The sequence below is a fragment of the Nilaparvata lugens genome, chromosome 2, assembly GCF_014356525.2.
Source record: "Nilaparvata lugens isolate BPH chromosome 2, ASM1435652v1, whole genome shotgun sequence".
Lineage (NCBI taxonomy): Eukaryota > Metazoa > Arthropoda > Insecta > Hemiptera > Delphacidae > Nilaparvata > Nilaparvata lugens.
The window spans coordinates 20,953,020-21,025,108 of record NC_052505.1 but is presented as its reverse complement, the minus strand read 5'-3'; the positions used below and the strand labels follow the sequence as shown (position 1 = coordinate 21,025,108).

General features: G+C 35.5%; 1 protein-coding gene across 1 annotated transcript; it reads left to right on the top strand.

Moving 5' to 3' along the window:
- Positions 1-18,500: 18,500 nt before the first annotated feature.
- LOC111058458 lies at positions 18,501-55,752 on the top strand. The gene is made up of 10 exons (XM_039420009.1): positions 18,501-19,223; positions 21,770-22,162; positions 27,166-27,359; positions 38,648-38,875; positions 40,903-41,154; positions 42,421-42,593; positions 47,891-48,836; positions 50,841-51,062; positions 52,089-52,337; positions 55,244-55,752. The coding sequence occupies exons 1-10, from the start codon at positions 18,925-18,927 to the stop codon at positions 55,411-55,413; spliced, it is 3,126 nt and encodes a 1,041-aa protein (XP_039275943.1). The 5' UTR covers positions 18,501-18,924; the 3' UTR covers positions 55,414-55,752.
- Positions 55,753-72,089: the final 16,337 nt, after the last annotated feature.

The following is a 72,089-nucleotide window of genomic DNA, read 5'->3' as shown; positions in this document are numbered from 1 at the left end:
AAACATATTATTTTCTTGGTGAATAGTATAAATTATAATTCATCATTTTAAACAAATAAGAGTAACTCTTCCATACTGTGTAGCGATTTCAAATTTTCAGGAGTTGAAGCTTTAAATTGAAATAAACAATGGAAGGGTAACTCTTCCATAATCTGTAAACAAATCGAAGCTTTGAAATCGAAATATACAACTAAAGGGTGAATCTATGAAAATCTGTAACAAATTCAAGCATTGAGGATTTGAAGCTTTGAAATCGTATTAGACAATGAAAGAATAGCTTAACTCTGTAACAGTACAGCAACTCCTCCATTGTATATTTAGATTCCAAAGCTCCAAATCTCGAATATGCAGAAATTTTAATATGCATCATAAGGTGCGTACAGAAAAGGTTTATAGAATAGAATGACTGCCTTCATTTTTCCATAGAAAAATCTCTACTGAATTGTTCCGGAGGGCAACCAACATAGTAATAATAGCCAGTATCGTTAAGCACTGGCACTCTACGAAGAAGAAAAAGAGAACCTGATTATTTCTCATGTTCAATTGTGAATTAGTTTTTAATAGAATAGGAATAAATTGAGATCGATGCAATAAAAAGTTAGAATGAAACCACAACCGGATGGAAATGGGAATCCGCAACTTGCGCCCAGCGGTCAGAATGTGTTTGGCCACTCACAGATTGAACGTAACAAAGTGAACTTCCGTGACGTCATCACGAATGATGCCATTTCGCTCTCACTAGCTGCCGATATTACGTTCCCCGACTGAAGGAGTGAAATTCAAATTCACTACAGTATCTAAAGGAAGCTTCAAGCGAAACACTACTAATTGATATTGAAAGTTTGGGCTAGAACCATGATTGTGTGAACAATCATTCATTAAGATACAGTCATCTTGAATGAATAATCTCTGTCAAATTGGTTCTAGCAAACACATCGTTCAATCATTTATTCTAATGTTTTGACTTTTCATTTCTGAATTTAATAAAGATATCTTTTGACAAAGACAATGTGGATGATAGATAAAGATATATTTGAATACTTATAACTTCAAATACTAATAACTTTGTACCTCTGTCACTCAGCCAAGCAAACTTATCAACACTGTTCTTTTTCTCACTCATGGTGACAGCCTGAAAGAGTCAATATGTGCTGATTATCGAAAAGTTGATGGGATGGTGTGGTTTTGACAAGCCGGGCGATTCCCGGTCGTCAACCTTTTCAACATACTGTCAGAGCTGGAAATTCTATGTATTCATGATTTCAAAATTCTTCACAAGTCGAAATAAATCAATGGAACACTTTTGAAGTCGAATAGGAAGGAATGGTCGTTATAAAGCAGATGGTTGTCGGAAAGTTTATATACCGTTATCACTTCCAGAGAGTGTGAGACAGACAAATAATGTGACTGGCAGTGATGACGTCACGACGTAAACAGTGTACGTGTATATCGGAGCCATGTATCACTCCTTTTCGACCGCTGGGCGCTAGTTGTGTATGTCCATGGAAATAGCCAGAATGATCGCCAACGTTTGTAACGGACAGGCACTCTACGAAGAAGAAAAAGAGAGCCTCATTATTTCTCATGTTCAATTGTAAATTAGTTGTTAATAGAATAAGAATAAATCGCGATCGATGCAATAAAAAGATAGAATGAAACCACAACCGGATGGAAATTGATGTACAGATAACTCAATGAAGCGTATCAGGAACGATGCAAGGATGGGGTGGTAAAGAGAAAGCCGGTGGGAGCGAGAGAGATTGGGTAGCAACGCTCGGTCCTGTCTATTTGTCTGTTCGGGATATGACAGTAGATGCGGGGCTGGTCAGATAACATTAACAGAGGACGGCACAGTCAGTGGCAGTAGGTCTCTGCTCTGCTCAGCCTTGAACAGTGGCTGTCTCTCGTTTTCCGATGCTCTGATAAAGTCCAGATTCGAAGCAGTTTTGTTCACCCTAAAGGATAATCCACTTTGCTCTATCACGAGTCCATCGCTTGTGCGTTTACAGTCAACGGACATGAGACTTTTCTCTTGCCACTTTTCTGAGATGAGTCTCGTGTGTGTACTCCTCATACTTGCTTGCAACTCGAATTATTGTTTTAAAAAATAATTGTTTATCTCAATTGATTGTTGCATTTCAATATAATATAATTCAGCGTATGGCAGATACCCAACACATATAAAGCTTTCGAGTCTCAAATGCCTACATATACACTGTAAATTTAAAATTTCTTTGGTCAACATTTGAAATTTATTCTTCAAAAAAATATATCACACTACAATATATAACTGAAAATAGTGGAGAACTTAAGTTTGGTTGACCGCCATTATTTGATTGTCCATTTCAATAATCGTTTATCTCGATTGATTGTTTCATCTCAATATCAATTGTTTATTCCAGTTGTTTGTTTCAATGATTGTTTATTTAAATTAACAGTTTCAATAGAGATTACAATAAAAATTAAGAAGCTTTCAGTTTCCAGCTCTCCTAGTACTCAAAGTGCTAGCTTTTTAGTTGCGATCTGAGAATTCCTCATAATATAAAGAACTATTGAATTCGAGTTTCTTTTCCAATCTTTATTTTGCGTTTAGGCTTGTTTTCTCTGTGAATAGATAATTATTTCCCCATTGATAGTTATCAATCCATCTGATACGAGATGGAAAATTACTCATTTACATAAACATCTTTAATGGAAATAGCTTCCAAATTTCGCCAGAAATATGACCAAAATCGGCGTTTTCTGCGTTTTCCTGAGTGGTCTCAGTGAGCTGGTGATTGAATCGAGCCTTAAAATCTGCATTTGACGGTAGGAAGCTAGCTCAAGGAAAGAATGAATGCGAGCGAAGCGAGTCTGCTGTTCTCATCTCTGGATCATTTAGCCAGCCGGGGGTCCAGAGCTCCCTACCCCCTGGCTAGACGGATAAGGCGAGCGAGGCGAGCTCAGTATAAACTATAAAGTGCGGGCTAGATTCAAATTCTTCCGATAAAATCTTCTTACTAGATATACTCGTTATAGCAAAATATAGCTGATTATGTTCTTCAGATTTCCTGTTTGTTGCAATGCATAACAAACAAGATGTTGAATCGTTGAGAATTGAACAAGAATTAATTCTTGAATAATAATTATTCTCAGATAGAATAATTTGGAACGAGTACATGCACATTTGGAACATATATAATCTATAATAAGCCAAGTCAATGAGAATCATCAAGTTTAGAAAATTGTTATTCAATAACAACAGATTTTTTGGTTTTCTCTCACGTAAAGAACATAAAGAGTCAAGAGATATAGAAAAAAGTAGACCTAGCAGGAAACTAAAATTTCGATGTCACAACTATTGTAATTGTAAGAATAGTCTAGCCTACTACCATAGACCATAGAACAATAATATATAAACTATAGAATAACTAATCAAGAATAGTTTTCCATGCCTATACCATAGAGAAAAAATAGCATAAGAAGATATCCCACGGTATAGGGTGTTTATGTTCCAAATTTAATTCTTAACTCAAGCTGATAGTCCTCCCGGTCCTTTTTGATGAAGCTATTTTGGCGCTGGTAGTCTCATACTGTGCCGTTCTTATATTCTCACCCAAACAACACAGTAATAATTAATTGACAGTAGTGGGAATTAATCGGCTTGAGTTGACAGAAAATAAACGGCCTATACAATGGGATATCTTCTTATACTATCTTTCCTCTTAGCGATTACCATAGAGAAACAATAGCGTAAGATACCATAGAGAAACAATTGCGTAAAAACACTTACGCTATTGTTTCTCTATCCTATTACTTACCCAGAACTTTTGAATTCAATCCGCAGTGGCTAAGTGTCCCAAATATGAACAATATAGAGGATAGCTGAGTGTCCCAAAGATGAACAAGATAGAGGAATACATTTATGATATCAGACGCGGTGCGTTGATATAACGATGCAAGTTAACATCAAATTCGTGTATAATGGAGCTCAGATTGAAACATAGTGAGCCAGCTATTTAGTGTTGCAAATGAAACAGCCATATTTTGACACTTGAGGGCCGACACTCGCGTACGGGGTGTCGTGTGTCATATTTGTTCCACCATCTGCTCGGCATTAGACACATCTACTTCCTATTTTGGTGTTGTAATGCTGGCTTACCAATGCCTCAATATGACAATAGAGTCGGTTGGCAATTCAGCATTCACGTCACAGATGCTTGACAATTTCAGTTCATGCTGTAAAGCCCTGCACACACACGCATCGATTTTAGTGAGGTCGACGTTGCAATGGAAGTGGAAGAAGATGAGCAGCGTTGTCGATTCTCCGCCTTGCCCCTGCCTTCTATAGAGTATATCTGATGTGATATTCACTGTTCATTCTTGTTGAAAATAATCAATTATTATATTTATTTCGTCAAGAATACATATTTTTCAATGATCATATAATAAACTTCCATAATCGAGATCAATGAATAGCTCTACCCGCTTTGTCGAATGATAGAGAAGGATAGCAACACCAATGTTAATCAAATACTGTAAAAATTATAACATGGACCTCACTATAGAGTGTTCTGAATGGGGAGCAAGTATTCTGGGAAGCAGAATAGCACACTCAGAAGTGTGATGCTACTACCTACAGAATTGACCAATAAACGTGACTTGGATTTCTATTGTGTATAGATTGTGTTGAATTAAATAAATTAGGATTGAATTTGAAAGAAATGCTATTGACTTATCCTAGTTTTTCTTCCATGGTCTTAATTATAATATCACTAGCTGGCACGGCGAACTTCGTACCGCCAAATAGTTGATGCATCTCATGACTAGCTTGATGCACACCTCAAAATCTATAACCCATACTAACAATCCTGAAATCCAGACCATCCTATTGTCTTTTATTGACCAAATAATCAGCATACTCTTCCATGTGCGTGTACGATAAAATCATAAATGAGAAATGAATTGATCACGCATATCATTAATCGTCGTGTAGTTTAAGCTATGCTATATTTTTGCATAAATCACATATCACATGTACTTCCCCGTTCACTCCTTTCACTTGAACTGCGTTCACAACAAAGTTATACCACAATGTAAATAACTTAATCCTCATAGATTCTATTAGATTGAACATAATTTTATAATATCATACTCATGATGAACATATGTGTTTGTTTAGTTCTGTTCAATCTATTGACGGCTGTTGGATGACGCAATGATTATAACAGCTGATTTTCATTTCTGTGTGTGGCCAGCTCACAAATATTCTCCCATAAGGATTACATGTAAACTTTGAAGGACCGTAGGAAAGAGTCCTCAAGTGGGATTATAAATTTGATAAGCCAAAACCTGGTCCTGAACATAACGAACACAACTAAAAAATCATCAAATTCGGTGCACACATGAAAAAGTTATTGAACGTCAAAATTTGAGGCTCGATTTTCATTTATATAAATGATCATAGTATTTTGTAAAATAAATGGATAAAATAAATTAAATTGAAGACTGCATGAGATTAATTCAAGTAAAAACATGTGGTGGATTTTCTTCAAATGTAGAGGAGATGTTGATAAGTATTATAAATAAAATAAATGAGTAAATAAATTGAATAAATTAAATTGGAGAGTGCATGGGACTAATTTACGGAAAAACATGTGCTGTCAACTTCCATTAAACGTAGAAAAGATGTTGACAAAGTATTGTCTTTACTATAGAGGATGAGGAACATTTTCGTTGTTTGTACACACACTGTGAGGACACAGTGTAGAACAGCCCAATTCAAGTTGTTTATCGCCAGTCTCTCAATTTAATTTCGTCCGATCTGTGAGATTCTCTCAATACACCCAGAGAGGCGGCCGGCGCTTTACTGTATCTGAACAGATCTGTCCTAAACCACGAGCCACGATCTGAGAAAAAGTGTCCACAGCCATTTCGGTGCCGAATAAAACAGGCACAGGCGCCATCACGACTAAGTTGAAAACCCTCTTCCCCCGATACCCCCTTATCACCCTCATCCTTCCCCCCCAACCACCTTGTCCAGGCAGTTATCATTGGTGTATGCTGGTGCTCCAGTCCGGAAAACCCTCTTTCTCCATCTCAAAATCTTCCTCTATATCACCCTCCTCTTCTATTAAACCTATTTCTCTATTTCACCCTCTTCGTCTTGCAAATCTATTCCTCTATTTCACCCTCTCTGTCCACTACAGTTATTTCTTTATTCCACCCTCTTCGTCTATTACAGCTCAGAAATCAAGACGGCGCCCTGCGGTCCCCGACTTGAAAAAACCCCGACTAAAAGTAAAATTCGACAACAGAAACAACGCTCTGTACATACAGTTGGAAAAACGAGCGAACCGTTCTCCCAGCGATTCGCTTTATTGTGGAAGCAGTTCGGGATCATTGTTGAAATCAGTGGAATAAAAATAATAATATGAAAAGAAGCGAATATCGTATTTTCGAGGACAGTATCAGAAGTTGTTATAATTAATGATTATTATGATTGAGAAACGAGTATAGAGGATGAAGAGGTATAGAGGATCTATTATCAAACAAAGATCCAAAGTTAAAAGTTAAAGTTTAAAGCAAAGTTAAAGTTAGACCACCCCGAAGACTTCTGCTAATGCAAATATTGACAACAGGGTGAACAGCTAGATGGAAATTCAATAAGAGCTACAATCCGATAACTTTAACCATAGCTATAACTAACTATAACTATTTTAGTAATAGCTCTCATCGAATTTAACATAATAATAAAATGCTGCCATTCGGTAGAAAATGTCATCTAGTAATGGAGGATGATAACATGTTTTTTTAAATTTTTAATATTTTTATTGTGATTGTGCTTGAAGTAAGATTTTTGCTTAGATTTGTATTTTGAAATTAATTAATCCGATAAATTCAGAATTATTGTAGTAAATACATTTTTTGGACTCAAAATAGTGTGTGAATCAAATTATCATTTACATAACCTGTAGACTGTGTATCCCAAATTAAGGTTTAGAGCAGTTTTGGGCGAATGCCTGTTATTTTTACCTGCATTGCATCTATTGTCTATGAATAAATGAAATGAAATGAAATGTTAGAATTAAGAATTCTATTCTTCTATTCCGCTATAAGAATTATATCCTTTATTCTATCAATAATATTCTGAATACAGATAAATAATAAAATACAATTGACATAATAGGATATATTTTGGTCAATTTAACAATTAATTTACAAATCATATAGCACAGCGACTGGGAGACAGCAACATGCATAAGGCAATCACTCACGCAGCAGGAGGCAGACGTATGCAGATAGTCGGATAAAATATCAAACGTCTGCTTGCAGACGTGAGCAGACATAATTATTATGCAGACAAAGATGTTTGTATGCTTTGCAACATTCGAACACCTGGGGAGGAATTTTTCCTCCGTCTGCCTGCATACATCCTATGTTGTTGTGTGCGTTTGATTTTAGCCAAAGATATATGATTTGTACAAATAAACCTTTGTATATTTTTGTAAAAACCTTTGTATATCTATATTTTTGTATATATGATTTGAAGTGAAGGGGTGTCTTGAAGTCCTGGCAATCCTTGAAGGGGTGGTCTTAAACTGCTGTAAATGAATGTATTTACAAGAGATTGTTCTATTTTTCGCTTCAGCCCAAAACTGCTCTCCTCCGAAATTCTATAAATACTAACATTCCCACAAGATAGGTTACATTTTACTTTCTACAATTGAAGTGTAATTTTCCTTTTTACAATTTACCTTTCCTAATTTTCAATTATAGACCTATGAATACTTCAAAACATTCAACACCTAGCCCAATAGGTTATGATTTCTAGTAGTAGACTGCAAACTGTTGTGTAGGCCTAAGGTCGCAGGTCGTAGGGTTGTAGGGTGGAAAGAGCAACTGAACAATGGCCGTAGTTATCATGCAGTTAGCGACCGGCCGTTACTCATCAAGTTAGCCATGGTACATTAGCGACGACGAACGTCTGCACGATCAAAGAGGCCTTGGCTCTTCTTCAGCTCACAGCTGGCCCACGTCCAAAGAAGGTGAAAGCCACTGCCGTGATAAGCCATCCAGCCAGTTGGGCTTTTTGAAAAGCGGCTCCCCACCTGATGTACCCCCCAACCTACCCGACTTTGTCATCCTGATCAGCAACAGGCCAGGGGTGGGGAAGGGAGCTGCTAATAAATGGCACCCCCCCAGGACTTCTTCCTGGAAGAACGTCAACCTTCACCTCCGATTTGAAACCTCGCCGCACAATAGACCTCCAAACTTTCTTCCATTATACTTCGTGCACCACAAAGAACTCGACAACAATAAACTTATTAATTGGCTTGACTCATTACGGCTTCGCCACCCTGTCTGGTCCACAATTTCACAACGGGCTAATTCGATGATAATGAATTCTCTGAGAAAGGGTACTTGAGGAAAACTAAAAAATGTCTGGTTAAAAACCTCTCTGATGGAATTAGGTCCTCACGTGAGGTTTCCTCAAAGGGGAGTGTACAAGTGTATTTTATGTGAAAATTGAAAAATCAAAGTAGGCCTACCCTTTTTTTAAAACTTCATTCCAAGGTTAATTCGATTTTTTTAATTTTCACATTAATACATGTAGCCCGCACCAAAATAATTATGTATCTTAGAATGGTTACGACAATATGATGTTCCTCAAGCTTAAAGCTGCGTTAACACCAAAGTTATTAACAAAATGTTAATAACTTAATTCATATAGATTTTATTAGATTGAACATAGCTTATCATACACATGATGAACATATGTGTTTGTCAAGTTCTGTTCAATCAAATAGAATCTATAAGGAAGTTATTAACATCTTGTTAATAACTTTGGTGTAAACGCAGCTTTACCGTCATTTGAGAGCCCAGTTTTCAAGTGAAAATATTCATATACATGATGAATATATGTGTTTGTCAAGCTCTGTTCAATCTAATAGAATCTATAAGGATTGAGTTATGAACATTTTGTTAATAACTTTGGTGCGAACGCAGCTTTACCGTCATTTGAGAGCCCAGTTTTCAAGTGAAAATATTCATACACATGATGAATATATGTGTTTGTCAAGCTCTGTTCAATCTAATAGAATCTATAAGGATTGAGTTATGAACATTTTGTTAATAACTTTGGTGTAAACGCAGCTTTACCGTCATTTGAGAGCCCATTTTTCAAGTGAAAATATTACTTGTTGATAAATTCGGATATGATACTTCACTAAAAAATTGTTTAATGAAATTTGACAATATCTTTGTTTTCTTATTATGGAGAGATTTCACAACATCACCATCAATTCTACTAATTTTATTTCCGGTATGATAGTTTTCGGGCGGAGGTCTGTTGAGCCTCTAATCAAGCGAATATAAACCTCCAAACGTTAGGCCTCTTCCAACTATACTCCGTAAAAAATAGCTTTTGACTTGGAGGAATATGCGGCGCAGAGAAATGGAGGGAGATCGGCCAATTACAGTGATCGATAGAGTCATAGGTAGAAGCGCAGTTGCTAATTTGTCGATTAGAGTCAGTTGACTGAATGCTTTCAGAGAGGAAACTCCGGAAGTTAGAAATCAGAGAATGCTGGCCGGTTCACAACGCCGCCGCTGTATCCCTGTATGCCTTCTCTACTGCGCATGACTCTCCCAAGTCGAAAGTAATTTTGCACAGAGTATAAATCCTCAAACTAAACCTCCACACAAAACCTTCAAACGTTTGTTACTCGATATTATAGATATGCTCTTCAAATGGAGTATGCTCTGATCGGTGTAGTATTGATTCATAATGGCAGTTAAAAATGGAGTCAGCGAGTCCCGAGTTAGCCAATTCTATCAACCCCTTCAAAGTACCTCCCATTTATTTGGAAATCGAGTTTCATTTCCATAAAATTATCCATGATAAACCAGATTCAAATTGAAAGTAGCCATCTTGTGGATTAACAAGCTCTGTATATTCTTTATATTCCACGATGATCCATGATTCAAGAATTTGAAGAACGGAACTCATGAACATTTATTGAATCAAAAATATGTATTTATCTATTTATCAAATAGTTAAGAGTGACACAATGTTGAGGAAATTATAACTAACTTCAGGTAGTATCAATAAATAACTACTGGAATTTGCTTGAAAAGTTCTATTTGCGATATCAATTCACATTTCTTAAATTGATCGATCTGATTATAATAACAGGAGAATACCATTGACAAAATTCGCATCTCTAGATTTTCGAAGATATACGCTTAAAAATGATACTCTAAAAATACTTGTTCCATTACTAGAACCTTAACAAGAAATCGAAAATCGATTGATTAATTTTTTTCGATTGAAATCGAAATTCCATTGACAAAATTCGCATCTCTAGATTTTCGAAGATATACGCTTAAAAATGATACTCTAAAAATACTTGTTCCATTGCTAGAACCTTAACAAGAAATCGAAAAAAGCTTAGATGTCTTATACATGTTTATGTGCAAATTAGAAAAGATGAAAAGGATCTAGTAAATGGAAATAATACGATGCTTTTTTAGTATTTTCTCGCGTTTTTCTATTAACAAGACTTGATCAAAGTAGGTTAAATGTCATCCACAGTTCAAACTAAAGCCCCAAGATTTAGTGGTTGTTGAAGGGGATTTGAAAATTCCTAGAACGTCGCGAACCGAATAAGATTTCATACTTTTCCAAGATTTTCAACTTCTTTTGGGAAATACTTGAAAATTAAATTGAAGATTATTGCACAAATAAGTTCACTTTTTAATGGAATGCGTAACATTTTACACGTTGCAAAACTTTAAACTTAAAATCGACGAGTTCACTGAAACTATATGCAGGATCATAAAGGTTTTTGCGTTCCCAAGAACCATGTAGCCTCTAATGCATTCTATTTTGAAATTGATTACACAGTCAAGCCTATTAGCTCTTTCGAAAATTGCATTTTTCTGTTGAATTTGTAATCTATTGAATAGTAATAGTGATCATTTTTATCGGTTGCAACAAAGTCAGTATTGAAATATCATCAATTTTTTTGATGCTAAGTAGAACTTGCATTTTCTATCATTGAGATCATTTTTATCTGTTGCAATAAAGTCAGTATTGAAATATCATTAATTTTTTTGATACTAAGTAGAACTAGACGTTCTCTGTTCTTGGAAAACTGACTGACTGCTTGTTGTATTGAATTGCTGAATGTTGAATGATGACAATGATTATTGAAATAATGATTGCATGAAATTATTCAATTGTTGATGATCATGTTAGCTCAAATGCTTGTTGAATATATTTGGGATTATCATCAACATTTTATGCAACAAAAAACATAATTCACTTATCTATAAGCTCTTCCAATTATCCCTTCATATGGCATTTATGATAACTGTACTTATGAAAAATGATGATTCTACTCACTTAATATGATAATTATTATTTATAAACTACTTCATGAGATTGTGATTAATATAATGAAAAGAGAGAGAATTGAGGTCTTCGAAGTTGAATTATTGATAATAGAGTTGTCAATAATAATAATTCATAGATTGTCCTCATGGTTAAGAAGTTTTATTTATGGAAACGGTTGACTTCAGATGCACCTAATGACTTGAACATCTCTTCTTGTATAATATTTGAAATGTGTTATAACTTTTAAAATTATGAATAGATAACTTTGTAACCTTTGCTTTGCATTTATTGATTCTTGTGTCAACGACTATTGATAATTTATTATGCCCCACATTCTGATTTGTTGTTGATCTAGTTGATATATTTGGAATAATACAAAAAATATGATATTTGATACAAATCCATAGTTCAAAGTAAAATGGAAATATTTATTCATAGTTACGTAAAGAACAGTGCGTGCCCTCTAGAAGACTTTCAGTAACGTTATAAATTCAAATAGGAATATTTCCAAAAAGGTTAGGTGAAAAAATGAATCACTTTCGATAATATATTGGATTATCTCGTAAGTTATAGAAAAAATCTGGTGTGGCGCACTCACACAACTTTCCTTGCCGTTATGAAAATTGATCACCTGACTGCCTGACGCTAGTGTTCCCGAGCATTTCAAGTCGACTATTCAAAGATCTGAGCCAGCTGGTGACAGGACAATAACGCTGGAGACACACGATGTCTGCTATCTCTTCATAGTGAATGATTTAATAGAATCAACAGTTGCCAACAGTTTGCAATTGATATAATCACAATTTCTCGAATTTCGAGCTTATTATCAATTTTAGGTGAAAATATTACTGAACATTAATTATAGAGATTTTCATGCTCAATCATTTCCGCAAGAAATTTTTTGTTTAAAGTGTATCTGAAGCCTGATAATTGGTATTCTAGAATCAAACTTTGCATAGATGGGGCGGAGCTCCTGAAATTTTTACAGGTATGGGATTTAAGGCAATTGATAGAGCTTATTAATGACTATTTTAGGTATGAATTTGAAAATTGTTGGAGCCGTATTTGTGAAAATCACGAAAAACCCTGTTTTTGACAACATTTTCGACATTTTAGCCACCATCTTTAATTAAATTTTATCGAAATTGTTCGTGTCGGATCCTTATAGTGTAAGGACTTCAAGTTCCAAATTTCAAGTCATTCCGTTAATTAGGAGATGAGATATCGTGTACACAGACGCACATACACACACACACACACACACACACACACACACACACACACACACACACACACACACACACACACACAGACCAATACCCAAAAACCACTTTTTTTGGACTCAGGGGACCTTGAAACGTATAGATATTTGGAAATTAGGGTATCTCAATTTTTTTCGGAAAGCAATACTTTCCTTACCTATGGTAATAGGGCAAGGAAAGTAGAAATTATTGTGTCTGCAACAAATATTGATTCATCGAGTGACATCTTTATTTTTCTATTGCAATACAAATTAAAATTGTTATACAGTATAGTGGATAACATTTCTGGGTGGAAATTCCCGCATAGAATTCTTAATACTTATCAACTTTCTCCTCATAATGCCACTGTATCTGTAAAATGTTGAATAAAATTGATACAACATTTATGAAAAATAAATGTATAATTTATAAAAAATATGTGTAAATGTGTAATTTATAAAAAATTAATAAATGTCCGATCTGTGTTAGGATAGTTCTGGTACGCTACTATAAAAACAAACAATCCAACACTATATAGGCTACCAATGAGTATGTATCTTGAAGTAAAAGCAATTCACTGAAATATTTTATTGATATGCTACTATTATACTGTTCATACATTATTATAATATTAATAGTAAATTCATTATTCATATCATGTTAACTCATGAAAAAAATCGCTCTGGCTAGATTCAAAAAGTATTTGTGATATTTTCTCTGTTTTTTATTTGCTATAATGTCAATGGTCAATTCACACCAGCGTAGCGTACAATGTTATATGTCATATAACATTGGGAGATAGGACGGCTACTTCTTCCGAAGACGAATTTCAAGCTACGCTACGCTAGGGTTGAAGAGATAGTCGTCTCGACTTTGTTTCATTATCTCAAAAAAATCTGGTGTGGCGCACTCACACAACTTTCCTTGCCGTTATGAAAATTGATCACCTGACGGCCTGACGCTAGTGTTCCCGAGCATTTCAAGTCGACTATTCAAAGATCTGAGCCAGCTGGTGACAGGACAATAACGCTGGAGACACACGATGTCTGCTATCTCTTCATAGTGAATGATTTAATAGAATCAACAGTTGCCAACAGTTTGCAATTGATATAATCACAATTTCTCGAATTTCGAGCTTATTATCAATTTTAGGTGAAAATATTACTGAACATTAATTATAGAGATTTTCATGCTCAATCATTTCCGCAAGAAATTTTCTGTTTTAATTGTATCTGAAGCCTGATAATTGGTATTCTAGAATCAAACTTTGCATAGATGGGGCGGAGCTCCTGAAATTTTGAAAGATATGGGATTTGTGGCAATTGATAGAGCTTATTAATGACTATTTTAAGTATGAATTTGATCAAAATCGTTGGAGCCGTATTTGTGAAAATCACGAAAAACCCTGTTTTTGACAACATTTTCGACATTTTAGCCACCATCTTCAATTAAATTTTATCGAAATTGTTCGTGTCGGATCCTTATAGTGTAAGGACTTCAAGTTCCAAATTTCAAGTCATTCCGTTAATTAGGAGATGAGATATCGTGTACACAGACGCACATACACTCATACACACACAACACACACACACACACACACACACACACACAGACCAATACCCAAAAATCATGTTTTTGGACTCAGGGGACCTTGAAATGTATAGAAATTTAGAAATATGGGTACCTTAATCTTTTCGGAAAGCAATACTTTCCTTACCTATGGTAATAGGGCAAGGAAAGTAGAAATTATTGTGTCTGCAACAAATATTGATTCATCGAGTGACATCTTTATTTTTCTATTGCAATACAAATTAAAATTGTTATACAGTATAGTGGATAACATTTCTGGGTGGAAATTCCCGCATAGAATTCTTAATACTTATCAACTTTCTCCTCATAATGCCACTGTATCTGTAAAATGTTGAATAAAATTGATACAACATTTATGAAAAATAAATGTATAATTTATAAAAAATATGTGTAAATGTGTAATTTATAAAAAATTAATAAATGTCCGATCTGTGTTAGGATAGTTCTGGTACGCTACTATAAAAACAAACAATCCAACACTATATAGGCTACCAATGAGTATGTATCTTGAAGTAAAAGCAATTCACTGAAATATTTTATTGATATGCTACTATTATACTGTTCATACATTATTATAATATTAATAGTAAATTCATTATTCATATCATGTTAACTCATGAAAAAAATCGCTCTGGCTAGATTCAAAAAGTATTTGTGATATTTTCTCTGTTTTTTATTTGCTATAATGTCAATGGTCAATTCACACCAGCGTAGCGTACAATGTTATATGTCATATAACATTGGGAGATAGGACGGCTACTTCTTCCGAAGACGAATTTCAAGCTACGCTACGCTAGGGTTGAAGAGATAGTCGTCTCGACTTTGTTTCATTATCTCAAAAAAATCTGGTGTGGCGCACTCACACAACTTTCCTTGCCGTTATGAAATTGATCACCTGACGCTAGTGTTCACGCGCATCTCGAGTCTACTTATAAACAAAGATCAGAGCCAGCTGGTGACAGGACAATAACGCTGGAGACATACGAGGTCTGCTATCTCTTCATAGTGATTCATTTAATAGAATCAACAGTTGCCAACAGTTTGCAATTGGATAATCACATTTTCTCGAATTTCGAGTTTATTTTCAATTTTAGGGGAGAATGTTACTTAACATTAATTGTAGAGATTCTCATGCTCAATCTTTTCCACTCAAAATTTTCTGTTTTAATTGTATCTGAAGCCTGATAATTGGTATTCTAGAATCAAACTTTGCATAGATGGGGCGGAGCTCCTGAAATTTTGAAAGATATGGGATTTGTGGCAATTGATAGAGCTTATTAATGACTATTTTAAGTATGAATTTGATCAAAATCGTTGGAGCCGTATTTGTGAAAATCACGAAAAACCCTGTTTTTGACAACATTTTCGACATTTTAGCCACCATCTTCAATTAAATTTTATCGAAATTGTTCGTGTCGGATCCTTATAGTGTAAGGACTTCAAGTTCCAAATTTCAAGTCATTCCGTTAATTAGGAGATGAGATATCGTGTACACAGACGCACATACACTCATACACACACAAACACACACACACACACACACACACACACAGACCAATACCCAAAAATCATGTTTTTGGACTCAGGGGACCTTGAAATGTATAGAAATTTAGAAATATGGGTACCTTAATCTTTTCGGAAAGCAATACTTTCCTTTCCTATGGTAATAGGGCAAGGAAAGTAAAAAATGGTCGAAATATATATTTGATGATCTGAGAACTTGACGAACTGAGACCCTCCCAGATGCAATGGTCATGGATAGCACCTTTCCTCACATGGAAGGGACTCACTTTCTTTAGTAAGTTAATGGATCCATTAAGCTGGACTTCCTCAGAACAGTGACAGTGAAAATATAATTAACACGATTTCTAATTAAACTACAAGTATTCCACTCAGCCCGGCTGAGCGGATATGGATAATCCCGTTAAAGATCATAGAAATTATAATAATTCTAATGTTCACTGTTGTGTGGGAATTATAGAGTAAAGATATATTAACTATAATTACCACGATTTCTAATTAGACTACGAGTATTCCCACTCAGCCCGGCTGAGCGAATATGTATAATCCCGTTATAGATCATAGAAATTATAATTCCAATGTTCACTGTCACTGTTGTGTGGGAATTATAGAGTAAAGATATATTAACTATAATTACCACGATTTCTAATTAGACTACAAGTATTCCCACTCAGCCTGGCTGAGCGGATATGGATAATCCCGTTATAGATCATAGAAATTATAATTCCAATGTTCACTGTCACTGTTGTGTGGGAATTATAGAGTAAAGATATATTAACTATAATTACCACGATTTCTAATTAGACTACGAGTATTCCCACTCAGCCCGCTGAGCGAATATGGATAATCCCGTTATAGATCATAGCAATTATAATTCCAATGTTCACTGTCACTGTTGTGTGGGAATTATAGAGTAAAGATATATTAACTATAATTACCACGATTTCTAATTAGACTACGAGTATTCCCACTCAGCCCGGCTGAGCGAATATGGATAATCCCGTTATAGATCATAGCAATTATAATTCCAATGTTCACTGTCACTGTTGTGTGGGAATTATAGAGTAAAGATATATTAACTATAATTACCACGATTTCTAATTAGACTACGAGTATTCCCACTCAGCCCGGCTGAGCGAATATGGATAATCCCGTTATAGATTATAGAAATTATAATTCCAATGTTCACTGTCACTGTTGTGTGGGAATTATAGAGTAAAGATAGCATAAGAAGATATCCCAGGTATAGATTTTTTACTTTCGAAATTTCAAGCCGATTTTTTTAACGCAAGCCGATTACTGTCGACTACTGTCTATCATTACTGTTTGGCCGGGCAAGAGTGTAAAGCTAGTTACACATACATCAACATTTGGACGTACGATATTTTACCGTTCTTATAAATTTTATCAGATTGATCAAATGATGTCAAGTTGTGTGGTCGAAGTGTGTGTAGAGCCAGTTACACACACATCGATATGTGTTCGAATTTTTGTCATCCATAATTCTATCCATAATTTATACCATCCATAATTCTATCAGATTGAATGGAATTTGACAAAAATCATGTTTTCGCCACACTGCACAGAAAGCAGCTGTTTTCCAATCCCTACGTAGATCTGAAAGACGTTGTTTGCAGACGACTCTCCCGTCTGACGTAAGAAACAGGTTTCTTTCCGGCCTAGGCTGGAGAGAGCACTCCTTCCAGCCTGCTAACATGGAAGTCCACAGTTAATAAGTCATCCACTAGATCAGGCGAGTGTCAACTTTCTTCATCTCAAGTCGCCATAATTTCAGTTCGAATTTCGAATCAAACTAATTCAGCATTCGCTTCACAACCATTTTTATTCAATTATTTATTGTTGATTAGCGCATTCCGAATTTTCAAAAATGCTTGAAGATGATGATGCCCGTGATATTCCAAGTGAAATTTTCAAAGAATCTGAAATCTTGACTGCAAATCTTCTACCACTAAAATCAAGAGATAGGTACGATAACGAGTATTCTTTATTTACTTTGTCAGCAATACCTGTAGTGTGGAAGAAAATATCGTTCCCACCTTGGGCAAAAATGTTATTCTGACTCTCAATCTTTTCTAGTCCTCAGCCTACGGCCTCGCACTTGGAAACCGATTTCGAGCCGGAGAAATCTCATTTTCTGCTCTAGGTGCGAAATATACTATTAATCTAAAATAATTTGTAAGATAGGCAAAAAATCGTACGTCCAAAAATCGATGTGTGTGAAACTGGCTTTACTGGCTACAGAATTCATAAGGATGGAAACACATCGATTTTTGTTCTCACAATATTTTGCCATCCTTATTAGATACAGAACTTGACAAACATCATCTGTTTGAAATCATCTGTTTAATCAAATAGAATTTATAAGGACGGCAAAATACTGTACAAACAAAAATCTATGTGTGTGTAACTTACTGGCTTAAGAACGACACAGTATAAGAAACCACCAGCATCACATACAGGTAGTACATACAGGTACATACCTGTAGTTTCGCTAAAAATAGTTACGAGGACTATCCTCTTGTGCTATGTTTTCTCTATGGTGGGAATACAGCTTTAAACTGAATTTCAGAAGTTAACATTGGAAATTGGAACATAAACATCCTATACCATAGGATATCCTCTTATGCTATGTTTTCTCTATGGTGGGAATACAGCTTTAAACTGAATTTAGAAGTTAACATTGAAAATTGGAACATAAACATTCTATACCATGGGATATCCTCTTGTGCTATGTTTTCTCTATGGTGGGAATACAGCTTTAAACTGAATTTCAGAGGTTAACATTGAAAATTGGAACATAAACATCCTATACCATGGGATATCCTCTTGTGCTATGTTTTCTCTATGGTGGGAATACAGCTTTGAACTGAATTTCAGAGGTTAACATTGAAAATTGGAACATAAACATCCTATACCATGGGATATCCTCTTGTGCTATGTTTTCTCTATGGTGGGAATACAGCTTTAAACTGAATTTCAGAAGTTAACATTGAAAATTAGAACATAAACATCCTATACCATGGGATATCCTCTTGTGCTATGTTTTCTCTATGGTGGGAATACAGCTTTAAACTGAATTTCAGAAGTTAACATTGGAAATTGGAACATAGCCGTCCTATACCAAGGAATATTTTCTTGTTCTATCTTTTCCAGCTTCCAACTGCATTTCAGATGCTGGGAGACGATGGATTTTTCAACAGTTGGTGGGTCCAACTACTACTGGTCATATTGGTGACTCTTGTGGCCACCAGAATCTATGCCAGCCATGTATTTTCCCACTGGCATCGGAAAGGTCTGGCGTCCTGTGCTGGCAGCTTCCCGTTCGGAAGCATTGGCAACTTTGTTCTCCAGAGAAAATCCATCTCCGAGGTGTATGCCGACATCTACCGCAGTGGGAAAGGCCACAAACTGTTCGGATACTACTCTTTCTTCTCACCTTCACTGCTTGTGAGGGATCCAGAGCTAATCAGGTAAACTGTGAGTTACGTCACTTGACAAAAAATCATCAATAATTACTTGAAATCACGTTAGCTTAAGCAACTCAGGTACCTTGTTTTGCTGCATCTCAACTTATTGGACTTTATTTTTCATTAATTCTTTTTTACAATAGAATCAGTACATTATCAAAATGAAAGGGAGAGGAAAAATAAGGTAACCTTGTGCTATTCCTCTCCCAAAATAAAACATAGTCCAAAATAGGTTAAGTCTTATAGTTCTTCAATTCACAAAATTTTCAGTCCTCAAGTATTTTCACAAAATATATTATCAAATTTAGATGCTTCAAAACTAAACATAAAAGACATATTTCACATTTTTATAACTAAAAATAATAGTAAATACTTGGCTGAGCAGAATGATTCTCCATCTGTGAAATTGTAATAATGAGAAACTCACAAAATGACTATAAGTAAGCTACAGTATCAACCATTTGGGTTTGATATTATTATTATTTTCAATTTGAAGACTGTTTATTGTATCATTTATAAACAATGCTGTCCATCGTTAAAGTAGAGGAATAGTTCCAGTTGGAGAATAGACTACGTTTTTTTCAATCTCAAGCCACATGCAGTTTTTATAAAGTATCAACTGAACATCAGAATTAATATTGATTTGATGGAATGTTTCCATGATGAAAGATCAGATCATGCATTCCCAAACACATGTTTGTAGAATCAGTTCACCCTAGTTTACAATAAGTTCGGGAGGTGATCTCTTCTCTTCAAACAAACAACATTTTGAGCCAATTGAAAGTCAGCTTCAAGGGCCGTTATGAAAGATTCACAATCGTAATCAGCTCGTTCAGAGGGGTAAAATATTTTACTCAGTAACAATTAGTACGATTCCAGTACTGCTAGCCAACAATGTCATTCTCATCTTCTCAGCTAAGTTGGATCTAGAGTTCTAGATCTTGACCTAAGTTAGATATGCTGTTCTGTCTAAGAGTCAGTTGAGAGCTTCCCCTATTTGTTTTCTATCGTTTCCTTTTATCAGATCTAGATTACTTCATAAAATGATCATTTGTCATTCAATTGAGATTAAACAAGTCATAGTATTGGAATTTTCCACCAGTATAAATCCCACTGTATCAGTTTATCAGTTTATTCTACTATCAAAGAGGCAATTTATCCGAAGAAGCATCATTTTCTTAGGCTGAACTCCATCAATATGTTCCACCAGGAAATAGCTTTACATTGTTTACAGTTGAGACTAAACACTGAGTACTGTTCAGATTGAATATAGATACTGAATGGATTGTTTATTCTATGGTTTCACTGAAAACAAAAACCAAAGCTTTTAAAATCAATAAGAAGTCCTATGGAGTTCGTTAAATAGTCTTCAAATACCTTCCTTACTTATAATTTAGAAAGCTCATTGAATAAATTCATCAGTCACGGCCAGGTTTGACCAGGTTTATGCTGCCATGTGCACAATAGTTTTCTGTAGTTTTATTTTTGGATAAATCATCTGATTTTATATTCATGAAATAGGGAGTTGATTGGAATGCCAAATAAACATTTCCATTTAATATTATTTATTCATCTATTACAGAACAAAGAAGACTACAGGCATTATGCCCAAAACAGTCGTCACTACAATTTACAATCGTATTAAGCAAGTTACTAAAATAAAAATAAGATATACAGTACTTGCAATTTACAAATACCTAAGAAAAATATTAGGAAAGCATAAGTAATTGAAAGTAATCTAAGTATAAGTAATAAATACAGAATGAGGATAATAAGTTATAAAAAGAATATAATTGAGCATAGAAACAGGTCAAGGGGAAACATGTACCACTGTGGAAAGAAAATCGATGAAAACAGACGAAAAAAGAAAAAAAAATGCGTTAATAACAACAAATATTCAAGTATAATAGTTGATGAGTTTAAACTGTAGGTTTGATTAACTCTATAAAACTGATAAGAAGTCTGGACATCATATTAAGTGAACCTATTCTGCCACTGAATTCAATCAGGGATAGCCTCAATGATGCGCCTTCTAACCTCATTATGTTAATTGGGCAAGATATTTATCTCGGGCCACTCCCGTGTTTCGGATGGACACGTTAAGCCGTCGGTCCCGGTTGCCTAAAAAGCAGTCGTTAGGTCATGTCAGAGGCCCTGAAATTGATCAGCTGCGACCTGAAAACTCTGACACCAGACCTGAGCCAGCCAGGTCACTCGATATTATTATTATTATTATTATATGTTAATTGTATATCAAAGTGACATAACCTTCATACTTCCAGTATTGTTTTAATGAGAAAAAGTGGTGTCACTTATCTCGAATGCTGAGAGTTTGTAGATAATCTCACTTCAGCAGCTGAAACCTTAGAGGAACGGAAAACGGATATTCGTTTGTCTCAGCTGAAACACAGTGTCGTCCACTGTGTGGGAAAATGATTGACTTCTGCTGGCCTGAGTACTACATGCACGTGCTACAGATTCCGTAAATCCATCTCTGTTATCAGATAAAACTATTTGTACGTGTTTGACCTGAATCCGAAATTTCACAGGTTGGTACTGGTGAAAGATTTCCCCCACTTCATGAACCGAGGAGCTTACTACAATGAGAAGGACGATCCACTTTCCGCGCACATCTTTTCCCTGGAAGGCGAGGAGTGGAAAAAGATCAGGACCAAAGTCTCGCCCTTCTACGCCACTAACAAAATGAAATTCATGTTTGACACAATACGAAGTTGCAGCGTAGATCTTCAGAGATTTCTGTTGGAGATTTCGAGCTCGTGCAAGAGTGAATTCGAGTTGAAGAGCTTGATGTCTAAGTACAGCATCAATGTCATCGCCCAGACCGCCATTGGCATGGAAGGGAATAACTTCAAGGACAAAAATATGCTGAGCGAAATGTCTTTCAAGGTCACAGATCCTGATGATATCGTCCAAACGTTCAGGTTCTCATTCCATTACTCTTAGAGTGAGGTCCACGTTATAATGGCAGTGGAGTAGATAGGGGAAAAGCGTTGCCGATCCTCTGTCTTGTCAATGCCTTCTAAAGAGGGTAACTGATACCGGTTTATTGATGTAATATTAACTCGTTTAAAATAATCAATTATATTTTATCAAGCAAGAGATAATATTTTCCAATGATTTCATAATGAATTTTCATAATTAAGATTAAATTTTTATTTATTCATTTACAATGCGAATGACACTAATGCAATAACATTATAGAAGATGAAATAATAAAATAGTCCTCGTGCTACTTTTCTTCCAAATTTATAGGTGACAAAGTCCAAGATAAGGTTAGAATTTCACGTGTACAATTTTTATAAAATTTTAGTCCAAAATAAACATGAAAACTATAAATTTTGAATTTAGATGACTTAAATTAATAAATTGATAAGTAATATTCCACTCAATTACCACTTGAAACTAATACTATTGAGTTATTTTAAAAAAAATTGGAACCATTGAAGAAACATAAACTTGTAAACACTAAAGCTCAGCTGACATGAATTATATTATAAATATTTTGTTAATTAATTATATTTCTACATTGTTAAGAAACGATCTGGCAACAGAGCAAAGCGAGAAAGAGATCAGCTCTGTTGAATGATAGACAACGATAGCAATACAATTGCTAATCAAACACTGCAATTATAACGTGGACCTCACTACAATTTCTATTGTAGGTATATCATTATTTGTGAATACCGTAATATCACAGATCTAACCTAGTTTATTTAGTTAGAAGTTTACTTAGTCTATGATAGTCTTCAATAAAACGAAAAGACTTAAAGGTCAAAAATATGTTGAGTTGTCTCACAAGGTTCAAACATTCAGGGTATCATTCCATTCCTCTTCATTCTATTGTAGGTGTATGTAAATAATAAACTAAAAATAGAACCGACTTCAAGGACAAGAATATGGTAAATGTGATGACTTTCAAGGTCTGATGATATCGTTGCAACATCAGGTTATCATTCCAGCTCTCTTCTTCATTCTATTGTGGGTGTAGACTGTAGATAATAAACTAGAATAGAACAGAATAAAATAGAATAAGACAGAAATATGGTAAAGGAGATGTCTTTCAAAGTCATAGGTCTTGATGATATCGTTTAAACATTCAGGTTATCTTTTCTTCATTCTATTGTAGGTATTTTTAAAAATATTCTAAACTTAGAACAAACTTCAAGGACAGAAATATGGTAAATAGATGTCTTTTAAGGTCATAGATATCGTCTATATCTGTTGATATCGTCCAAACATGAGGTTACCTTTCCATCTCTCCTCTCCATTGTATTATAGGTATACGTAAATAATATTACATAAATCGAACAGATTCTGTGGTTCAAGATCAGAACCAAATCAATTGCTAAATTAAATTATAAAAATCTGTAGTTGAAAGGTGTATCGCTCAGTTCTGAGAATATACAGGACATGAAAATATCACATTAAAAATGGGAGTAATATTTGAAATGTTCTATCCGCATTTGAATAATTCTGAACAGTGAATTTTGTAAAAGCTTGGGACAGTTGTGAGAAGCTCCCAGAGAGCCCTGTTGCATGAGAAAATACAAATTTCTTGTGGCTTCCTATTCTAATATCTAGCTGACTACTAAAATCATTAGTTAGTTTGTATTTTAACATTCAATCGACCCCTCCTTCTATGCCAAAATATTGATTACAACCTAGGATCTCATGATTCTGATAGTGACTCAAGCCCGCATCCACTAGGATGCGAAAACTAGGTTTGATCGGCAGCTGGATCTAGTCAAATGGTTTCTAATTGGTTTTGTAAAACTGCGTTTACACCAAAGTTATTAACAAAATGTTTATTTTTCCGTTCTTCTAAATTCTACTAGTAGTTCTGTGGACAGTAGACCTCGCGCAGTTATAACGACGTCCCAAACCATAAGCACATCCACACTGATACACTAACTATTTATTTGATCAGATCATGCTTACACAAGATTTAATTATCATATCACTCTGTTGTATATCCATACTTTTTCACTATTAAAATTAAACTTGAATTTTAAAAAACTTTTGAAGTGAAAATGCACTTACTTTTTGTATAGTGACGATCGTTTCGACCTGTTGTTGGTCATCATCAGACTGTCAAAAGTTGAAAGCCAAACACAACCTTAAACTAACTCAACTTATGAATACCCAGAACCCAACTGTAACATCCACACATAATTTTCACAAAAGAACAATCAACAACACTGAAATAGAATTCACAAAAACAGAAATGAAATTACTAGACAAAGGATTGAAACACAACATCAAAACAAACAATCCTAGTTCAAAATCCCAATTATTCAATACCATAATAGACACAGAGACTGCAATACAAAACACTACCCTACCTGACCAAGAATACTTGAGACAGGACATAACAAGAAACAGAAACAATTTCAAGCCCTCAGAAAAAAACAACCCAGAACATATGATATTGAAAAGCATAAAAAACAAACAGAAACAACACAACCTAGTCATCACTAATGCTGACAAAGGCAACATCACAGTTATAATGCATAAAACAGACATAGACCAGAAAGTAGACAAATTCATCAATGACAATAACATAGTCAAACTCTCAACTGACCCAACTCACACATATCAAACAAAAATAAAAGATGCCATCAACCAAACCAAGCACATAATCCCAAACAACCAGAAAAAGTTTCTCAAACAAATCAACCCACAAGCACCCAGACTCAACGCCCTCCCAAAAATACACAAACAAGATGTACCAATAAGACCACTGATCAATCACACAACAGCACCTGCCCACAACTAGCCAAACTACTAGATACCACCATAAGAGACAACATAACTTTTCATAATCATACTGCAGTGAAAAACAACATTGATCTCACCACAAAACTTCAGAAAATCCAAATACCACAAAACTCCACAATAGCTTCACTGGACATTTCAAATTTATACACCAATGTACCAATCCCCGAAACTGTAAAATTCCTTAAAACAATGCTAGAACAGAATAATACACCACCTGAACATATCAATGAAATTGTAAATCTCACTAACCTAGTCACCTCACAGAATTACTTCTGTTACAATAACCAATATTATTTCCAGCCAAACGGTCTCCCCATGGGGAGCCCCATTTCTTGCATTTTAGCTGAGATCTTCATCCACAACATTGAACAAAAACACATTCTCAATCAGTTTGACAGAATCATCAGCTGGTTTAGATATGTTGATGATATTTTCATTCTATACAAAGGAAACACCAGACAAACTGAAATATTTCACTCCAAACTGAACAAAATACACCCAAACTTGCACTTCACCATAGAACTGGAAAACAATAATACAATCAATTTCTTGGACATCACCATATTTAAACAAAACCATACTTTCAAAACATTTAAAATATCATATAACGCTTTCCGGAATTTAGCGCGAGAAAACCAGAAGACATCTATAGCACGTTATAATGACAGTATTTGATCAACTTTGGTTTTGCTATCCTTGTCTATCATTCGACAAAGCCGGTTGTACTATCCTTTTCTAGGTCCACAACGATGTCAATTATGTTTTTTACGGTGTAGAAATATAATTAATTAATGCAGAGAATCGGCATCGCTATTCTTCTATCTTTATCCACTGCCATTATAACGTTGACCACACTATAGGCGCTCAGACGAGCAGTTATAAGTTCTTTGCATCCTATTCAATAGTGCATAAAAATTGCATTCAATGAGGCATGCAATGAGGCATGCAATTTATAGTCTACACAGCTGTTAATTTTTTACCAAGTTACATTGAGATATTGAATTGCATGCGTCATAGCATGCAATTTATAGTCAACTCGACAGCTGATTTATGATGAATCTATATATAAAAGCGAAATGGCACTCACTCACTGACTGACTGACTGACTCACTCACTCACTCACTCACTCGCATAACTAAAAATCCACCGGACCAAAAACGTTCAAATTTGGTAGGTATGTTCAGTTGGCCCTTTAGAGGCGCACTAAGAAATCTTTTGGCAATATTTTAACACTAAGGGTTTAAAGTTCGTCTTTTAGCATGTATATTCTTCTTCTCCCAATCTCTTAATTATAATTGATATTTCCATATCATATGTTACTATAGAACTATAATCTAGATAGAGTACCTCTTCGAAACAGTATTGTTAACTGAGTGCTAAATTAATAATTTTGTCAGGTTGGCATTAAGTTGAGTTGACTTTGTTAGGTTGGCACCAAGTTGAAGATTTAAATGCATTTATCGCGGAAAAATTGATTGGGCACTGCTACTTCAATCCTGGGAATATTATGTTACTAGCAGTTATATCCATAGCCATATCCGTTTAGCCAGCCGTTTAGTCTGGACCCCCGACTGGATTGTCCTAACATATGATAAAAATGCCCAAATGAAAAATGCAGACGAGCGAAGCGAGCTAGACGGATATGGCGAGCGAAGCGTGCCTGACGGCTAGTAATTCTATAGTCTGATTTTTACTCTAATATTGACGTATGAAGGAGGCTCCTTTTTCCTTTTATATTATCATTGAAATGCAAAATTTCCAAAAACCTTGTATATACGTCGACGCGCAATTTAAAAAGGAAAATACCTGTCAAATTTCATGAAAATCTATTATCGCGTTTCAACATATAAACATTTAAACATTTAAACATTAAGAGAAATGCCAAACCGTCGACTTGAATCTTAGACCTCACTTCGCTCGGTCAATTAGATTGAATGGAGCTTGAAAAACACATTATGCACATCATGTGTATGATAAGTTATGTTCAATCTAATAGAATCTATAGGGAAGGAAAAATAAGCATTTTGTTAATAACTTTGGTGTAAACGCATGTAACTTTTTGTTGCTATAGAACCAACAATTTTCGCTCAAACCTAGTTTCAGTTTTGGTGAAATCGGGCCTTAATCACATGATTTCAATTCACAGATTCTCGCTACCCTTCATTAATCGCAATCTGGCAGCTCTCCTGAAACTGAGGTTTACTCCTAAGGCGACCGAGGACTACTACATGGCAGCTGTACGGCAAATTATCGAACAGAGGAAGAGGGAAAACGTAGTCAAACACGATTTTATGCATTTGCTGCTACAGATGAAAGGGAGATCTGATACTATCGACAAAGGTAATCGTTCATAATCAGACTGAGTACTTGTCTGTACAGATAATACAGATTCTGCACAAATACACATACGATTATAAATATAGTATAAATATATACGAGAAACATTTATAGTTTTACTGAACCTATGGCATCGTATCAGTTGGGTTTTTTGGTTAGACTCTAGTCAACAATGTGTAAAAAATGGTCAAGTCTAACTAAAAAAATCTGGTGTGGTACACTCACACAACTTTCCTTGCTCATATTTGAAACTATGATCAGACTTCTGTATATGTGTATATATAATTATTGTTTTCAGAGTCCTTTTTCTTTGTGTAAATTGTGTGAAACTCGATGATTTTTTTAGTCCTAATTTTTTTAAAGTCGTCAAAACAGCTGTTCTATAGATGAAATATCTCGACTATGTGTTCTTTTTATGAACTGCGCTACCTACCTACCTCATGCACAAGAAGGAGGTTACCATTTACCAAGTCCATTTATCAAGGATGGGGTGGACCCCCCATTAGTTTCCCAGATAGGAGACTCATGCCAGTTGATAGAGCTGATAAATAACTATACAGGGTATGAATTTGAAAAAAATCGGTCAAGTTATTTTTGAGAAAATCGTGAAAAACATGGTTTTTTAGTAATTATCCGCCATTTTTCTCAAGAATATTACGGACCTCCTGAAATTTTCCCAGAAATGAGACTCATGTCAGTTGATAGGGCTTATAAATAGCTATCCATGATATAAATTTGAAGAAAATCGTTAGAGCCGTTTTAGAGAAAACCGTGAAAAACATGGTTTTTTTAGTAATTATCCGCCATTTTTCTCAAGAATATTACGGAGCTCCTGAAATTTTCTCAAAAATGAGACTCATGTCAGTTGATAGGGCTTATAAATAGCTATCCATGGTATAAATTTGAAGAAAATCGTTAGAGCCGTTTTCGAGAAAACCGTGAATAACATGGTATTTTAGTGATTATCCGCCATTTTCTCAAGAATATTACGCACCTCCTGAAATTTTCCGAGAAATGAGACTCATGTCAGTTGATAGGGCTTATAAATAGCTATCCATGATATAAATTTTAAGAAAATCGTTAGAGCCGTTTTCGAGAAAACCGTGAAAAACATGGTTTTTTTAGTAATTATCCGCTATTTTTCCCGCCATTTTGAATTCAATTTTATTGAATCTCTTATTGTCGGATCCTCATGGTATAAGGACCTTAAGTTTAAAATTTCAAGTCAATCGGTTGTTTAGGAATGGAGTTATCATGTTCACAGTCTATGATATGAATTTGAAGAAAATTGTTAGAGCCGTTTTCGAGAAAAACGTGAAAACATGGTTTTTTCGTCATTATCGGCCATTTTTCTCAAGAATATTACAGAGCTCCTGAAATTATCCCAGAAATGAGACTCATGCCAGTTGATAGGGCTTATAAATAGCTATCCAGGGTATAAATTTGAAGAAAATCGTTGGAGCCGTTTTCGAGAAAACCGTGGAAAACATGGTTTTTTCGTCATTATCCGCCATTTTTCTCAAGAATATTACCATAGAGAAACAATAGCGTAAGTAGATATCCCATGGTATAGGGAGTTTATGTTGCAACTTTTACTGTTATCTCAAGCCGATTACTGTTGATTATTGTCGATTTTTACTGTTTTGTTGGGGTGAGAGTGTATGAACGGCACAATATGAGAGACTACCAGTGTCACACAGCTTCAAGGGAAAGAGCTACATGGACTATCGGCTTGAGATAACAGTAAAAGTTGCGACATAAACGCCCTATACCATGGGATATCTACTTATGCTATTGTTTCTCTATGATATTACAGAGCTCCTGAAATTTTTCCAGTAATGAGACTCATGCCAATTGATAGGGCTTATAAATAGCTATCCATGGTATGAATTTGAAGAAAATCGTTAGAGCCGTTTTCGAGAAAAACGTGAAAAACATGGTTTTTTAGTAATTATCCGCCATTTTTTCCGCCATGTTGAATTGAATTTTATTGAATTTCTTATTGTCGGATCCTCATGCTATAAGGACCTTAAGTTTAAAATTTCAAGTCAATCGGTTGATTAGGAATGGAGTTATCGTGTTCACAGACACACACACAGACCAACACCCAAAAATCATGTTTTTGGACTCAGGGGGACTTGAAACGTATAGAAAACTTGAAATCAGGGTACCTTAATTTTTTTTGGAAAGCAATACTTTCGTTACCTATGGTAATAGGGCAAGGAAAGTAAAAAAACTACTGATCATCATCAAAGAATCAAAATCATCAAAATCATTTACTCTTAAAAAAAAATTTACAGTATAAAATACAACACTTTCACAAAACTTGTCTAACCTAATCCTTATATGACAATTTACAAGACACATTGAGAAGAAAAAATCCCTGCAAAGGTTTAACCTGAGCGCAGGAATGAGTCGCTATAAATAACATAATAACAATATCGAGGGAAACAGGATGTTGAAAAGCTACTCTATAAAATGAAAAAAATCAATATTAAATATACAGACAGTTAAAGTTAATTGCAATAATTCGTGAAAATAGAAATGTACAAAATATAAATTACAAATATTGAACAGCAGCACAACTCATGATGATAATCATAGCATATAATTTATGTAAACAGTATCCACTATGCTCAGCATATTGAAATTTATATACAATATGAAAAGAAATGGAAAATCACGTAGTTTAATTCATGAATCAGTTCAAAAAACATTGAAAATAAGAGGAAAAGGTATTCACTACAAAAGAATACATTATTCAATAGTTACAAAAAAGTTTGATATTTGTTATTTCTAAAGGTTATTATAACTTTGGAAGGAGAAAATCTTTGATCAATACAGAAAGTATAGGATCTATAGTAAATGAATTTTACTTGTATCAAAATGGTAATAACTGATGATGATGCTAGTGCATTGAAACTATTTTGGCTTTGATTTGTAATCAATTTCCAGAGAAGAAATTTTGTGAAATTTCTTTCATTTCAGAAAAGGTTCATATAAATAGAGTCAATTCATCCCCTCCTCATTGATACAAAGTGAAGTGAAGCTATATATAGTAAAGTGAAGTATAGGAACGCAACATAGAACAATATATAAACTTATGTAGTTGATTTACAAGTACAGTCCCTCATGTAGATAATTTAAAACAACTATTCCAGGAAATAATCTCTATATATAAAAGCGAAATGGCACTGACTGACTGACTGACTCACTCACTCACTCGCAGAACTAAAAATCTACCGGACCAAAAACGTTCAAATTTGGTAGGTATGTTCAGTTGGCCCTTTAGAGGCGCACTAAGAAATCTTTTGGCAATATTTTAACTCTAAGGGTGGTTTTTAAGGGTTTAAAGTTCGTCTTTCAGCATGTATATTATTCTTATTCCAATATCTTAAAATTATAATTGAAATGTCCATACCATATGTTAATATAGAACTTTTATCTAGAGAGAGTACCTCTTCGAAATAGTTGTTCTGGTAACTAAATTAAAAATTTTTTCAGGTTGGCATTAAGTTTGAGTTGATTTTGTTAGGTTGGCATCAAATTGAAGATTGAAATGCATTTATCCAGGTCATCCTAAATACCAATTTATCCAGTTAGCCAAAATTAGAGTTTTCTAAGCTTTTCTGCGTTTCCTCACCTTTTTCAATAATTGATGGAAACATATTAAAAAAAAATCAGTACACAGGTTTAGCTGAGGTGGAAAAATTTTGTTCGCCAAAGATACGCCGATATAGTAACAGGTGTATTTCGAGATCAAATTGACATAATACGTTCCAATTCGGTACAGAGGTTCCGCTGAGGTCTACATGCAGGCGAGCGAAGCTAGCCAGTTGTTCTCATTTTTGGACGATCCTGTCGGGGGTCCAGGGGGCGCGGAGCCCCCTGGCTAGACGGATAAGGCGAGCGAAGCGAGCCTGACGGCTAGTCGTTCATAATCAGATTGAGTACTTGTCTGTACAGATAATACAGATTCTGCACAAATACACATACGTGTATAAATACAAGTAAAAATGCAAATACAGATACAAAGTCTGTTTGAGTACATGTTGTTTTGTGCTTTGTGTCTTGTTCATGAGAAATAAAAGTACAGATAACATATTTTCTCATTTTTCACAAGTGTGGTATTGGAGTTATGAGTAAGAATTTTATTGGTTGAAGTGCAAACTTTTCAACAATACTGTACTTGTTCTAACATACAATAGTTCATCTTTAATTAGGTAAAATGTAGAGGAAATGTGACATTGATTTTATAGACGTTAATGGTCATCTATAGTGAGGTCGATTCTCGACCTGCCACTGCCTTCTATAGCAGGTATCTATCACCGTTATATCTTATAATATCTTATTAATAGACTATTTGTTTATTCTTGCTTGAAAATAATACATTATTTTTTATTCGCTATAATCAATATTAAATTGTCATAATTGAGATAAAATATTTCGTTAATTACATTTCTGCAATGCTGAAAACGAATCGACATCGTTGCAGAGTTGGAAAAGGATTGCACTATCTGCTTTGTCGAATGATAGACAAGGATGGCAACACCAATGTACTGCCATAATAACCTGAACCTCACCATAGCAACAAGTTGTGGATGGGAGCTGCAACTCAGCAACTTGATTATTGATCTACTACTACATACTACAAAGTGTAGAGGAAGTTTTTAAAACTCTCAAATAATACGAAGTGTAAAGGAAGAAGAGCATTGATTTCCTAGGCGTTAACTAACATGCTTATCGAGGTAAATTGTCATTGTCATTGCAAACTAACGTTAGTTCTAAAATTCAAATTCTCATTGATTTCCTAGACGTTGACATGCTTATCCATAGTAATGTACACGTTATAATGGCAGTATTTGATCAACATTGGTGTTGCTACCCTTGTCTATCATTCGACAAAGCAGGTAACGCTATCCTTCTTCACCTCCGAAACGTTGCCAGATCATTCTGTAACAATGTAGAAATATGATTAATGAACAAAATAATCAATTTCAATTATGAAATATTATTATTTCATCATTGAAAAGTATGTTTTTCTTGACGAATGAAATTTAATTGATTATTTTCTACAAAAATAAACAGTCAATACGAGGCGCGTTCATAAAGTAAGGGCCGTTTGGTTACAGAAAAAATGTACTCATAAGAAACAAATTTTATTGTCATATTCAGTTAGGTAGGATCTTCCTTTACTTGTCTACATAATCACCGCTCACTTGCAAGCATTATTCGTACCGCTGCACCAGCTTCTTTAACCCCTGTGCATAGAGGTTTGCCGCCTGAGAGTGGAACCAGTTGACAACGGCGTGTTTTTATCCCTCTTCGGTTTTAAAGCATTGTCCACTAAGCAAGCCAATGGGCCATATGAATAAAGTTGAGCATTTGCTTATACTTCTAAAATATGAAGCATTTGCTTCATTTTCTATGAATAAACGTGAGCAAAACCTTTTGCTCATGCTTATCAAAAAAATAGTTTGGGCATTTGCTCAAAAGTAAAAGCTTGTACTCAAAATTGTATGAATAAAATAGAGCATTTGCTCAACGTTTGAAGCAAATGCTTCAAAAAAAGTGAGTCTAGTCTTGAGCAGCTTATCACCTTTTGCTCATAGTAAAATGGCTCAACTAAGTCGTATGAGGAAGAGGAAACTATACCAGATACGATCACAACCAATAGTTGAGAACTATAAAACACTTTTTAAATTCAACCATGATATTATATTATATCAACATTATTCCTACAAAAGAATAAATACAAAAGATAGCTAGCTACCTGATATAAAGATAGCCATCACAAAATAGGAAATGGCATTTAAGAACATAAGAGTGTAGACGATTATAAGAAGGCTATTAATATTATAAGAATATGATGATATAAAGATAGCCATCACAAAATAGGAAATAGGCATTTAAGAACATAAGAGTGCAGACGATTATAAGAAGGCTATTAATATTATAAGAATATGCTGAAGATTATCATAGAGATTTTTTCACGCTATTATTTCAAAATTCTAAACTCAACTAACTTAAAACTCAATTCATAAATACAAAACAGAGCAGACGACACAAACACAAGCGGTGCCCCCTACTTGCATATTTAGCGCTTCCGTGAGCTATAAAAACAAACTAAGGCTACAAAAGCGAATCAGCTGATGAAAAATCTCTAAAATACGAGAGCATTTGCTCCAAAGTTTAGGAGCATAAAGTAAGAGTATAAGGTAAAGCTTATTCATATAAAAATGAGCAAATGCTTTTGCTTCTACCTTTTGCTCATGAGCAAAACCTTATGCTCCATGCTCTTGCTCATGAGCATTTGCTCTGGTTTTATTCATATGGGCCACTGTTTAGAATGCAAGAATAGGAAGTAGTCGCTAGGTGCAAGGTCGGGACTGTACGGTGGGTGGTCAAAAAGTTTTCAACGAAAATGTTGAGTTTTATCCATGGTTTTGGCAGCAGTGTGAGGACGCGCGTTATCGTGGAGGAGAATTATGCCAGATGACCGTTTCCCGCGGCGTTTGTTTAGGATCGCACTTCTCAACTTTTTGAGCGCTCCGCAGTACACGTCAGCTGTAATTATTGTTGTCCAAAAACTCAAGAACGCCGTTATCAACTGGTCCAACTCTCAGGCGGCAAACCTCTTTGCACAGGGGTTGAATAAGCTGGTGCAGTGGTACGAAAAATGCTTACAAGTGAACGGCGATAATGTAGAGAAGTAAAGAAAGTTTTTACCTAACTGAATATGACAATAAAATTTGCTTCTTATGAGTAAAGTTTTTCTGTACATTTTTTTCGGCCCTTACTTCATGAACGCACCTTGTATTACATCAGATATACCAGTGTGGCCCCCCAGTGTGGTAGGGGTAGTAGAATTGTACCCACAGTAATTCCTGCTTGTTTGTAAGAGGCGACTAAAAGGGACCTCCCCTTTCCAAGCCCTTCTTCCCAAATCCTTCTTCTCCTTCGACATGCTTGGATCTTTTATTTCTAGAATGGCACCTTTCCATTGACTTAGCTTTGTGCCATTCTCTTGCAGTGCGCGGCTACAGGGATGATGGGGGCACCTTGCTTCAGTAAGGTGTCAATCTGTCGTCCTGTCGGTCGCGCACTGCTCACTTCCTCTATCCTGTCCTCCCTGCTTTGGGGAGATTCTTCTTTTTTCATTTTATTTTCTATTTTCGAAGGTCTGCGACAATAGACCGAGTGGCCACCGGAATAAGTGACCCCCCCTCCATTAAGCGCCAACGGCCTCCTACAGGGCAGATGAGCAGTGGAGGATCCTGGACACCCTTTTGCCCCAGGGTTGGGAAACTGGCCCTAAAAGCGGAAGAACTGTGATGAGACAGTCAACGGTATAAGGATGACGTGGCAACGGAAACCCTAGTCATTAAAGGTCACCTGGTGACTTTCCTAGTATGTCAGCATGGCTATGTTCTTGTTAAATCAGTCCGGAGTTTCAAGCTCCCCATTCGGATCTCCGGGGGGAGCAAATGGGAACAGAAACATGAGTAATTATAAACTAAAGATGAAACAGATTAAGAGAATATGTACATGGAATGTTAAAACCATGGCCCAAGCAGGAAAAATTCATAATGCATTTTTGGAGATGGAAAGACTAGGTATAGAGATCATGGGAGTGAGTGAGATGAGATGGCCCAACTCCAGTTACTGTAATATAGGAGACTATAGAGTCTACTATTCTGGAACAACTAATGGAAGATATCAAAATGGCATCGGAATAATCGTTAATAAAAATGTTGCTAATCATGTCACCAACTTTGTCCCTGTGAATGAAAGAGTCATGCTGCTGCAATTGAGTACCTCACCGGTAAATACAAATATAATCCAGGTGTATGCACCTACCTGTGATCATAGTGGAGAAGAGGTCGAAGAGTTCTACTCTCAGGTCGAGGATCTCTTGAAAAAACTTCCCAAACAGGAACTACTTATCCTGATGGGTGATTTTAATGCCAGAGTAGACAAAGGTAGAGAAGGAAAACATATTGGTCCTTGTGGTCTTGGTGCCAGAAACATGAGAGGTGAAACTCTGAGCTTATTTGCATCTGAGCATAATCTGGTAATAATGAACACTTTTTACAAGTTACCAGACAGACGACTCTATATCTGGACGTCTCCTAGAGATGATGGAGGAAATCATATTATCCGTAATCAGATAGATTATATCTTGGTAAACCAAAGATATAGAAACAGCTTCACAAGTGTTAAAACGTATCCTGGTGCGGATTTGCAGTCAGATCACAACCCACTTATAGGAGAATATAGGATAAAGCTCAAGGCTATACAAAGGAGAAAATGTCCACGATATGACTTCAAGAAGCTTAGGAACAGCACACTTAAAGACCAAGTGAAGAATGACATCAATGATAGGTGCAGGCAGATTGAGGAGGAAGTTGTCAATACGCGGGATCAGGTTGGGGCGTTTGCAGAGGCAACAAGGAAGATCAAGGATGAATATCTCAAGGATGATGGAAAGAGACACAAATCATGGATGACTGATGAGATTTTGTCACTCACGGAGGAAAGGAGAAAACAAAAGAACAATCCTCCAACTTACAAGAGCTTAAAGAGGTCCATCCAAAGAAAGATAAGAGAGGCAAAGGAGAAAGAGTTGGAGGAGAAGTGCCAGCAGATTGAGTTCTGCCAGAGCAAGTTTGATAAGGTCAATGTACATAGAAGGGTGAGAGAGCTGACAGGAAGGCTGAAGAGGAGAACTGTTGGGAGGCTTGTGACTGATGCAGGAGATCTGATAGTTGATAGAGAGGCTGTTAAGGAGGCTTGGAAGAAGTATGTGGACCTCTTTCTTTGATGAAAGAGGAGAATCACCTGCAATGCAAGTTCAGGATATGTCTGGTCCTAGTATCATGGTGGATGAAGTCAAGGCTGCTATTGGTGCCATGAGAGAAGGGAAGACTCCGGGTCCAGATGGGGTGCATACAGAATTTTTCAAACTTTTAGACGATGAATCAATAAAATTCTTGACCAATATATTCAATCAAATATACAATTCTGGAAGCATCCCAGATGAATAGCTGATTTCCGAATTTATAATATTGCCTAAGAAACAGGGAGCCAAGACATGTGGTGACCATCAGCCTCATGAGTCACTTATTGAAGCTCTTCCTCAAAATTATTCATTGGAGAATCTACAAGATTTGTGAAGAAAGAGTCGCAGACACACAGTTCGGCTTCATGAAGGGAGTTGGTACAAGAGATGCCTTGTTCTGTCTATAGGTCTTGTTCCAACGCTGTAGAGACATGAACTGTAATGATTTCTCATGTTTCATCGATTACAAGAAGGCATTCGATAGGATTCAGCATGTGAAAATGATGGAGATCTTGAGGAGCACAGGAATGGATGAGAAAGATCTTCAAATCATTCAAAACCTGTATTGGAATCAGTCTTCTACTATAAGGATCAGTGCAGAGGAGCAGACCAATGCAGTTGACATTCTTCGAGGCGTTAGGCAGGGCTGCATCCTTTCACCATTGATATTCAATCTTTATTCAGAGGAAATCTTCAGGGAGGCCCTTGAGAATACTGAAATGGGAGTATTATTAAATGGAGAAAGCTTGAACAACATCCGATGGGGCGATGTCAAGATACACCACCGTCAAAGTCAGACACATCCATCCTAGCACTAAAAATCAGTCTTTGTTTGGAAACCCAGACAGCTCTGCGTAGTACAGTCCGTCCAAGAAGTATACCTTTTGGAAGTGTCAGAGATTCGATGTGTCTGACTTTGTTGTGTCTGTACGAATGTAAAAGTGTCCGGTTTTGGCGCCTAACGCACACGCCAATTCGAGACTCTTTCAAAACAGTCTTTCCCTGTCGCTGGCGTACGGTGTCGATGGATGAGATAGTCGCTGTCCACTCCTGTCAGGTTCTGGGTGTGTTGGAGGACTAAGGTGGCGCGTTCCCCATCCGATATGCAGATGATTCTGTAATTTTCGCTGACAACATGAACAGCCTGCAGGAGCTTGTGAACAAGATAGGAGGCGTCAGTGAACAATATGGCTTGGAAATAAATGTAAACAAAACAAAGTTCATGGTGATAAGTAAGGGAGCAGTGAGAGGATGTGACTTGATGCTTAACACCAAGCCGATAGAGAGGGTGCAACAGTTCACGTATCTGGGAACCTTGATCAATGAGAAATGGGATCATTCTCAAGAGGTAAAATGCAGAATAGAAAAAGCGAGGGCTGTATTCAATCAGATGGAAAAACTGTTCAAGAGTCACAACCTTAATATGCACATCAAAATCAAACTCCTCCACTGCTACATTTTCTCAATACTCTTCTATGGGATGGAGTCATGGACATTGACCAAGTCAACTGAAAAAAGACTCGAGGCTTTTGAGATGTGGCTGTATAGAAGAGTGTTGAGAATTTCATGGATGGACAGAGTGACCAACAAAGATGTATTGGAGCGAATGGATAAGGATTTGGAAGTGATGAACATCGTCAAGAGCAGGAAGCTTGCATATTTTGGCCATATAATGCGTAATGAAGTAAAAAGTAAAATACGGCCTGCTGAAATCCGTTCTCCAAGGAAAGATCTATGGCAGAAGAGGACCAGGAAGAAGGAGAATATCATGGCTGAAAAACCTGCGTACCTGGTTCTCCAAAACTACAACAGAACTTTTCAGGATGGCTGTAAATAAGATAACCATAGTCAGGCTGATCGCCAATATTCGGATCGAATAGGCACTAGCAGAAGAAGATACCAGTATCAGCTATCCTCTATAGAAGACAGTGACAAGGCAGAGAACTGACAACGCTGTTCTTCCATTTTTTTTTATTTTTCTTTATTTTATTGTATAAGATACTATAATCATAATACAAATATGACATTGGAGGAAAATCTTGGCTAAGCCTGTACTATTTTTCTCCAAAAATTTTGATAAAATGTTAATGTTGTCCAAAAGATAAGGTTATATAATCTCACACTGCTTTGTCACTTGATTTTCGGTCCAGGAATAATGATTTAAAATTTTGAAGGTTGATTTTAGACTCTTAATGAATCACAGAATGTATCACAATAAATTAAAAACTTTAGAAATATTGCACTTATTTAAAAAATTTGAATACAAAATCAAAAATCTACTCACTATTTGTTATTCTATCTTTCTCCACTACCGTTATAACGTGGACCTCTCTATAAATAAATTGTCGGTGTGGACTTTGAATTATCATTGATTTTCAAGACGTTAACATACTCATCTAGGTAAATTTTATTGTTGTGAACTTTAACGTGAGTTGTGAACACTTTGAAGGCACGGCAGGTTTGTCAGTGGAAGAAATAGCTGCGCAAACGTTTATTTTCATCCTGGCCGGACACGAGACATCGTCTTCAACAATCGCCTTCTGCCTGCACGAGTTGGCGCTTGACAGCCGCATTCAACAGCGACTGTGTCACGAGATCGACGCCTCGGGTCTCGCAGTTGAAAACGTCACCTTCGAGCAGATACAGAGCATGGAATACTTGGATGCTGTTTTTCAAGGCAAGTTTCCAAAAGTTTAAAAATACGATCTATAGACTTAGATGAGTACAGACCTAAATTTTGTACAGTCTTAGGCTAGGTGCACATCAGTTAGTCAAGACAAGACTAGTCACGTTTAGTCACAATACTTCACATGTTTACTTATGACGCAACTCACACTGGTAGTTATTGCAATTAGACATGTCTTGATCAGCAACTATGTGAAGTATTGTGACTAAACGTGTCTGATCATGTCTTGTCTTGCCTTGACTAACTGGTGTGCGCCTAGCCTTGGATAAGATTAGATTAGAATCAGATTGTCCAAATTCCACTGTCAAGTTCACGCAGTTATTCTTTGTGAAGCTATTTGACGCTGGTAGTCTCTCATAATGTGCTGTTCTTACACTCTCACCTGGTTAAAAACAGTAATAATCGACAGTAGTCGACAGAAATTGACTGCTTGAGATAACAATAATCGGCTTGAGATTTGGAACATAGACGACCTATATCATGGGATATCTACTCATGCTATTTTTTCTCCTTGCTCTGATACATCTTATACTATTAAACGAGCAATTTCTGTTTATATGTTTAGATGTTTTTATGTTTATATATAATATATCTGTATGTGACCGGATCTCGAAAACGGCTCTAACGATTCTCATGAAATTTGGAACAAAGTAGGTTTATGATATGAAAAATCGATTACACTAGGTCTCAGCCCTGGGATAACTCGCTGAAGGACATAAAAAGGATAAATACATCCTTGGAAAAACAGCTGGAAATTTCGTCATCTGTCGATACCGTAATGGGAGTGAGTGAACGAGTGTATCTGTGGGATCATTTAGCTGATCTCACAAGAAGAAAAATTCAGCAAGAAAAATCTATTACCGTTTATTTATCTTTCTATTAGAAAACATGTTTACTTCAGAAAGTCCAAAATAGTAACAAGATGCTGTTAGTGTAGAATAGTTCATAGTATATTATCAAATATTGTAGCAAACATAATAATATTATTCTAAATCGAATTTACAGTATATCTATTTATGCTGTGTTTGTTTTTTGAAGTGTGGATAAATTTTTATTTTGATAGTAGCTTAACCTAGATTTTGATTTGGACTGTAGTATAAATTTGAAAAGGGACAGCTTTGGGCATGAGCCTGTTGTGCCTCCTCATATAACTGTAAAATAATTGTACGACTGAGAAAATGAATAAATAAATATAAACTATGAATTCAATCTTTCGTTACAATTTTTCTATGCTTTTAAACTCCAGAGCAAAGTTCGGTCCCCCGATATTATGTGTACATCCGGCTTGATTCTTCATAGAGATCAATCTAATAAATGGTGAAATTTATCTCTCACCGGTAATAAATCACTAAACATAAATTTAAGTTGATGTTGCTTTCCATGATGAAACACTATAAAAACTTTGTTGTAGCTCAGACACTGTGTTTCTTGTAAATATTGCCTGCTGATGAAGCTCCTCCTCAGGAGTGAAATAAATTCCTCAATACTCCAAGAAAAGTAAGTGTTTTTTTCAAATATTTACAAGTAACACAGTGTCTGAACAACAAATAATATATGAACAAAAGGCTTAGACTATTTTTTTGTTATTTCCTAATGCAAGGATGGAGAGGCTGACATCCCACTAAGATAAAAACTTTATTCGAATGCCTGTTATCTGGTTAGTCTTCTCTCAACAACTGAGTTATCCTAATAAAGTATCTGAAGTAATGAAGTTCCTCTACGTTTAATTAATCATCTCTATATCTAGTTGTTCTGAAGCTATTAATCTTCATAGTTCATATTCATTAAAACACTTATTGACATGGGCTACTTTTAAATTAATGAAACAAAATAAATCTTATAGCACCCTTTATTTAAAAAAAAAACTTTAAAATAGTTGAACAATTTCTTAAAGTTTTTTTTTAAAATAAAGGGTGCTGTAAGATTTATTGTGTTTTATTTATACATATTCATTGTTTCATTTGGGAAACTCATAACTCAGATTCAGAATATTGAGAAAATTAATTTTTAATTTACAGAGACGCTGAGGAAGTACCCTCCAGCCGGCGTACTGATCAGGGAGTGCATCAAGGACTACGAATGTCCAGATGGTTTTGTCATCAAGAAGGGAACTCGTATTAACGTGTCCAACTATGGACTGCATCGTGACCCACACTTCTTCCCCAACCCGGACAAGTTTGATCCCGGGCGATTTGACAAGGACTCACCTTCTCATCCAATCGTTCCATTCAGCTACCTACCGTTTGGTGAAGGACCACGATTCTGTTTGGGTAAGCTATCAATTTAATCAGAACGTCTTCTTCTTTTGCCTTCAAGGATGAGGCAGATTTGCCTCTTTCGACTCACAATTGATATTTATATGAAGTGTTTATTATTGTAATGAGAGGGATTTCAATTAATTCAAAGCAATGTAATTCATCATTCATCTTTTCAATGAGAACTAATAAAAGCTAATTTTCAACTTTGAGAAACTTCGAAACTTTTTATTTCAGAAATGGAAAGAAGTATTATATTACATTGTCTAATAAATTATGTTAATAGGGCTACAATTATTATATCATTAATAATTATCAATTAATTAATAAAAAATATTATAGTAGAAAATTACTTGGAACTAATACTGTGAATTATTGTAGTTATGTTTTATGAAAAAATGTGAAGAGGGTACAAGTAGTTTTCTATTATAATAAGATATTACGTTGATTCTATTGTTAATGAAATTGTAGTTATTGAACGAAAAACCAAATTCATCGCTACAGTCACAGTTGCTAGCAATCAATTTGGATTTTACTTGAAGAATTTCTTTCGAAATATATAGCTATACTTTGAGTGACAACCGTAAAAATTTTGAGTGAGAATAAAATTTGAATTAAATTACCAGAAGATGTTATTCAATTATGAATTTTGAGCTCTATAAATTAGAACATATTTGAGGTAACTGGATCTGTCTCCTGATCTGACCTGGAACTTTCACCAATTAGAGAAATGTATATTGTATAAATTACAATTTCCATACAATCTTTCAACTGTAATAAGGAAGATTTGGATGAGGCATGACGACATCGTGATAATACGTCTAGAGATATTTTAATTTGTGATATTGATGCATCCGAGATCCAAAATTATTTAACACTTCATGAATGATATGTCATCTATAATTCGTGAAAATATTAAACACAGTGGAGGATATTTGATATAAAATTCCATCAAACGTTATTACTTGTATCTCGTATTGAATCATGGAAGAATTTTTTTAATACTCTATATCCTAGCATAACAATTATGCATAAAACTAAATGAACGGTATTTTGAATGAAATTATACTGAAATTTGGATAAATGCGTATTCTGATCCAATGCTTATTTTGTCGTATTTTAATGAAAATGTACCGACATTTGGATGAAATGTGTGTTCTGATTCACTGCTATTTATGTCTTATTCCTATAGAATTCAAAAGTAAATTCAGAAGTATTCTGGAAGCAACTATACTAAAATTCAAACAAAGTTTATGTTTTGATTCACTGTTCTCTTCGTAGGTAAACGTTTCGCAATGTTTACTGTGAAACTTGGTCTCTTCGCAATTCTGTCAAAATTCAGCGTGGAATCAACTGGGAAATCAGCACCAACTGTCACCTTTAATCCTGCACTTTTCCTCAACAGTCCAAAAGATGGCCTGCATATAAGATTCGTTCCAAGGACCGTGAGCATCTGAGTTCATAAATAATGATTTCTCCACAATCCAAATCAATTTACAAAAGAGCATTCACAGGTGTGATGTAAGATATATTTCCGTTCATCAAGTCACGATAAAATCCATGTAAATATTTGGTTTTTTGGTTTAAACGGGAGTGATGTAAGATGTAAGATAAATCCATGTCAGTCCATAGTTTTTAGGAGTGAAGTAAGATGTAAGAAACATTTCCGTTCAGCAAGTCATGATAAATTTCTGTCAATCCATAGTTTTTAAGGAGTGAACACTCGCCTTATAGAAAGTTTTCAGAATTTGAATTTTACATGGAATGATCACTACATGGTACTGTAGTTTTGATTGCAAACTTGTAATTTTGCAAGTTCAAGTGATTTTTTTATAAAAACTTCACATGGAATGATCATTACATTATATCACAGTAGTTTTTATTGCAAGATTGAGCCACTTGTGTATGAGTGATATTAAAGATAAGACAAACAGTACCGGTATAAGGTTTTGTATGAGAAACAAGGAGTTTATCCAGTTTGTTAATAGAGACACTGAAGATATTTCCAGAGTTATAAGCGTTTTTTTCACAATATTAATAACGTTGAATGAATCAGGACTAAGCGAATGAAGTGTTGAACTTCAACAATTAAGTTTCTCAGGGTGATAAGTGGATCGTTTCTCGTTTCGTATCACGAAAAAATATATTAAAGACAGATCTGGAAACCTTTACTACCAAAAAAATGTGGATGAGGAATTCTTGTTGTTTCAATTTATACTAAATCAATTTATATGAAGTTACTAGGAAACATATAACACCATGACCCGGTTAAATTTCAATCGTGATTGATTTCACGAAAACTAATCAGGGTAGGCGTTTTCGAAAAGATGGCTTCAATGATTGGTTCTCGTGAAATTAATCACGATTAAAATTTAACCGGCTTTTGTACAACCGGCACTGAAACTATTCTACTACCGGTACTTCAAGTCTCAATTGAGAACATCAATTCCTTTATCCATTAAGTATTGATACCCTTTGATGATCAAGTATCCATTGAATGAGCTTTTGTGCCCAAAATTAGTAAAATATATTCATCAGAATGAAAAAAGTATTCGGTAATGATTCACCCTTGTTTCACCTTTAACGATAGTTTTTTTTCGCGTGGGGCTCCAATCGACCGAATCCCAAACGACCGAAAGTGATAGGATTCCCATCCAGCCGGAAAATTCATTTTCCCATTTGGCCGAATTCTTCCGGTCATTTGCGACAAACTAGAGAAATTTTCGGTCGTTTGGGAAACCTATCACTTTCGTTCAGATGGGACTCTCAACACTTTCGGCTCAATGCGACAAACAACGTTTTCTGTCGATTAGGAAAATTCATAATAGTTTTCGGTTATTTGGGATTCGACTGAATGAGAAAGTTCCAGTTTCAATATTTCATAAATTTTGTCGAATGGGAAAAAGTAGTTTTCGCCACACTGCACAGAAAGCAGCTGTTTTCCAGTCCCTACGTAGATCTGAAAGACCTTGTTTGCAGACGACTCTCGTCTGACGTAAGAAACAGGTTTCTTTCCGGCCTAGACCGGAAAGAGTTCTCTTTCCAGCCACTAACATGGAAGTCCGTAGTTAATAAGTCATCCGCTAGATCGGGCGAGTGTCAACTTTCATCATCTGAAGTCGCCATTATTTCAGTTCGAATTTCGAATCAAACTAATTCAGCATTTGCTTCGCAACCATTTTCATTCAATTATTTATTGTTGATTAGCGCATTCCAAATTTTCAAAAATGCTTGAAGATGACGACACCCGTGATATTCTAAGTGAAATTTGAAAAGAATCTGAAATCCTGACTGCAAATCTTCTACCACTAAAATCAGGAGATAGGTACGATAACGAGTATTCTTTATTTTGTATTCTTTATTCATTTTGTCAGCAATACCTGTAGTGTGGCAGAAAATATCGTTTGCACCACAGCAAAAATGTTTTTCCGGCTCTCAATCTTTTCTAGTCCTCGGCCTACGGCCTCGGACTTGAAAACCGATTTCGAGCCGGAAAAATCTCATTTTCTGCTCTAGGTGCGAAATATACTATTTCGGCTGTTCTGGAAAATATAGCTTTTCGGTCGTTTGGGATTCGGTCAATTGGCATGCCACATTTTTAAAAATATTTTGTGATTGGAGTTAGCTACTGAATGGTAAGAATAACTAGTTGCAAAGATCGTTTGAATGATATGAATATGATACACAATAGTATTATGAATAAGACTCCATAGTTTCAAAACATTTTTTGTCAATTTTATGAGTATTAAGGATAAGCAGAAGTATTTCCCACACGGATGTAGGATATATGTTTGTTTGGAAGAGTACTCTTTGTAATTATATGGATATTATACTATTCACATTGTATTCCATTTTTTCGTCAATTTCATAAGTGATAAGCAGAAATGTTTCCTACATGGATGCTTGTTTGAAAGAGTAATTATATGGATAAATGTGTAATAAATACAGACCGTGTCTTATAATGTGAGCCCATCTTATCATGCGATGTGTCTCTGGAAATGTGCCTACGTGGTTATGTAACAATAGTCATGAAATGGAATAGTTTTGGAATTGCACACATTCAGTTTGAATGTCAATGTCAAAAAGTTGGTTGAACTGTAATTTACAATTTAGCTAATTTATTGATGAGTTTAGTATGAGTATAGCGTTTAGATTTCAAGGGTAACAACAGGTAGCGTGTGTACTGTAATGATATGTCTAATGCTGAATGAAAGCGAATGATGGAAATGATTTGAGTCAAGTGTGCAAAACCGTTCAAAGCAAAACTGTCGTGAACTCGTGATACTTCAAAAGAGGTAAGTGAATCTCAGTTTTTATTAACCTATAATGTTGTCTATTATGTCTGAGTGTTTTTGGAAACATGAATTTACCTGAAATTGATTGGGAAAATTGGTACTGTATTTGATAGCATTTGATTGATTACTCATTTGTAATGGGAATGGAAATTGGGAAATGTCTCCAATAGAATTTGATTGATTACTCCTTTACAATGAAAATGTAAATTAGTGGGGGAAAAATCATGAGTGGAACTACATTGAGCGGGATTTACATGGTTGAATATGATTGGTCGAGATCTACATGGTTGAATAGTATTGGTGGAGATTAGAGATATTGTATGAAGTCGACAAGGATTCTATGATTTGAAACTTCGAGGTCTTCAATAAATTATTGTTAATAATTAGCAACATACGTTCTTCTAACAGGAGACCAAGTGCTCTTGTACGACATTTGCTTTTCCTTGGTCTTTGTTTCATCAGCTGTTTCTTTTCCATGCTTCAAAGCCGTTCTCGTCAGCTTCATCAAGTACTTGTAGAACTCATTTCGTGCCTTTTTTACTTTAATGTCAGAAGACTTCAGTTTGCAAACCCTTGCCATCCATTTCTTGATGATTTCTTTTTCTGTTTTATCATGGAGCTGCTTCATCATAGCCTCGCCAGTTTTTAAATCACGAATAAAACATAGTAATTATAATGATTTAATAGGCTTTAAAGCATGAAAAAGCAACAGCTGATGAAACAAAGACCAAGAAAGAGCAAATGTCGCATTGTTAATTATTTTATTGTCAATATTTTATTCTATTTCCAAGCAGTGAGCCCCTGTAGTACCAACTCCATACCTCTCGTTTGTTGGATCATATTGAATATATCACTTGTATTTTAATAAAAGTATACATTGCTGATCTGAAATGTGTCTTCATCAAGAGAATCAGATCAAGAGATTTGTTTGGTCTATGGGTGTACTCGGAAGTACTCCAGTAGGCCTAGTTCTCAGTGAACCCAGTTTTCAGTACGTATTCTTGTAGGAGGGCATTAAATTTCATTTGAATGAATTTTGACAACTAATTTTAACAATGATAACCAATCTAAATACTATTTTGAGAGGTGAATCTGGTTCACAGGGGTTTTCCACCATCGTTTCAAGGTTCCTATGTTAGAAGTAATATCATAGAGAAACAATAGCATAAGTAGATATCCCATGGTATAGTGCGTTTATGTTGCAACTTCTACTGTTATCTCAAGCTGATAGTCCACGTAATTCTTTCCTGTGAAGCTTTATGACGCTGGTAGTCTCTCATATTGTGCCGTTCATACACTCTTACCCGGTCAAAACAGTAAAAATCGAAAATAATCGACAGTAATCGGTTTGAAAGAACAGTAAAAGCTGCGACATAAACGCCCTATACCATGGGACTCACGCTATTGTTTCTCTATGGTAATATCTCACCGATTACCGATAAGAAGGCACTAGCTGAGGATTCGATTCATATGACTATGTACAATACGAAGTTATTATGATGATATCCTATCATTGAATTCCTTTTTTTCATGTTTATAGTATAGTTTTCTATTTCTTAAGCTTTATACTGATATCTAGAATGATACAATAAATTGTGATAATACTTAATCAGAGATTTTGAAGAAATTGTTCGATGATTTTGTCTCAACAACTTCTTAAAATTATGAAACTTCTGAAATTATTCAGTTTTCATGGGAATTTTAGAATTTCAGAGTCGAAATTAATAGATATTGAATCAGAGTCACAGGTTTGTTTTTCAAAAAAATGAAAGGTATCCGTTTATTATTAAATTAATAACTTATTTCTATGAGTAGAGACAAATGACTAGAATGTTAAAAGAGAATCAATGATTGATTTCTCAATGAAACTCCTTCATTTCATTCATTAATAATTCTGATTCATCTTTGAGATCTTTATACATATTGCGGCTCCTCTATTCCAAAAACCAATTATTCATTGTTCACAATACTGGAATAAGTTCTACTATTGTATTTTTATTCAATCCCACTTATAGCGGAGAGATTATCACTACAACAAAAGTGAAGTCAATAATAGAGGATTGCGAAGCAGAATCGTATTACCAAAACACTATCAAACCGATCAATGCCGTGAACAATGTAAACATCACCTAAGTCTTATTTTTTTCTATATCTTCCCAAATGTTTCAAATTTTTATTATGAAGAAACTGAGATGTTAATGTTTCCATTTGTAATAATTGAAAATAATGACGATTTCTCGATGAACCTAAAATAGCTGCTTATTAATTTATTCATTATTAAATTGAATAATAAACAATCACATCAGTGATATTATAGCGAATTATGAATTGTTATTATTTGTACTGTATTTAAAACAAAATTATATTGAGAAAATGATTCAAAAACAGTGTTGAGTAGAAAATGCATCGTGTTTTGAAACATTGTTTTTTTTCACACGATTTGTTGTTTGTTACAGGATTTTCAGGTCAGACTGAGAATAGCTCTCGCATCACTCACGATGAGTTCATTAATGATTGGTAGCTGGGGCTGGATCATCTCCACATTACTCACGACAACATTGCTATTCATATTCTTATTTCTCAAGAGAAAACTAAATTTTTGGGAGAATCTTGGAATTCCTACCATACCTGGCAGCTTCCCATTTGGTTCGGTCAGTAGACTCGCAACTTTCCAATTAAGTACAGCCGAACTATTCAAGGAGTTCTACGACAGAGGTCGAGGCAAAGATTATTTGGGTTACTACACATTATTCAAACGATCCTTGCTGGTGAGGGATACAGAGCTCATCAAGAATATCCTTGTGAAAGATTTCTCGTCATTTCTTGATAGAGGAGTCTATCACAATTTGGAGAATGACCCTTTATCGGGACATTTGTTTTCGATCGAAGGAGATTACTGGAGAAGCCTGAGGAACAAACTGAGTCCAACGTTCACTAGTGGGAAAATGAAGACGATGTACAATACAGTCAAAGATTTATCAGAGGATCTCAAGAAGTACGCGGTGCAAAAAGCGTCCACTGATGGGAGCGTTGAAATGAAAGATCTCACGGCCCGTTTTGGACTCGATGTGATCTCCAATGTTGCTCTTGGTTTGGAAGGGAACAACTTTAATGATGAGAATTCTGAGATGAAGCATATGACTGAGATGATGTTGAAACCGAGTTTTTTCCAGTATACGAAGACAGTGATGAGCATGGTATGCAAAGACTTTCTCATTCACCTGCGTATCAGATTGACTCCAATGCCTGTAGAGAATTTCTTTATGAGATTAGTAAGGAAAAATATTGAATACAGAGAGAGAATGAAGATAACGCGTAAGGACTTTATGCAGCTGTTGATTGATATGAAGGAGAGTTCCTTCACTAATAATAAAGATAGGCATAACGAGAAACTACAAGAAGGTAATATCATTTTTTTCAAATTTGATAAGAGAAGTTCATTGCTAAATATATTATGTTCAGATGTATGGTACCTGTATGGGCCTTATTTAACAATTTGGCGCTATTGAGCACAATTTTTTCTGCCCTTCAGTTAGAGTCACTCTAACTGCTCGTTTGTTGATTTTTATTTTATTTATTTTTGTTTATTTATCCATATTTTTCACAAAGAAGCACTGATTGGGAGAGAAAAACTAAGGATACTCCTTGTACTATTTCTCTCTCAAATTTAGATAACATTTTATAAGTCCAAAATAGGGTTATGATTTCACTTTACTGAAATTTAGTCCATTTTCACTCAAAACCGACGGAAAGAAAGATTTTCAAATTTTGAAAACAGAATAAAAAACGGAAATATCACACTTAAATCACCATTAATTGGAAAATTTTTGAGTAATTTTACAAAATTTAGAGCCAGAAAAAACACTATTCAGTTACTTGTAGGATAAGCCCTGAATATAACTATCTATAATATAACTATTACTATCTATATTTTATATCCTTTTCAGAAAATCAGCAATTATTATTTGTTGAAACACTGCCGATTCATGAAGTTACATCACAATATTATATAAACGTTATTCCAATTGCATTTAATCTTTATTCTCATTGATAAATTTTTTTTATACTTTGTAAAATTCGTTGACTAATTAGCAATACCGTCATATAAATTGAAGCTTTCATCCCTCTCTCAATCCTGGAAATATTATAAATTTTCTTATAATTAAATTCAAATTATTGTTATTAGAGTCATTACTCTATAATTTCAAGTAAGTCTGTAATTTAGTGTATGAGCCAGTAAATATTGTAACATACATAAATAAAGAACTCCAATCTAATTAAAAATCTATTCGAAGAATATTGATAGCAGAACAGTCATGTCAACACTATGGAAATTCATAATTATTGTGATTGGTTTGAAGAACAAATAAGTTAGTTCACTTCGAGTATTTTAGAGAAAAATTATTCTTGTAGGGAAAACAGACCTTACTCAAGACATAAATGATAAAACAGTGGCTATGCTAATGTAAGCGAGTAAGCCACGCCCCAAATCCAACAAGCAGTCTCATTGGACAATGACTGGCACGTGACATTCTCTAGATGCTTGCTTTCCATTGGTAGTGAGTTGTGAAGGTGAAATGGCGACTGTTCAACTCATTGACCAATCAGAGAGCTCCTTGGTTCTTGAGGCGTGACTATCAAGTCAGCTACTCCTTCATCGATTTTATGTTATTGCCCTGAGAACGGTAATTTAGGAATATGAGGGTTATTTTATCTATTTATTCCAAGAACCAATCAACTTTAAGCTGAATGCTAATAACTGAATGTTAACGCTGAACTCTTATAGTGAAAGTTTGTATTCGATTCACAGGTTTAGGTGGAAGACGAAACTGAGGGTTTCGAGAGTTCCTTTTTACCTATTTTTCTCGTTTCTTAAGCATTTTATCAGATTTTCCAAGTAGACTTGTCATTAAGTGTTGTAAAAATTGTCTACATAATTTCGTTTCCGATTGGAAAGAAAAATCTCTCACTTTAAACAATTCACATAAATTATCAATCATCTCTCCATGCTGGCCAGGTTAGCCGAGACGACTATGGTCTGCTAGCGATACCTGGTCGTAGGTTTGAATCCCGCTTGTAGGCATGGACGTTTGATCATCCTATCAAATCACTCATGCACTCCCCATTATCCACGTGAAAACTAAAAGCTCATATAGGAATCAACCGTAATAATTGAATAAATAATGTGGAGAACTATCTTTTTATTTCTTGAAAAAAGCACGAGATGTTCGCAACCCTATTAGCAAAATAAAGTAGATAGATTTAGTAATATACTCGTAGTATAAATATATAATATACTCGTGGTATTTATATGTTTTCTGTGTGTAGATTTGTACAGCATATTATTAGCTTATTACAAACATATTATTATTATATGATCAAACTGATTGATTTCATGCATTTCAGGTGAAAAACTGACTCTAACTTTGGAGGAAATTGCCGCCCAGTCTTTTGTATTTGTGCTGGCGGGCTTTGAGACCTCGTCGGTGACTCTAGGCTTCATGTTCTACGAACTAGCTTCCTATCCTGAAATTCAGGAGAAACTGTACCAAGAACTGAAAGCTGCAAGTGGAGATCTGTCCTACGATGTTCTCCTTCATTTGCCTTACCTTGATATGGTTTTGAGTGGTGAGATACTCAGTTTTCATGATGTCTTGGACAATTTTTTTTTATTAGTCATCAGGGATTAATCATGATAAAAGATGGAATCAAACTTGGAAAACTAAATTTTAAATGGCCACAATATACATGTTTTGAATACGAGACTTATGATTATTGTCAGTTTAGTATTGTTGCTAACAATAAGGAATAGATTGATACAAATAAAATTGTAAATATGCTCGAAATAAAATGAAATACATATTTCCATGAATGAAAATCATTCTAACTAAAATATATTTATCACAGATTGCATAATATGATCAGACTTTCAATGAACAATACAGTATATCGAATGGAATGGAACTTGAATTATATACGCTTTCATGAGAGCCACAAGGGAAATATCAATCCTGAAATCTAACATTTTTGGTAGCTTCCAATATCTGTAAACGATTGGAAATCTATTAATGCAAATAAATTTCTGTCAGATATTGCATGTCAGAGAGTATTATTATAATGTGACCCCTTGATATGGGATTGAAATCTACAAAGACTCTCTGATAACACGGCAAATACCTTCAACTCCGTGACTTTTTCAGTAAAGTGCAAATTAAAAATGCTATTTGTTACTCTGTTTCAACATTTGATCAATGAATGCAATCCAATAATTATCAATGATTTGATTCCATTCCACAATCGTTGAGAAATCCTATCAATTTAATTACTCCAATTTACGAAACAGGCACAAATAGTACACTGTACAATAATTATTGGGAGAGGGCAACAGTCCAAAATTGTCCCATTCCCGAGCTTCGATTATCAATATCTTTCCAGAATCGAATCAAATCTATTGCTACAATTTTCATGAGATGTACAACATAATATTGAATAAGAAACATGAACATTTACTGTATTGGAAATGAAAACACTTCCCAAAACAATACCCCAATTCCCAAAACAATTCACTCATAAATATCATTCCGATTTTCACTCGTGATTGAAACGATCAATTTCTAATATTCATAGAACCGATTTTTTTACTCCATTCAACAGAGACGCTGAGAAAACATCCTGCAGTTCCGATTCTGCAGAGACAGAGCAGATCAGACTACAAACTGCCAGATGGCAAAATCCTGCCGGCAGACACGATGGTGGTCATTCCAGTCTACGGCCTCCATCATGACCCTCAACTATTTCCTGATCCAGAAAATTTCATCCCAGAACGCTTCAGCAAGGAAAATCAACACAAAATTGTTCCTTACTCGTACCTGCCTTTTGGAGAGGGACCAAGGAACTGCATAGGTGAGTTTGTAATATTTGAATAGAATAATAATTATTATTAAACAAATATCCAAATTTAAAGCGGTAACGAAATTTCTTGATTTTCGTTCAATTAATGATTATTCATTATGGCGGTTCGGTACACCTTTTTATTTTTATTCAAATTGGATAATATTTTTCAATATAATTGTCAAGAATGAGAAAAAGTGGCAACTGAAATTTGTGGTCTAATAAGCGAGTTATGGGTTTTTATTATTTAAATTGGATAATCTTTTTCAAAATAACTGTTAAGATCATTATAAGAATGAGAAAAAGTGGCAACTGAAATTTTTAAGTGGTCTAATAAGCGAGTTATGGGTTGTTGAAGTGTTAAGCTCCGTTTTCTTTCCAGATCATTTAAACGGTTTCAAATTTTTCATCGGAGTTTTCGTTTAATACATTCAGAATATCATTGTCTTTGTTCTAATGTGCGATTTTTCATGATTGATGTCAAAATGAAAAAGTTATCGAATTTACAAAAAATGTTTTTTTTTTATCTATGAACGATATGGGAAATAGCCTAACTTGTTTTGTTTGCAAAAGATACATTTTTTGAATTTTAAAGAGAAGTTCTAATAATATAGTCGTAGCCGTTCATGATCTGGAAAGAAAACGGAATCTGGGAAGTTAGCACTTCAACAACCCATAACTCGCTTATTAGACCACTTAAAAAATTTCAGTTGCCACTTTTTCTCACCCTTATAATGATCTTAACAATTATATCGAAAAAGATTATCCAATTTAAATAATGAAAAAGTGTCCCGAACAGCCTTGATTAGCATTTGAATAAATGCAATTTCTCATTGATTTCCATCATTGAATAGAATATTTTATTTGCATTGGTTCCAATGAAACATAAAAAGAGGTTGCTGCTTTATTTGAAGATAAATTATTGTAGTATTTCATGAAATTACTTTGAAAATAAAATTCCATTCCTATTCATAATAGAACAAGGTGGAAGGCTGCTAAATCAAGTACAAATTTCACAAGAAAATACCAATATTTTTAGTTGATTCAGTTGAGCTGATCGAGCTATATTGAATTTTTTACGATTATACAGAACTACGATTAAACTAATACAGATTGTATTATATAGAACTTGATTTTTGAGGATCTTGAACCCATTACACGAGAGTCATGTTATTTTAGGGCCAAGCCACATGAGGCGATTTTCAGAAGAGTCAACAGAGCCGGAAGCTCTCCTATTGGTTGATTATCAGCTGAAACTAGATTTTCTAGAATCTGAACTCATACGACTGTGATGATATCTTGGGGCCAAGCTACATGAGGCGTTCTCCAGACGAGTCTGTAGGGCAGGAATTTTCGATTGTTTGATTGGCGTTCGGGAATCAGCTGTTAATCAGCCAATCGGAGAGCTTCCTGCCCTGCAGACTCGTCTCAAAAACGCCACATGCTGCTTGGCCCGAATATATCATTACAGTCGTAAGATTCTAGAAAATCAACTTCCATATTAGATCGATTAGATCGATCATGAAATGAACATGAACGTCCAAGCTCGTTCATATATATAGAACCAGAGATAAGGGAAGATCTTAAAGAGTAAGGTACTGACTTCTCTCTGATAGACCTAAACATGAAATCCATAATTAGTTGAGATTAAGATACCATGAAAGTCTTTTAATGAGTCAAGATACTTAAAGTCCTTGAGAAAAAATCACTCAAAATTGAAATGAATATAATTCATAGCTATCGGGAGTTGGAGATTTTGGTGAATGAAGACAGATCAATGAGAAACGGACCAGCCCGGTTATGAATATTCCATGTAGAGCCATTCAATCAGCATTTGGTTATCCCTCCATTAGTTGATTTGAAACTGTACAAAGAAAGCAGACTCTCAATGAATCCATCCAGTAGTAAAGTAAGAGGCATCAAAAAGATATGAAAGATGAATTTCTGAAGGATTTCCTTATAACCGTAATGTGATTGAGTTGTTGAATATGAATAGAAATATGTTATGATAAATCTCCCACAACATGAATCTGTTTATAAAATATAGGTACATAATATTCCTGTGAGGTATTTCACATGATAATTTTGCAATATTCTAAATTTAATTAGAAAAATAATTTAAAAAATCGGGCAGAAAAATAATTTTTGTTTAGTAGTGCTCATCGAATTCTCATCTAGCCCATGATGTTTACCCTGTTGTCAATATTTGCAGTAGCAGAAGTCTTCGGGGTTATTTACATCACTTAATTGGGATTTCGTTCAATAATAATGTTGTAATTTTTGAGGGATTGTGAATATTAGATTAAATAGGACTATGTTATTTATATTGAGGCTTCTCTAAAATCAAATGTGAGTAGGCAAATAGAATCTTAGTAAATTGAAAGGAAGGGCTTGTTAGACGATCCTGGGCTCCTAGACGATCTTGGAATTTGGAATGCATATTGACTAAGCTACTAAGAAAGTGTCAAAATTTAACATAATTCCTCCCACAACAGAATGTTAAAGCGAAATACGTATTGGCTCCAGATTCTGCTTCTATGCCTACTTTTCACTATAATCTGTTCATCGAGAAGGAAGACAGCAACATACATTTTGCACGTGTGTGGTTAACAGACGTTACGTTGTTGTCTTTACTTTTAATGGACAGACTATAGTGTGATGAGTCTCCAATACAATACTGAGAAGCTCTTTGAAAAGTTAGAAAGGAACAAAAAATATTTTCCGGGAAGAGATATTGATCGAAATTGGTTCACTTATTTTGAAGTGTATTGTTTTGAAGTCTATAGTATTGATTATATCATTTGGTTCATAGAGTATTAGTAACATAGAGAAACAATAACGTAAGTTTATTACGCTATTGTTTCTCTTTGATAGTAAGTAGGTAATAGAGTATAGTAATGCTATTCTTTCTTTTTCAGGTATGAGATTTGGGAAAATGCAAGTCAAACTGGCAGTAGCATCTATTGTCCTTCATTTTCGTATTGAGAAATCATCAAAAACTGTTGACCCGGTACCCATTGAGAATAAATCCTTCACATACAACGCGAAAGGAGGAATTTGGCTGAAACTTGTAGAGAGGAAAAGCTAGATTTCCAGTCTATAATATTTTCTCAGGTTTTTTTCAGGTATAATGTTTGTATATTATTTCTTCGTTTGTCCACCAAAAAAATCAAATCATGCGACGTTTCAAAAATACAGAGATTGGTGGAAATTTACACGGGATCCTAGGAGTCTCAATTTATTTTGAAAAAAATTGAGAAATATATCTAATTTTTATTTTATGCACTGTAATCATTCCGTATTGAACATGATAGGAGTGTCAATAATCCTAGAATTCTCTTCTATATTATAATACTACAAGTTTATAATTACAAGTTTATAGTGGTCATATTGTCTTGAAACATATTAAACTACTTATTATGATGAATTATTCCAACTGAGAATTATTCCAATTCTGTCATTCTAGTTAGGAATGGACGTATTTGGGTATGCAGTAATGAATCTATTAGCAGTGAAATATACTCTAAAAAGTCGATCACTAAAAAGTCCACAAGATAGCCCACTAGAATAACTCAATTGAATGAAAAAGACTAAGAAATTGTCAAAAAACCACAAATTTATTGATACTTAGAAAGACCGTTTTCGGATGTTACACCATTGACAATGAACCAGTGTTGTTACAGATGAATCAATGTCATTACAGATACCAATAAATCTGTGGTTTTTCGACAATTTCTTAGTCTTTTTCATTCAATATGAATAATTACCACAATATCAACTTCTCAACTACATAACTACTACTGAATTGGAAGAAATTAATTGGATGGGAATAATATTGTAATTTTGCCTAATATCATCCTTCATTAAAGATTTTTAATGAACATGCCAGATAATTAATCTCCCGCTCTAATTAATTACGTATATTGTTACTAATCTATCAGGTATATTGTGAAGACACAGTCATATATATTACTAAAGTTGCGTTTCATGTTTCCTGGGCTGTAATAAATTCTTCAACCTCTTGGAATTCAAGATTCAAATGAAATATAAATATTTTTATTGTATTTTTCTGGAATCAATTTCCCGAGTGAATTGCCTTCACGATCACTACATGGCGGTTGTGTTTATTCGAGACAAAAGACGACCACTACACGGCGACACAACGTCCGTGGGCCTACGGTATAGATCGTTGACGATGTGTTTGTAATGACACATTCAATTTTTTGCGCTACATCTCACGGCCCAAGTAGGATAGGATGTGTGTGTGTGTGTGTGTGTGTGTGACTATAGTGATGTCCACGTTATAATGACAGTATTTGATCAACTTTGGTTTTGCTATCCTTGTCTATCTAAGGAGAAATATACATTCCCACAACACTAGGAGTAACGGAAATATAGAAATACCTTTATGTAGGCTGACTAAATCTCAGGATAGCTATGAAGTTGTTGGAATGAGAATGTTCAATAAACTACCACATGAGTGGATAGAAGCTCCATTTCAATTATTCAGAAATAGGCTACATAGCTGGTTAATTAGAAATCCTTTTTATAGTATGAAAGAGTTTTTCGAATTTCAACAAATTATTCTTTTAAGATGAACTATTTTATACTATTATTTCTAGTATTCATGTTATTTCTTCTATGTACTTTTCCCGTGTATGTTATTTTGACTGGTGTTTCTCACATTAACCCTCCATGTTATAATATAGGTTGACTATGTTTGCTAAACAATAATTTCTGACGTTGTCCATAACTATTGTAATGTTGAGCGGCAATAAAATTATATTTATTTATTTATTTTATTTATCATTCGACAAAGCCGGTGGTACTATCCTTCTCTAGGTCCACAACGATGACAATTATGTTTTTGTCAGTGTAAAAATATAATTAATTAATGCAGAGGATCGGCATCGCTATTCTTCTATCTTTTATCCACTGCCATTATAAGGTGGACCACACTATAGCTGCTACATCGGAAAGAGGGATCTCCCGGCCAAGAAAGATGTGTGTGTGTGACTAACTTAAAATAGTTACATAAATCTTTTAATAATCGTCATCATCATCTGTTATTCTGATAACAAAATCATAACAAAAATCTGGTGTGGCGCACTCACACAACTTTCCTTGCCGTTATGGAAATTGATCACCTGACGCTAGTGTTCCCGCGCATCACAAGGCTACTACTATTCAAAGATCTGAGCCAGCTGGTGACAAGACAATAACGCTATAGACACACGAGATCTGCTATCTCTTCATAGTGAATGATTTAATAGAATCAACAGTTTGCAATTGAAATAATCACATTTTCTCGAATTTCGAGCTTATTTTCAAATTTAGGTGAAAATGTTACTGACCTTTATTGTAGAGATTTTCATGCTTAATCTTTTCCACTTGAAATTCTTTGTTTAAATTGTATTTGAAGCCTGATAATTGAGAATCCAAAATCAAACTTTGCCTAGATGGGGCGGAGCTCCTGAAATTTTTACAGATATGGGACTCATGGCAGTTGATAGAGCTTATCAATGACTTTTCGAGGTATGAATTTGATCAAAATCGTTGGAGCCATTTTTGAGAAAATTGCGAAAAACCCTGTTTTTGACAACATTTTCGAAATTTTAGCCGCCATCTTGAATTGCATTTGATCGAAATTGTTCGTGTCGGATCCTTATAGTGTTAGGACCTTAAGTTTAAAATTTCAAGTCAATCGATTAATTGGGAGATGAGATATCGTGTACACAGACGCATATACACTCATACACACACACACACATACAGACCAATACCCAAAAACCACTTTTTTGGACTCAGGGGACCTTGAAACGTATAGAAATTTAGAAATTTAGAAATTGGGGTACCTCAATTTTTTTCGGAAAGCAATACTTTCCTTACCTATGGTAATAGGGCAAGGAAAGTAAAAATTCGAGTAATACTTTGGATGATCTCACTCATAAAACACGACAGGGTAAACATCAGAATGGATTGGAATCGGCGACCACGTATAGAAATCATTATGTTTGACTCACTTCGACTGTTGGACTCTGTCCAAAAATGGACTGGATCTCACCCTTAGCTTAGCTCGTAGAAGCTGCAAAATTTGTAACGCTCTGCAAGGAAACTTCTCTCGCGACCCACTATTGCTGTACTCATGGAATCTGATTTTGAGAACAGATTATGTACAGATAAACCTCATCATCCGTACTTATTGTGTTATGAACACGGTTGAATTCCTTCAAAATACATATCATCATCAAAAACTACACAACATCTTGAAGAATTGAAGAAATAAAGTGTATTATGTAGACTCATGAGCATTATAAAAGTAAATTCGTATGGCTTTTGTTAGAGTCTCTTGCGGGAAGGTCCCACCGCCTGATTATATAATTTAAGCCGTCAATGGGCCTTACGACTGTCATACTTCAGCCGGGACCAATAGTTTAACGTGCCAATCTGATAACACGGGAGTGATCTAGTTAAAAAACTTTTGCTAATGAGAGGGTTTGAACCCGGGATTTCTATGCTGCTACGCAATACGCTAAATTAATAAAATCATCATCATAATCATCTTATCTTGTGTTATCGGATGGGCACGTTAAATTGTCGGTCCGGCTGAAGTATAACAGTCGTAAGGCCCATTGACGGCTTAAATGACAAATTCAGGCAATGACAATGACAATTTTTGGAACTTCCGTCAGGGACTCCCCACCAATAAAAGCCATACGAATTTATTTATTATCATCATCTTACGTGAATGATTAGGCTATTGACTGTTTCCTCTTACAACCCAGCTTACTGTTGTTTGAGATCGAGTCTATAAACTTACATTAAATGTAAATTTAATGAAATTCAAATGAATAGTTTTAAATAGACAGCAAATAAATATAAATTTATTGAGTAATTTTAATGAAATTTTCATACATAACTTTTTTAATGTTTAGATTTGATGTTGCCATATCTTACGTGGCCTTTCAATGGATTTTCTGCCTTTTGGTTTATAATTCAATACCTGTACGGGAAACCTTTCTGCAGACATATTCTTCTTATATGCTCTTTCCATTGAATCCGGTATTCTGTAAGTTTGCTCGGATATCTATCAAAATACAGATACAATGCAAAATTTGTATGGAGAAAAGGATATATGAGAGGTTGAAGAATGTGGTCCAAATATTCTATTCATTATTTATTGATTGATACAATAAGTACATCATCAAAATGTTAGGGAGAGAAACAAAAGGTAACCTTGTGCTATTCCTCTCCCAAATTTAGATGTTACACATAGTCCGAAATAGGATGAAAACATAAAAACATCCTAAGTAGGAACATCATAGTTCTAAATGATGATCAGAACTCCAATATGAATTCCGTCCTCCAAAATACAGTTTTGTCTCACCTCATCTCAACAGCGGAGATTGTTTAAGAAGTTGAGAAGAGATTTTTATTACCAAGCTACCATTTACCTATAAAATTGAATCTCATTGTACTTCATAATGATTCAAAAACAATTACTTCTAGTCTAGAAAGCCAACTATACAGAACTAAGTTGAGTATTTGTCTTGAATGAGGAGATGTTTGTTTTTAATTATAGTCTAGCTTCCTGTAAGTTGTTGTTGCTAAGATTTTCGGAAACCGGGAAGACAAGGAAGTAGTTTGCGGTTAGTTGTTGATGTTGTTGTTGTTGTTGTAGTAGTATGAGAGTTCCAAGTAAGAGGATCGATTGCGTCGTGAGAGAAAGAAAGAGAGAGTGAGTGGGTGAGAGGGAGCAGCGAGACAAATTGGGCAGGCAGCCGCGGGCTGAAAAGGGCCGCCTAGCCGCACAAGGGATGGAGGATCCTTACCCAATCCTCTGTTGAGGATCCTTACCCAATCCTTTGTTTGGTGCTTGTGTAACCGAGTCTTTAATTCACTTGCTGGGATCAGTGTTGGCCGAGGATATGCGTCTAACCGACCGTTCCGTTATTCGCCGGCAACCTCACCACAATCTCACCAATCGTCTTCCCACTGATAATAAACTGGCCGTCCGTCGTCTGCTACAGAAATAAACCGTCGTCTACTATGGAAATAGACCGTCGTCTGCTATAGAAATGAATCTTCGTCTGATAAAGATCGTGGTTGTCACTTGTCTTGTCACCTCAGTGTCCTCATCCTTAAAATTGAAACTTTGAAATGTTTTCAGATCCTGATTGGCACTCGCCTTGTCACCTAATTGTTCTCTTACTTGTTACTTTCAAACAGTCTCATGTTGTAAAAAAGATTGACACTAAAGATTAATACTGTTGTAACTTATCACATCACTAGCACCTAAATATCCTCTCACTTGTTACTTTGAAATATTTCCATGTTGTACCAAATATGGTGTTCACTTCCTGTCACATTACTAGCACCTCATTGTACTCTCACTCTTGTAACTTCGAAATATTCTCATCTTGTACCAAAGATTATCATTACTTCTAGAGCAGAGTACAGACTTATTCGCCACGAACACGCTCTCCATTAGCTGATGCTGTCCTTATTGAGGTGCTTATAGACTTATATATCGTGAGCACGCTTTTTATCAGCTGATGCTATGCTTATCAAGGTGCGTACAGACTCGTCTGATACAGAAATAAACTGTCTTCTGCTGTAGAAACAATCCGTGTTCTGCTGAAGATCCTGGTTGTCGCTTGTCTTGTCAACTAATTGTTACTTCAAAATAGTCTCATTTTGTACCAAAGATTACAAAAATGCAACAGTACCTACTAATTAAGCTTCCTACAGAATTCATTCCTATGATGCTATTCAATGCATGCTATGCTTATTATATCCGTACTGACTATGGGCCGTTTGTACAGTCAAAAGCTTAAACTGAATTTAATCAGCTGGTGGCTCAAACCATACCCACCTCTAATACAAGGCCCTGGCCTACGATATTGCAACGTCGCAGTGTAGGCCTAGAATCTTATACATCATGATTGGTGAAAAAGCAGCTAATCTTTTTCACCAATCATTTATTATATTCTAGGCCTACACTGCGACGTTGCAATATCGTAGGCCAGGGCCTTGTATTAGGGGTGGCCAAGCTTAAACTCAAAATGAAACAAATTATAACAAAAGAGACTTGATACGGATTTAATCCATTTTGAACTGAAATTTAGTTTAAACTGTCACTGTGCAAACGGCCCTGTATCTTTACAGATACAGATAATAGCTATTTATGTATTAAGAGCGTAATGCGCGACTTTATCGCTAGCACAAAACAGTTATCACGCGACGTGAAGCAGAGCGTGATAATTTTGCAAGAGCGATAAAGAAGCATTACGCGCGAATTACATACAAAATTTTTTCTACAACTGCACAAACCTGTTAAATCACTTATATCTGGCGGAGTTAATAATAATTCGTCTACACTGATATCCATCATGGCTGCAGAATCGGAACAATTAACGAAGGAGGCGTTTTTGGCGAAGCGTCGTGTTAAAAGAACATTATCAACTAGACACATGGGCTTGGCTATGGACTCTCCCATCTACATCAATCAATCACTCAGTCAACGTAAAAGAATTCTATTTACGAAGGCTAAAAAGGTGAACGTTTGCGAAAAGTGAACGTGAATTTAAATTTTTGTGGATTGACAGATCTGGCAATATTAGGATAAGAAAAAGTGAAGGTACTACGATTCATACTATCAAATCTGAAATTGACATTGCTAAGCTCGCTGATAATGCAGTCTAAATCAATAGTTATCTGGATTCGTTGTCCTATTGCTCTATCGGCATTCTAAAACCTGAAATGATTATCGTTAAATTGATTACTGATAGCTCTGTTTTTGAATCATCTTCTTTATCTAACTTTGTTTCTGTTGTTAGCTTTGCTGTTTCTGATTGCTATGATATTGTTTTTCCTCTAGAAGTATGTATAGATTGTTATTAGTGATTCTCGTGTTGTTAGTTTAGTTTATCAGAATACGCGTGGTTTGCGTACTAAGTCACATGCTCTATACCAAGCTGTGCTAGCTGATTCTTTCGATTTTGTCGCCTTGTCTGAGACATGGTTAAATGGTGAAATTCATGATGGAGAACTGTTTGATTACCGTTATAGAACACTCCAGACGTCTGTGGGGTATTGGTATTGGTTGGATATTGGCAATGATGCACGTATTGGAAAGGAAAAAATTTCTGCCTAAGTTCGTTTGGCGGCCAGACTATCTCTGATCTCCTGGCCTAAAGCTAGCACACACACAAACATCTTAAGATGAGTTTTAGAAACAGCTCTTTTCAGAGCTACCCAACGAGGAAACTAGGACAAGGAATTGGAATTTTACAAATAAATGTTGAAGGTATTAGCAGGGGAAAATGCGATTACCTATCCCGGCTCTTGACTGAAAACAAAGTAGATGTGCTGTTGGTGCAAGAGACGCACGCAGCTGATGAGGAGAAACTGTTCCAGAGGGGTCGAGTTCCTGGATATAAAATAATAGGTGCGACATATCATCATGCTTATGGAGTGGCCACCTATGTAAGGAATGGAATTCAAAATGCCTCCTGTCTTGAAATGAGTGCAGATAATGGGGTACATCAGGTGGTCATGAAAATTGGGGATATGACTATTACTAATGTGTACAAGCCTCCAGGGATCCCCTGGCCACCACATGTTCTCAAGAAATATGCTCACCCTGCACTATATATTGGCGACTTCAATAGTCATCATGAGACTTGGAGATACCGAACCAATGATGCAAACGGAATAGCACTGACTGACTGGGCTGAGGAAAATGATATTCAGCTAATATTTGATGCTAAGGACAGAGCAAGCTTCCACTCTGCTGCATGGAATAGTGACTCAAATCCTGACCTATGCTTTGCCTCGGCAGATGGAGGCAGATATTACCCTGTCAGACGTAATGTCCTGTCAAACTTCCCTCACAGTCAGCACAGGCCTGTTCTCATTGAGACTGGACTACAAATCCCACTCATCCAATCAATTCAGCAACCTAGATGGAATTTCAAAAAGGCTAACTGGAGTGGTTTCACAGAAGAATTGGATAGATGCATCCGTTGGATCCCTCCAGAGCCTGAGAACTATAAAAGATTTATAGGCATTGTTGTAGCAATGGCCAAGAAACATATTCCAAGAGGTTTCAGGAAGGAATATATCCCGGGATGGAGTGAAACGAGTGAACATCTCTATAAGCAATTCCAGAAAAAGAATGATCCAAAGATTGCAGGAGAACTCCTGAAGAGTTTGGATGAGGCACGCAGAGAGAAATGGTCCAGCACAATGGAGAAGATGGATTTCAGACATTCCAGCCGCCGGGCTTGGAGTCTTCTCAGGAAGCTGGGCAGTGCGAAAATTGTCACCCATCAGGGCTGCCATATTCATCCTAATCAGGTGGCAGAACAAATTGTTAGGACATCAAAGGCCCCAGGCTGCCTGGACCATGCAATAAGGGTGAAGAATAGGCTAAGGGAGATGAAAGCAACTGTTCCAGAAGACTCAAGTCTGTCCAGTGATTTCACGGTTGAGGAGGTAAATGTTGCACTTCACAATACAAAGCCTGGTAAGGCACCGGGGTTTGATGGAATCCATCCAGAGTTCCTGCTCCATACAGGAAAGCGTGTCAGACTGTGGCTCTCTCGGTTCTATACAAGGATCTTACAGAGTGGCTATCTCCCAGCAGAATTCAAGGAGTCAAAAATTGTGGCAATCATAAAACCTGGCAAGCCTTGTGATGATGTTAAGAGTTACCGTCCAATTGCTCTGCTCAGTGTCAGCTATAAATTACTTGAAAGGCTCATCTATAACAGGATCAGCCCAAAAATACTGGAACATGTTCCAATTCAACAAGCAGGATTTCGGCCAAACCGGAGCTGCGCAGACCAGGTTCTTGCATTGACAACACATATTGAAGCGGGTTTCCAGAAAGGCTTGAAGACGTCTGTTGCCTTTGTGGACCTGAGTGCTGCATACGACACAGTGTGGAGAGAGGGCCTCATATTTAAACTCCTACAGGTCCTGCAAAGTCTAAAAATCATTCAATTGATCAATAAAATGCTGAAGAACAGGAATTTCAGGGTTCTCATGGATGATAGGCTGAGCAGGAGAAGAGTATTGAACAATGGATTGCCACAGGGATCTATCTTATCCCCCCTTCTTTTCAATCTGTACACAGCCGATTTACCAAATATCAAATCAAGAGTATTTGTGTATGCAGATGACATTGCTATAGCCATTCAGGACAGGAGTATGGAAAAAACAGCAAGCAGCCTGACTCAAGACTTGTCTTTCCTCTCAGCTTACTTCCACAAGTGGAGGCTCCAGCCCAACATGAGGAAAACGGAGGTTTGCTGCTTTCATCTGAATAATAAGGAGGCAAGTGTGAAGTTGAAGGTAAAGTTTGATGATGCTCACCTGCAACACAATTTTTTACCCAAGTACCTGGGAGTTATGCTTGACCGCACTCTATCCTTTAAACACCATGTCCAAAATGTTGCTGAGAAACTAAAAACAAGAAATAACATAATTCAAAAACTTTGTGGCACTACTTGGGGTGCTTCGGCCACAACTTTGCGCTGTTCTGCTCTGGGTTTGGTGTATCCAACCGCTGAATATTGTGCTGCTGTGTGGTTAAATAGTGCCCATGTGAATAGAGTAAATGCGCAACTGAACCACACTATGCGTTTAATCACTGGGACAATTAGAAGCACCCCCATATACTGGCTTCCAGTTCTCAGCAATATTGCTCCACCGGGGCTACGTAGATCTTCTGCTCTTGTACATGAATACAAAAAGATGAAGAGTAACAGGGCACTTCCAATCCATGGAGATCTTCTGGATTTGGGTGATCGTTTGAAGTCAAGGCATCCTCCCATGCGCATGGCAGAGCAACTGAGCGATGAAAATTTTTCCATGAGAGCAAGCTGGGAGGAAGAGTGGATGGAAAAAACCCCCCTCAGCATCTGCTTTAGGTACTCAGTTGGTGTGAATGTGGCTGGATTTGAACTGCCAAGACGGACGTGGGCGGCCCTCAACAGGGTTAGGACTGGCCACGGGAGATGCGGGGCCTCTCTTAATGACTGGGGCAGTTTACCTTCCCCTGCTTGTGATTGTGGAGAGGCTAGACAGACGCTGAAGCACATAATCGGAAATTGTAATATACGTGCCTACCAAGGCGATTTAAATGATTTTATTTCGGCTTCTCCACAATCACTACACTATCTTGACAACCTCGACATCAAAATTTAATATATTTACAATATCTTATTAACCTGACAACGGTCTCATGACCAGATTTTTTTTTTTTTTTTTTTTTTTTTTTTTTTTTTTTTTTTTTTCTTTGACTACCTACCTATATGTTTGTGTGTGTCTTTATATATATGTGCCATACGCTAATAATAATAATAACCGTTATAGAGTATTCAGATGTGATAGAGATAGCATTATGTCAGGTAAACGGTGGGGTGGCGGTGTTCTCTTGGCCGTTAACACGAAATGGTCAGCTCAACTCATTTTTAGAAATGCAAGTGCTAGGTATGAATCGTTGCTTGTTAAATCAACATTGATTAATGGTAGGGTTATTTATATATGTATTGTTTACTTTTCTCCCAATGCTGGGATAGATGACTATATTATTTTCTTTGATTATTTCGAAACAAATGAGGTTGTTTGTTCGTCTTCTGTTCTAGTGTTGGGTGATTTTAATATCAATGAAATTAATGGGTTCAACTATAATTTGAGTAATGGTTCACACAAATGCAGAGGATTGTTCAATTTCATGTCATTTTTAGATATGAAATCGTACAACAATGTATTGAATGCAAGTTTCAAAACTCTGGACTTGGTGCTTTCAAATTTTTCTGTAGATGTTTTGCGAGAAAACGTTCCTTTACTCCCTGAGGATCTTCATCATCCTTGTATAGGAGTAAATTTTGTTTTAAGAAATACCCCCTTGCCTTTGCCTGTATACTCGTCTTATTATAATTTCAAAAAAGCTAACTTCCTTGAACTCTACCGGACGCTCTGTAACTCGGATTGGCACGCACTGTATCACTTTCAGGATGTTGACTTAGCAGTTGATCATTTCTATGAAATTATATACAGAGCCTTCTCATTGCATGTACCAAAATCTAATATAATAATTAAATCTAAATTCCCCTCATGGTTTACTAGAGATATTATTCAATTAATCAAGCAGAAAAAAATGTGCACGAAAAATGACTTTTTCTAGATATTACCGTAGTAAATTTGTTGAACTGAGAGCCACTATTAAAATTAGAATCAATAATTCTTATAAAGACTATATAGCTAATCTACAGAGTAATATAGATTCGAATATTAAACATTTCTGGAACTATATTGGTAGTAAAAAGGAATCTAGATCAAAGGGCGATTGTTTGGAAATGGATGGGGTTAAGTATGTTGGTGCTGATGTGCCAAAGGCATTTGCGCATTATTTCTCATCCATCTATGATGTCATAGGAGGTGATCGCGATAATGATGCTGCTCAACATGTAAACCGCAATAACGATAATCGTAATTTCGATTTACCAGTACTGACCATTCCATACCTTTCAGCCGATCAAGTCAATTCCGCAGTTGATGGACTTAAGGCTACGCGTTCAGTTGGACCTGATGGCGTTCCTGCCTACATTATAAAGGGTTGTAAGAACATACTTATTGAACCACTGCGATTTATTTTCAATTTATCTTTGAAAACTAATAAATACCCCACGAAATGGAAAACTGCCTGTATAACACCAGTTTTCAAATCAGGTCAACCAAATATAATTTCCAATTTTCGACCTATTTCTATTTTGGACTCTCCTGATAGGGTCTTTGAATCTGCTCTATACAGAATAGTTTTTGATCATGTGAAGCATGTAATAACCCCTTTTCAACATGGCTTCATGCCCAGTAGATCAACTGTGAGTAATTTGCTGACTTTCACACAGTTTGTTTCCTCTCACCTTGACATGCAAGGCCGTGTAGATGTAATATATTTAGATTTTAAGAAAGCATTTGATTCAGTTAATTTTAATGTATCATTAGATAAATTAATTACGTACGAGTTTTCAACTGACTTAATTGAATTATTTCGTAGCTATTTGGTTGATAGAGTTTCCCAAGTGAAGTACAATAATCACACATCTGAAAACTATGATAACCCCACCGGAGTCCCACAAGGATCTAATCTTGGACCTCTTTTGTTTCTTCTTTTAATTAATGATCTCCCTGATTGCATTAAAGAATCTGAAATCCTCATATTTGCAGATGATGTAAAACTTTACAGGTCAATAAAAAGCATTGATGATTGTGTCAGATTGCAGGACGATCTTGATCGAGTTAACCTTTGGTGTTGTCAGAACAGACTCAAGTTGAATGTATCTAAAACTAAATTCATGGTGTATACAAGGCAGATGAATTTCCAGCACCATTTATATACATTGGGAGGTGACAATCTTGAGTGAGTTAAGATCGATATTTAAAGTAGTGCACTCTCTAGAATTACGCAGATCTGTAAATGCTCTATTGCTATTATTCAACATTTTAAATCAAAAGTTCATATTCCATCATTCATATATTTATTGAATTTCGATGTACCTTATGCTAGGCCTAGAAAAAATGTATTGTTCAACATCCCTTTTGTGAGTACTACTTATCACTATAATTCGTTTCTTATTAAAAGTCTAAGATTATATAATACTTTGAATGAACATATAGATCCGTTTTCGAACTCATTCAATGTCTTTAAGAAAAATTGTGAAATGAATTTATCTTGTAGCTCGTTTGAGTCATGAAATGTTATGAGCTCTGGCTGAAACTCTTTTTGTTCTCTTTATCTTTATTATTAATTTCTATTATTATTTCAATTTTTGATTCACTTTCTATCTTATTCTCTTCTTTATTTTTTCCATAATATTTTTCATCTTTTAAGTTTTCTTTATTATGTAGTATGGTTATCTATTAATTGTGTAAAAAAGGCTCTTCATGGTATTGTCTGTGAGCCTTTATATGTATATGTATATCAATAAATAAATAAAAAAAAAATAAATTTTTAGGTTAAAATCTGACCGAGAGTGGTTTGTCTTTTGGCAAGCGGCTTATCATCAGCTGATTAGCGAGCGTAAAGAAACTCTTCTGCGCATGCGCGAATGATTAGAGAGCGTAAAGAAAATCTACTGCGCCTGCGCAGATGGTTAGCGAGCAAAAAAGTAGATTCTCCTCAGAAATAAGCTTTTTTACGAGGAGAATTGAGTAAATTCTTTCTTTATTCGCAGTTGTAGAAAAAATATTATTTAAGCCTCATATAATAAGTAGTAAGCTTTTCGGGCGATGGGAAGCGTAGGTCCTAAGTTATAGAGCTGGGTTCCCATATATCAGTGACTATGAAACTGTGAAAGTCACCGACAAAGTGGAAATATAATTTCCATGAGTTCTGATTGGACTATTCTCACTCAGCACGGTCGTGCGAGTATGAATAGTCCCATTAAAACTAACGCAAATGATATTCTTACTGTACCGATCACTTTCACTGTTCCTGATGTGCGGAAATCCATCTTTGTTGAAAGTATAGCAATGCGCTAGTGAGTTTTATGATTTTTGGGCAAAATCCCGTGCAGTTCCAAGGTTTGGCTCATACTTAGCGAGGGAATAGGCTGCTTATATGACACATAAGTAGAGTGTGAGCATTTGGAATACGTGCCACCGACCAGTTGGGTAAAAGTTTGAATTCAAAGTCACCACCCCCGGGGGCAGAGATCAGCGGAGGCGGCGTGTGGCCGAGCCAACCACCCCCGGGGGCGGGTGACCGGAACGGGTCTCTGTGCTTCATGCTAAAATGGAATTGGTTTTTGGGGTCATATCCATGGGTTCGATACTCCTGGCACAGAGTCTGTGTACCCCTAGCACCCCTCCCTCTGTGTACCCCCCTCTGTGTACCCCTACAGCCTCCGGCTAATAAATTGATTTACTATGAAGCCTTTGAGACGAACGACGCGATTATAACAGACGCTCGACAGGCCTGGAGGTGAGTGGACTTTGCTTCATATCCCTTATCCTTTGATCGTGGTTTCATTTTCACACCGGTCAGGATTAGTATCGCTTTTAGTGGAAAGCACTTGCTTTATGACAAGATTGGCCAAACAAATATAAAAAATCAGCTCATCCCTTAACTTTCTCTTTGAAGCATTTGGTTTTTCAGATATATTGACTTTTCCTGGTGGTGATCGGCTTCTGGCTTATGCCTGAAAGATGATGTTTATTTTGATGCTTCGTAGATTCCTTCACAAAGACGGCAAATACTGTATGATCACAGAGAATCATGAACACTCTTTTTGGGTACATTTTATCAGAGAGGAAAGGATACGTTTTGTTCATTCATTATCATTTATATATCTATATTTTGTCTCTGACTCTATTGACATTGAAATCTATTCATACTGTAGAGCTGAAATAAAAAAAGAGTTCGATTTTGTTTGGTTTTCCCACATCGCTTCTTGATATTTATCTATAATTAAATAATTATGTTTTTTCACGTCCCTGCAGTAACATTGATGCAAGGCCTTTGAAATGCCTCCTCTTCTATCTGACACAATAATATTGATAAATATCTGCTCTACAGTAAAACTAGACATTCGTTGATACTTCATTTATATCAAATAGGAAATAAATGTTCAATAATTATTTATCACCAAAACTTACTTACATTGTGAGTAGTTTTCCTCGGAGATTTATCTAAATGTATAGCTTATTTTTATTAGTAAATTGAAATATTATTGTATTAAACTCTTCTTTTTTCAAGGTATGAGACCTGTTTCTTGTGTAGTTAAAATTTTACGAACAATCTAGATTTATTGCATAAATTTCGTTCTGATAGGCCAAGATATAATTTGTCTCAACAGTTCTCTTGATATTTCAAGGAAGAAGAAACTGTGTGATGATGAATGTATGTGTTAAATAGATTCAGTGTCAGATTTCTGAATCTTCAGGAAGTGTTAAAGATGTTTAGCTTATAAGCGCGTACAATGGGCGATCGAAGCACTCAAATCAAAATCATTTATTGGACAAAAAACACGTCGGCAAAAGAAAACTTGTATGCCGAACTCGTCTCTCAGGTTCTAGTGGTAGAGAGAACTTAAAAGTCATAACTCCTCTTAAAAGATGATATTTCCAATTTCATTTTCATTTTCTCTCAAATCTAGTTTGTACAACAAAAAGCTACAACACTGTACATCATTCTTTTTCATTAAAAGGAATAGGTCTGAAAGATTTTTGTTGGATACAATAGCAGAGACAATAACGGCTCCTTTTGAGGAGCCATAGGCTAATGAGTAATAAGAGACAAACTCCTTATTAAATATGTAGTTTTATCAATTCGAGGAATGTATCTGATTTTGTTGAAAAAATTCAAACCCTTCGTTCAACTTGACGTATTTTCGAAAAAAAGAGAGTCAAGATCAATAGCAAGAAGGAATCTCGGTCGCGAATATCATTTTTGCTTCGCAATTCCTACCGACTGTCACAACAGTTATGGAGAATGACAACGATTCTGACAAGAAATCGATGCTAGTTACAGGAAATAATATCCGACATCGCACTGATGCAGGTCTGTCTCTGATCACCTAGTTAAAAGTTCCAGCTTCCTCCTGCACGAATGGAAAAATAATGGGCAACGTTGTTAAAAATTTCACTCAATATTCGTGAAGATGTCAAGGAAACGTGCTCTGATCTCGGAGAGAGCTTGATAAACCTATTGCATCATCATTGAATATTATCCAAAATACGGTAAATTGAATTTATTGATTATTGTAGTTAGGTCTACAGATTCAATAGCATTATTATTGTTTTATACCGTCGGTCCCGGCTGCCTAAAAAGCAGTCATTAGATCATGTCAGAGGCCCTGAAATTGATCAGTTGCGACCTGAAAACTATGACACCAGACCTGAGCCAGCCAGGTCACTCGAATATTATAGTTATTTGAATGTTTTGAATCTATTGAATTTATTGATTAGGGATTACCTTGTACCTTCCAATGTGAGCTTTTTGAATGTTAGCAATTCATTGTTTATTGATTGTAATGTGGGTACTTTTATTGTTCGTGGTTGAATGAAAATTTATAATTGGATCTTGTTATTGGTTTGATCTACTGCCAAATATTATTTTCATGTGGTTCAATTCAGTCATTGTTAGAATTTGTTTTACTTAACTCATTTGTATGGTTATACCGTGTACAAATAAAATGATTCATTATTATTATTGTTTTATCTGAATACATTTACAGTAAATTGAATTGAAAGATTATAGATTCTAGGACCACATTCTCAAAATAGAATTGAAAGATTTTAAACAAACGTGAAGTCAACGATTTGTTCGTATTCATGATCCATAACAGATGGAAGCCGTTATATGCATTAATTTGAATAGCCAGAGTTTTTCATGCTAATGTTCTGTAGACAATGCTAATTTTACCCAGAAGAGTTCATGTTTTAATTGGATAACTGCATCCAATCTGAAACTTCTATATGGGTTTCAGAAACTTTTGGGAGTGAACAATCTTTTTATTCAGCTTTATAACTTGGACTTATTTGGCTCTATTGTATGGGTTGCAGAAAAAAGAAAAAGTCAGAAGGAAAGCATACTTTGACAAGTCTCCTTCTCTACATTTCTATTGATTTCAATATATTGACTTGTTACTAAAAAATTGATGGATTTACTGGTAATGACACTCCTATACCCGGTTTCACAAAGCTCGGTCAAGACATTTGAGCATGGTCAAATCAGGTATGCTTCACAAC

What these genes read in the sequence shown, in the direction of transcription:
- LOC111058458 (XM_039420009.1), top strand. Translation starts at nt 18,925, where the DNA reads ATGCTGGGAGACGATGGATTTTTCAACAGTTGGTGGGTCCAACTACTA. An exon ending in ATCTGATACTATCGACAAAG is followed by an intron (nt 27,360 to 38,647) that starts GTAATCGTTCAT and finishes AACACTTTGAAG; the next exon opens with GCACGGCAGGTTTGTCAGTG. An exon ending in TTCCAAGGACCGTGAGCATC is followed by an intron (nt 42,594 to 47,890) that starts TGAGTTCATAAA and finishes TGTTTGTTACAG; the next exon opens with GATTTTCAGGTCAGACTGAG.